We start from the raw sequence: 69,265 nt of genomic DNA on the forward strand, positions 1-69,265 counted from the left end.
AAATCGGTATTTTTTTAAACAAAGGATCGTGCCCAGCTAGCCGAATTATCTTCTTCGCTGTGGATGACCCTCCTCTCAATGTGGGACTATTCACAGATCAGCCCCAGAGTGATATCAGCCAGGGGTCCTTCTCGGCCAGTGCACCCCCTTCACCGCCCAGTTACGAGACACTTTTCAGAATAAATTGAATAAAACGAAATCAAAAGAAAAATTGACAACTGCACCATGAAATCTAACCACTAAATTACGTTTGCTAACTGAAGTTTTCCAATTTATTATAATCTTTCTAAGATTGTAAAGTAGTTTCTTAAATCTAAAGCTGTAAAAATTTTAACGCCAGTAATTTGATTTTGTATTCTAGTAATTTTCACCTTATGTTTTGAGAAGAGACCAGTTAGGTTACATCTGGGCTTGTTCCGCTGTTCGATTAGATCGTTAATCAAAAAAGTTAAAAAGACAATTTAAACCAAAACGTAACAAGATCATGGGTAACGAAACGACCCTTTGGGTAAACAGACAACTTACTTTCAATTTCAAAATTTCAAATTTACCCGGCAAAAATACGGGGGTTTACCGATTTGTTTTTTTTTTTGGTTTACCTTCTGGAAAACTTTATTTCTCTTATCTTAAGACAACGGAATTCTCGTGATTTCGCTTTAAAATTTTAAACATTTTATGTAATAGCTGACTGATAGTTGAGGCAAATATCAACCGTGTGAAAAGACCGTCAGTTGATGTAAGTTTAGCTGCAGTTATTAAGTACGCCCCGTTAGACACAAAATTACATCGACGTTCAAAAAAAACTAATTTAAAAAAACTTGAAACCACCTAGTTTTCTTAAGAAACTATAATGCGAACCTAAAATACCCACCCTTACCTTTATAACCGCAAGATAACTGATCAAGAAATTATTTAATCTTACTGAGGAATGAAAACAAACTTGATGTCAATATCAGTGAAAATATTCCATAGAAGAACAGACTGATGGTTTGATATTAATGGCGCCTCCATCAAAAATGTGGCCCAAGACTTCCACGCGAAGGACGGACTACTTATAGTTCCTCGGGCAAAAAATTGGTGGTAACGGTGGCGATAAGAGAAACCTTCAAAACAATAACTCAGAGATCCATCCAGGCATACCCGAAATGAAGTTTTTAGCCACCAGCAGTTTGTAGTTTTTGGCCACGCATTTTTCAAGAATTTTACCATTATCGCTCTTCATGGGTTTGGTGCAACAGAGCTGGAAAAAAAACTTGTCTAACAAAGCTGGAGAAATAATGGGTTCATCGAAAATTCAAACTCCCCGAAATGTCATCTCCTAACAATAAATATGCCCGCTCAATCTCCGTAATTTGGTAAAACTATGAAGTCGAATGCTTTGAATTATAAAGAGTATTTATCGGCAAAGACTCTCGGAAAACTCAATACTTTATCATAATTTTGGTCAAGCATAACATCATATAACTTCAATTCTGAACTGTCCGTATTTTGTGCAAATCGGCGCAAGCTAGCCACAAGAACCGGTCGGTAATGTCCTTGAGACAAATTGCTCTTTTTGGCGGTCAACCTTAATCAAGGCTGAACCGAATTAGAACCAAAAAACAGTTAAAATAGGATGTAACCCCCGTTTTTAGTATATTAATACATGGGCAGGTGGGGGACTCGAACCTACGTCAACTGTTATTTCACACATATAATCGGCGTTAGCTTACTTTGTCTTAGTCCGCTTGGCCAACTGTGCTTATTTTATATGCATCTATACTCTTGTTTTATTCTACATTTGCATTGCAACATCCTCCCCCCCTGAAGAAGGAAGAACCGGAGCGAGCTTAACGGTCGGCCGCGTGACTTCACGGGTTGCGGTCCTGACAAGGGCGGATCGGGCGCAACCGTCCTGTCCGTAGTTTAGCTTGACGATTCGGGCGAGAGGGTAGTACCCACGCGGACTATCGGGCTCAATCACCCACACGAGATCGCCTGTTTTAAGAGTGAAGTCAGAATGAGTGTGCCACTTGACACGCTTATTCAGCGAGGGAACATATTCTCGAAGCCAACGAGACCAAATCGCGTTAGCATATGACTGCGCTCGCACATACCTTTTCTTGTGATCGAAGTGCTCCCCGGGTAAAAGCGAAGGAAAGCTTGTGGCATGTTGTCCAAGCAAAAAATGGTTTGGGGTTAACGCTTCTAACTCACGTGAATTGGTACTAACGGGAGTGATTGGCCTCGAATTCAAAGCCTGTTCAACTAAGCAGAGTGTTGTTCCTAACACCTCTTCAGTGACTCGCCTACTGCCTAGGATATTGTACAGCACGCGCTTCACGCTTCGGACGAGGCGTTCCCAGGAGCCGCCATGATGGGGTGCGCCTGGCGGGTTAAATTTCCAAGTAACACCTTTATGTGCAAAAATGGTCGGAGCCATGCCATTCCAGCTCTTGATGCAGGCAAGTAAATCCTTTTCCGCACCAACGAAGTTCGTGCCATTATCCGACCAGATTGTGCTTGGCGTACCACGGCGCGCAACGAAACGTTCAATGCCCATGACACACGAACTGGTGTCCAGAGATGGTACAATCTCAAGGTGTATAGCCCTGGTGGTGAGGCAAGTAAAAAGGAATCCCCATCTTTTTTCCGTGCTTCTGCGAACCGGAACGTAAAGCGGTCCAAAGTAATCCACACCCGTATGATTGAAGGGTGGTTGCTTATATCCGAGACGTTCGACAGGTAAATCGGACATAATTGGCTGGATGGTGCTTGCTTCGCGTTTACGGCATGTCACACATTGATTTTCGATAGACCGAAGTAGTCGACGCAACCCAAGTATTGCATATTTCATATTTAAAACGGAGCGCATGTAATCTAATCCTTGATGAAAATGCTTATGGTGGAGGCTGCGGGCCAACAAACGAACTAAGGTATGTCGGGCGTCGAGTATTATTGGGTGCTTAGTATCAAACTCGGTATTCACGGGACCAATAAATGGCGAGTATGTGGCAATTTTACTACTATTCTTAATAGGTTTGCCAGCGGTGAGTGTTTTTAAATCAACGGGAAAGGATTCCATCTGAGCAAGATGAATCAGTTTGCTTTCTGCAATATCAAGTTCAGTGGGGTCGGTGATTCGTAAGTCCTTACCACGAAAATGCTTATGTGAAGGCAACATCCTCAACATAAAAGCGACTACTCGTTTATATCTTGTAAAGGAACTGAACCTTTCCCAATTGAACCCGTGTTCGGGATGTTTGATTGATGTGACATCGGTGACGAAGGAAGATGATGTCTTCAAGCAATTATCAACATCACAAGAAGGACCCTTCAAACGAATTTTATTGATTACACGTTCGTCGGGTATAAACGGCCAATCAGTAGTCCTGAGAATGCTCGGACCAATAACCCAGCTGCTATCCTTGAGGGCTTCCGAAGAAATCCCCCGCGTACCGGTATCAGCTGGATTATCGCCGCTCAGAACATGGTGCCACTCATCAATAGTGGTCGACTCGAGGATTTCGCCGACACGATTAGCGACGAATACAGGTAATTTTTCAGTGGAGTTTAGCCACTGCAAAACTGTTGTACTATCTGTCCACATAAAGACATGATTAATAGAGACGGTAAGGGCGGTCAGTATATCATCTTTTAGTCGTGTGGCGAGCAGAGCAGCTTGAAACTCTAGCTTCGGTATAGATAGCGCTTTCATGGGCGCAACGCGAGCTTTACCAAAGATGAAGGATATTTGAGTTTTATGCGAGCTCGCGAGTCGCGCACGCAAAAATCCAACAGCACAGAAAACGTCCTGCGAGCTATCACCGAACATGTGGAGCTCAATTTGATCAACAGGCTCTGTGAAGTAACAACGGGGAATAGTCAATTGCCCTAAGAGAGGGAGACCGGAGTGCCACTCGAGAAACTTATCTCTTATGTCTTCTGGCAATTCGTCGTCCCAACTTTGACCACTGATTTTCCAAATATCTTTCAGCAAAAGACGGGCCCTAACTGTGTATGGAGCTACTAACCCAACAGGGTCAAACACAGAAGAGACGAAACTCAAGACGGTTCGTTGAGTTATTGCTTTATCGAGAGGACGATCCACGCCTCTGCTAACAACCAATGTGTCTTTCACATGGTCCCACTTAAGACCTAAGACGTGTGATGATTGTTCGGCACCGTTACATATTTCCTTGATGGGTGAAGATGAGGTTTCGGATTCCTCGGGGTTCATTGCTGAAGTGATTTCATCAGCATTACTGACAAATTCAGTCAAATTAAATCCTCCCAATTTTAGTAAAGAAACCAAATCGCGACTAGTTTTAATTGCTTGGGTAACGTTCTCGAATGAATCCAAGTAATCGTCCATGTAAAATTTTTCATTTACGACTGAGGCGGCCTCAGGGTATGTGGACATATTATCAGTTGCTGTTTTTTGCAACGCGAAATTGGCGCACGTAGGCGAATCCCGTGCGCCGAATATATGGCGAGTGTACTGATGAACTACCACATCGGAAGTGGTATCCTCCCGCCACAAAAAACGGAGCGAAACTTGATCGCGGGCAAGGACTCCTACCTGGAGGAACATACCCTCTATATCCGCGGAGACGGCGTACTTGTGTTGACGGAATCGCAAAAGCACAAAAATTAAATTTTGGAGTAGGTCAGGACCCACCAATAAGGACTTATTTAAGGATGTTCCATGAAACTTAGAAGCCCCATTAAGGACTCGGCGCACCTTACCCGGCTTATTCGGATTTACGACGGGATGGTGCGGAAGATACCACTCGCAATCGGAACGCTTACGTGGATCATGCGGTTCGACGGTAACGACATAGCCTTTCCTAATGTCCTCTCTAATTGTTTCTGCGTATCTTCCGCGCAGCTCAGGGTCTTTACTTAACCTTCTCTCCAATGATTTAAATTGGGCGAGTGACGAGTAATAATTGTTTGGTAGACTGACATTACTATCAATCCAAAGCATAGGCACAATGTATCTTTCACCATTGTGAACGGTTTCAGAATTGAGGATGGATAAAGCATGTTTATCCTCGGCGGAACGGGCATCGACTTGTTTGAAAGCACCATACGATTCCAACGCGTACCAGGATTTTATCTGGTCGGTCAGAGAAGAATCTTCAACAACACACTTGAAACACGAAGAAGTAGAATTACCGGACGGCGGCAACGGACCACTTAAGACCCAACCTATCGGTAGGCGAACGGAACATGGTGAGTTTTTATCATCTCCCAAGATGAACTCAATGGGTCTAACGGCGTGGTAGCAGTCTTGTCCGATAATAACTTCAACGTCCTCATAAGTATATTGAATGGGCTTAATAGGTGCTAATTGTGGATATTCATTCTGCAAATCAGCAATATTGATTAATTCGGAACCAATCCGAATATTGTCTTTAACATATGCACAGAGAGAAAATACGAAATCACTATTATTCGGCTCGGAGGAAACTGTAAACTTGACCCTCTGAGTCTCAACAACGGTGGTCGAATTGAAACCACTAATTGACAAGTTAACGGGCTCCCCTACTAAGCCGAGACGGTTTACGAGTGACGAAGACACCCAGGAGTGAGTCAATGCACTATCACAAAGAACCAACGTCAGGAGACTGGTTACATCCGAGGATACACCAAGTGTTGCAATTGGCAACAACCCTTTAGAAGATTCAATGTCATGTACATCACTAACAGCGGCATGGGTGGAAGTGTTTGTATTCTCCTTGGATTTGTTTGTTCCAGCCTTATTCGAGACATTTGAATTTTCCTTCCGAGGAAATATTCTTTCGGCTCCATGGAGCAAGACATTATGTCTGCTATCACACTCTGGCTTCGGGCACTTTTTTGCTCTAGAACATTGCCGGAAACTATGATTGCCATTGAGACAAGCGAAGCAAAGTTTCTGTTCAGCTACGTATTTTGCTCGCTGAGTAGCATTCTTTTCCTTAAAAACAGCACAATTCCACAATGCATGACTACCCTTACACAAAACGCACGGCGGAAACTTAGACTTATCCTGAGCCTTTCTAGTTACCTGGCTGTTGGCTGCAAAAACTTTGGTTGTTTTTGGTTTAACCGGTTCCTCGTTTTTTGCCTTAGAGTTGAGTAAAGGTAATATTTGATGCCCCTCGGCCTTTTCTTTCAACCAGTTGTTAAAGTCTAAGAGTGTTGGTCGCTGCCACTTATGTCTAACAGTATGCATTGACCAAGCCTCCTTGAGGTTAGGCGGAAGTTTACTAACAGCTTGGTTTAACAGGTTAACACTCTTTAGATCATCGTTGAAAGACAATGATTTGAAAACTGCTACGAGGCCAGATATGGCAGAGGAGAAACTAATGACATTTTCCGAATTGTGCATCTTAAGTGGAGGAAAAGTATTCAGCTTATCAAGATGCGCACCAACAATGGCATGTGGTTGCCCAGACTTCCGTTGCAAGGTGGCCAGTGCATCCTTGTACATAACGCCACTATAACTGAACTCCGAAATTGCGGTTTTTGCTTTGCCTGTGACGAGCGTTTTTAAGTATGTCAGTTTCGTATCATCGGTGAGAACAGCGGAATCAACGGTGGACTTAAACTGACCAAACCATTCGTGCCAGTTTAACGGGTTGCCGTCAAACTGGGCTAACTTCCATTCAGGAAGATGATCTTTGCGGCTATGCATCAATAATTCCGCCAATTCACGAGCGGAGAGAGGTCGATCCGATGAACAACCTTGGTTCGGATAAGCGGGAGACGGTGCGTAGTCTTCGTTGACTGGCTGATAACCAGCATTAGTTTGATTGACAAAATGCGGAACATGTTGTGGATGAACTGGGGGAGTATTAAAATACACAGTCCCACCACTAGTATACGGAGCGGCGGTGTTACACGATGGGACAATAGTTGTCACATTAGAAAAAATGTTTCCAGCATTACAACACTGAGCAGGCGTGACGATTGGAGTTGTAGCTGCCAATCGCCATAAGTTTGCATCACTTGTGTAGTAATCGTTGATATTAGGTGACACAGTATGCGGAACAAAGGGAAGATTATGTTGCGTCTGGACTGGCGCTGCATGGCAATTAGGTGCCGAAAAGAAAACCGGCGTTGGGTTTACTCCAGAAGATGAGAAGCCACCGCCAGCAAATGCAGGCGACAAAGAAACAAAACCAGAACCGGGTTGGGCCGGTAACATTGGGACAGGTAATGATTCCGGTTGCGCGATGGCAAAACTACCATTAGTTATGTTTGAACTCATGGTCTGTAAAGGAACAGCAGACGGTGGTGGTAACACGTGTGCACTAGAATGCATATTGTTAACTGGGAATGGAACAGAGGCTGGGAATGAAACAGAAGCTTGCAATGGCAAAAGGCTTGCACTGCCAAATTGAGGCATAGCCCGATGTCCATAACTATGGATTCCAGGGTCACTCAATGCTGTGTGCTCATGGTTATGACTATTACTGGTGTGAATTGCATGAGCAAGGAGGGCGGAAGTAGTCGGTCCTGACGAAATGGCTACATGAGTGAAGGCCTGCAAACCTGGCGCACTAGCAACGTCGGGAGATGCTTGTGGACTAACAGAGTCTACCCAATCATTAGTTCGATCGGTTGCTACCTTTGAAATAGGTTGACTTACTCCTGTCAAGTTACTTTCCGCTACCTTCTCGCTAACCTCAGATGAACTGTCCTCAAGTTCAAACGCTTTCAATTCCATTTCAATTAGTTGCTTTTTATGATTTTCAGCCAATTGCTCTAGTTCCAGCTGACTTTGTTCGAACTTAAGACGGTTCTCTTGCTCTTTAAGTCTTAAAGATACTTGATACTGCCTTTCCAGCTCCTCATGGCGTCGTTTTACTAAAGCTAACTCATGCCGTTTCTCACTTGATGACATAGTGCGAACAGTCGACGTATGACGAGTGGAAGCAGATTTATCAGACTTATGTGAGTCAAGCTTTCTACTATCCTTAGACTTATTAGAGACCTTAGACCTGTTTTCAGATATTCGTGCTGCTGAGTCACTTGTTTTGTGCGAGCGCGAGGATGTCTCAGACCTAGTTTGTTGTAAAGATCCCTTGCTCCCTGTAATGCCGGCTGCTGGAAATGACGAAGGTTCAAGGCTCATCTTGTAACTCTGAGCTTCGTGCATTACTTTATCGTTCATTTCGGTTACTTTCTTAAGCCAAAGGTCTTGCTGAGCAATAATTTTTTCAGGATTTTCCGTTTTTCCAGCTAACCTAATTAATTGCTCATTGACGTCGACAGCTTTTTCCAACGCAATTTCACATTTGTAAACAGCATTATCAATTTTTGTAGTGCGACTATTATTCTCAATGTACTCAAGTAAAAATGAGTGACCTTTAAGCAGCTCATTTTCTAGATTTAGACGGGTTTCGAATAACTTGCGTATCTTACTTTGGAATTTTTCGTCCATGTTTTTCACAAATTGACAATATTCTACGGAAGCTCACTTATAGAAAACAATCAATAAAATGAGATACTGTTTTGGTACGTAATCAAATTTGCATTAGTAAATCAACATTAGCTTACAAGACGGGGGAACTTGACGTCTCAAAGCTTCTACCTGAAGCCTATTTCTAATAGCTTTCCGAGCTTTGAGGGGTAAGCGGTTTCGCTTCTTACGTGTCTTAAGGATGTTAAGATTAGCGCTATAACGCCTTAGAAGGAGGAGAGTCTTTAACTCAAGGGAAGGAGGCTGGTGAAGCTCTTTGTACTTCTCAATTAGTACCTGATCCTTAGCCTTACGCTTAGAGATAAAGTCTTTAACGACGTTGAGAACGAGAATACCTGTTGAACCTAAACTTTCCTCTATATCCTCGGTTCCGTTCCGTCTACAGTATACGATCGCACAAATGTTTGTCCTATACCTTAATAACAAATTGACAAGTTGCTCACTACTCAGCTTGCGGTTATTGTTGCTGCGGTGCCTACTTATCGAGTTATTAATGGCGTCGTGCCAAATTACAAGGTCGTTACGGTGCGACAAGTAATGATGAAGGTAGTACTGTATTGTTTTCTGAGAGTCCCTAGCGTTAAAGTTCAAACTTAAACCTGGCTTCGTAAAGCAAGTATCTTTGACGCGCTTCTGGGACGGAGCGGGAAGTTTTCGGAGCGCGTGATCCAAAGAACTAGCTCCTAGAATGAATACCATACACTTAGGGGACCTATGCGACGGCTTCGTTACGCTTAAGTACCAATGGGGTTGGAAAATTAAAAAGGTCGGTTGAACTCCAACAACACACACGGAGTAAACCTGAGGATGAAAGAATTCAACTTAACTCACTTAATATCACCGTACCTGACTACTTAACTTTACTGTCACGCAACGAAGTCAATAATCGGACGGGCTGAAACGGCTTTGTTTTACTCGAAGCGAACTGGCTTTCAGTTTCACCAATGGTGGGTGGGGGATCAGGCAAATTGGTTAAGTTCCAACAACACACGCGGAAGAAACCTGAGGATGAAAAAACTCAACTTAATTTGCCTGATATTTCGCTACCAGACCACTTAACATTAGGTTGGTGTCATCTTACAGCACAGTTTCGCAGAATTCTGGAGACGTTTTGAGGATTTTTTGGCAATTTTTTTACTTTTTTCACAAAATTTTTCAGTAAATTTTGGTCAGCAGGTTCGAGTCATAAACCAATCCAAAAAAACTAGTCCAGTACCTCTTGTCTATGTTCCGATTTCACTGATTGATATTCCGTTCACATCTATCCAAAAATTTTTGGTATCGAGAAAAAATGTCAAGTCAGTTTGTCTATGTACCGACTGTAAGATATTTCAGTTCAACGGAACTGTCCAAAAATTTTGGCTATTGAGAAAAATTACCGAGGGCGAGCTTGCGGGAAAATTTCTAGCATATATGACATCGTATATAAATTTAAAGCACGAATGGAGAGTTTTAAAAGTTTGTCGAGTCTTACAGTTTTGAAGATTGGGCGGTCACCGGTCTTACACGACACAGACGCTCTCTGCAATCCGCAAGAGACCCTCTGCAATCCGCAACAGACACTCTGCAATCTGCAACCGACACTCTGCAATCCGCCACAGACACTCTGCAATCCGCAACAGATGCTCTGCAGTCCGCCACAGACACTCTGCAATCTGCAACCGACACTCTGCAATCCGCTACAGACACTCTGCAATCCGCAACAGATGCTCTGCAATCCGCCACAGACCCTCTGCAATCTGCAACCGACACTCTGCAATCCGCTACAGACACACTTGTGTCCCTTGTGTCGACCGACTTCGTGTCGTGGTCGGTCCCTTGTCGAGAAAAGAAAGACCTCGATGTCCCTTGTGTCGACCGACTTCGTGTCGAGGACAGAAAGACCTCGATGTCCCTTGTGTCGACCGACTTCGTGTCGAGAAAAGAAAGACCTCGATGTCCCTTGTGGGGCGCCAAAAATATGCCCGCTCAATCTCCGTAATTTGGTAAAACTATGAAGTCGAATGCTTTGAATTATAAAGAGTATTTATCGGCAAAGACTCTCGGAAAACTCAATACTTTATCATAATTTTGGTCAAGCATAACATCATATAACTTCAATTCTGAACTGTCCGTATTTTGTACAAATCGGCGCAAGCTAGCCACAAGAACCGGTCGGTAATGTCCTTGAGACAAATTGCTCTTTTTGGCGGTCAACCTTAATCAAGGCTGAACCGAATTAGAACCAAAAAACAGTTAAAATAGGATGTAACCCCCGTTTCTAGTATATTAATACATGCGCAGGTGGGGGACTCGAACCTACGTCAACTGTTATTTCACACATATAATCGGCGTTAGCTTACTTTGTCTTAGTCCGCTTGGCCAACTGTGCTTCTTTTATATGCATCTACACTCTTGTTTTATTCTACATTTGCATTGCAACAAAGAAACAAGCGTAGAAACGAGGACTACTGAACGAGTCGTTGACTTTTGTATTGGTTGTCTTACTAAACTTCCTTCCGAAAGAAATTTCCTTTCCCCTTCAGTTCTAGGGATAGTTTAGATTTGTGGACAAAATGTTCGTGAACAAAATGAAAAGATGCAACGGCCGTTGACCTTGTCCATAACCCGACAACACATCCCTTCTCTAACAAAAACCAGTATTGGTCTTCTTCGTCGGTCTTCCTGACTCCTCTTACAGCATGTATGTCGGTATTACATTAGAAGCTAAAATCAACCTTCTTACCCGGTACTACCTCTAACCGGCGGTATCACTTTTGCAACGAAGTTCTTGCAACGAAAAAGAAGCGAAACTCCGCAAACTAATTACGAAAAAGGAAAAAATGACCACTATTCACTCAAAACAATCAGAAAGGCGTTAAATACGCGAGATATCGTCTACAGGTGGAAACAGCAGATATGATGAAAAGCTTAGCTCAATTTCACAAAAAAATTTTACGAAAACTGACCAACTTGACCTTAAAAAACTTTCACCCCTTTCAAAATCTTCTCCAAACAAAATTTACCCTTTTTTCTGAGACTGAAAACGAATTTACTTTGAGTCAGTATATATCTAAATTTCAGCTTTGTGCAAGTGAATATACGTACAGAGTTTTAGAAATTGCTTGTGTTGTTCATAGGTTTTGCAAATCAATCACCCTGTACTTGTGACATCATTGTGCATGCCGGTAATTCTTTGGCTACAGTCATTCCTCAATCTTCCTGACTTACGGGACATTTTGTTTATTGTTTGTTTCAACTTCAACTTATATATATTTGCGTATTCAAAAAGTTTCCGTTGGGCAATGGTGTGATTTATGTTTCAATTACCTTCGCTTAATTTTACCTCTGGCATTGAGTCGATAGTAGTCAAACTAGATCTGAGCACTAGATATAGATTGTCCGTAGGTCGACTTGCTCACTGTTCGAAATTGTTAACATAATAGCTGCACGGGGCTTTTTTTTCTTAAAATGCTATTTGAAATCGACATTCGGTAACTTCATTATTTACCTTGTCCACAAACAATGAATTTGAAATGGATTGAGATATTTTCATTTTGCAGCATAATGTTTGTATAGATATTCACAATTTTAGCAAAGATGGCCTGTTAAGGTACCACAGAAGTTAACGACCACATTCATAGAAAAACCATTAAAAAAATTTTGTTAAAATTTTTTAAATCGATTTAGCGTCGTTTTTCATGGGTGGTGAAATGAGAGAACTATACAAATGCGTTAAAAATTTTTTAATTAGGCATAGTTGACAAAGATTTCTTCAAAAACTGAATCGCAAACATAAAATGAAAAATTATAATTATAGGTTATAACTTTTTTCCACACTTTTTATGAATGAAAATCTTTACTGCCAAGCAAGCGCTGAAAGAAACATCCAATGCTACGAGTCCTAACTGTGAACTGGATAGGCGCACAATTTTCTGTTTGTATGATTCCGGATTCCCCTGACAAATTTTTATAAATTTAAATATTTTTGCACAATTTTTTATAAAAACTTTTAGTGCCAAACAAGCGCTCAATGAAGCATCCGACAATACGAGTCCAAACAGTGCACTGGATAGGAGCACACTTTTGTGTCTCTATGTTTCTGGATTCCGTTGAAAAGTATTTAATAATGTTGCAAAATGTAAGTGGATTCCATTTACAATACTTCCGTGGATTCCGCAAGCAATTACCTGTCACGTAAATTTTATCGGCACATTAGCTTCGTTCTGAAATCTTCTTATATTTTGCGGATTCCACTTAGAGTTAAGGATTCCAAGACAGCCTAATTTTTGGTAAACACATTTAATTTTTTTGTTTATGGATTACTCCATAGAGTTTGTTGCAGGTTCTACAAAAATGCCTGTTTTATAAGCGATTTTGAGCAATACAGTCCTCTAGCTATTTTTCCGTAAAAAAACAATCTCCAAAGCAGCAGCGAAGATTAAATAATAATAACAAGGTTGAGGCTTCTGTTTTTGGTCTGATGCGGGATCCGCTTACGATTCACAAAATGCACAGTTTGGACTCGTAATGAAACAAAACAGTCTTTTTGAAAACTCAAGTTTGCTTAGCATGAAAGACCAAACAAAGTCAAACTTTCGAGTGACCACCGTTATTCGGTTGCTCCTTCAGATTAAAAGTCATTTATAAATCAAATATGCAAAACTAGGACACCTTTTTTGATTTTTTTGTTTGGCTTTAACTTCATCCATCACTTAACCCATTCCGATTATGATTGATGGTACGTGATTTTGCACGCAGAACAAATTTGATTTTCTTTGAAGTTATGTGAAAAACGCTAATTCGATACTTGAATCAAGATATAACGGAAGAAACAACTGTTAGTAGTATAGATCAAACAAGATAATGTTTTAGGTAATATCCGAAGGAGTCAAACACTCCGAAGGTCAAACACCTGCCAAAGATGTTTAGCATTGAGAAAAAATGAAATTACTGACAAAGCGAACTATCAAGAACTAACTAGACTTGGATAACTGATTTAGCACTATGACATTCCCTCTTGTGAAAATAAATAATCTGCACTGGTTTTGGTTAAGGTACATTTAGGTACAAGATGAAAATTTTTAAAACACATTTTTTTTGGATTGGCCCCAACGATCCTAGCTCACGCGTCTTCACTAAATTTTAATGCACTAACTGATAAACGTACTAAGTTTTAAATAACTGTTGCTGAGTTATAAGTTTTGCTTCTAAATTTTTCATCAATTTCCCCAGTACTCTTTTTCTTCGAATACGTCAATCCGCTTCCTTTTTACATGTCTAAACATTGTGCGGGATGGGCCTGCCTCGCCGCCTGGTCCTTGAAAGGATTTCGCCGTCGGTTTGTTTGCCTGACTTAGTTCCTGTGGTGTCGTTAATGTTAGTGGGTGGTTCCGTCTTTTGTCTCCACATACTCCTTGTCGGAATTCATGCCCCAATTTGTGTCGGCCTACTTTGGCCATTGCTATGCCTAAGGATCTTGTTCTTCTAAACATGCAGACTTAGATTTTAGAACATTCCTCCAATTCATGTTTCTTAGAGATTGCTTGTTAGTATAATTTCGAAGTACGTTGGTCGCCCCCTGCCGTGATGCGCTTCGAATGGCGTTATCTTTAGTGTCGCGATCGAGAAAATAGCAATGCTCCTAGTGCTCTCCACCATTTTCTCCAAGGGTTCCGATTGTTTCTCCCGTGTTTATGTTGGAATGGAGTTTTTGAAACTCCCGATTGCTCTCTCTACGCAACCGGTGGCTCGGTGGTCATTAACCGGCGACTGTACCTTATCAAGGCATTCGGCATGACATAACGTTTTAGCATCTTTCGACATGAAATTTGTCCATTGGTCGACATGAATCTTCATTGGCACCCCATGATTGGATATATATTGTTTGAGAAAATTTATTATTTTATCCGAGCGATTTGTATTGCACACCATTGCGGATGGCCATCTTGAAAATCCATCAATTGCTGCTATCAGATGTTTTTTCGATTCCTGCAGGTAATTTATGGGCCCTCAAAAATCCAGCTGAACGGCCACATTCGGCTCCTTAGGTTAGGTTTCCTTTAGAACACATAGGTTTTAAGTTCTTACCGGTGAGAAAACACACCTGGCATGTTTCCGCCATGGAAGCGATGTTCCGATGGATGTAGGGTTATCAAATATCCTTCGCCGCCGCAAACACGTTACTCTTTCCATGATGGCAACATTGTAACCGATTGTTGATAGCTTTATGTAAGAAAATTGGAATAACTAATTTATCATCCAACCATAGGCAGTTTCCTTTAATGTAAAAGTAATTTACAAGTTGAGATTAGTATCGGTTCAAAGCATAGATTTTGATACAGTTTCCGTGTCTTTTGATTTAACTAATTGATAAATAGCTTCCAGCTGAGAGTCTGGAGAGTATTGCGATTTAATGAAATGAAGATTGAATGACTCTGGTAATGCGGAGGATTTAGAAATTACTTTACAATTCCGGGGAACTACAGACATATGGTATTCGTCGGGTTAACAGCCAGGAATATTTCACCAAGAAATTGTCAGGGAAAAGATAGAACCATTTTTGTTTTAATACTGTTCGTCTCTGTAGTACTGGCAATTAGATTTCCTTCTCCTTATAGTTCTTGCTTTTCATCTTCTGAAATTGATTTGTCCATGTTTATTGAAAATGTTCTATAAATAGATTGTGACGGACTGTGTTTATAAGTACTAATAGCTCAAACTACTCTACTTATAGACCGTCGGCGCGGATTGTCACATGACCGGTGGCGTATGCAAATCTCTGCATTCCTTTTGGCTGTCCTGTTGTTGAATGGTTGTTTGCCCTCTACCGTCGGCTTTTCTTTTCGGAATTTGCATATTTCATTTCCATTGGCTAATTTCCGAATCGATGTTTTAAAATTATTGCTTCTACTGTGGTATACACTTTTCGGACCCTATGATAAATTGTTTTAATATCCGAGAGCGCTTTGAATAGACTTGATTTTAACGACAAAGAACATACTGTCGTACGCCGATACGGGTTTTCCTTCGCTGTTCGGGTGTCTTGATAGATAATCCGCTAAGACAATTTTCGCCCCTGGCATGTGTTCTATTTCAAAAACGAGTCTATCAAGCCATCTTGTTAATCGCCTAAACTTAGTCTTATTCGTCTTGTTATTCCCGTTTTAAAATGATACTAAGGCTTTATGATCCGTTACTATTTGGAATTTTTGCCCCAACACATAAATCCGAAAATATTCCGCTCCCCACACAACCGCGAGCATGCCTAGTTCATTTGTGCGTCATTTAAATACCGCGATGCGAACAAAATTGATCTCCAGCCTTCGGTACTTAGTTGATCTGGTACTGCTCCCAAACTGTTGTGGCTCGCGTCGCACACTATCCAAATATCCTAATGTACATAAAAATGTCTAAGCTCTACTATGTTCGCTACTTGCGTTTTAAATTTTTAAACGCGTCATGACATTCCGTTGTCCACGTATTTTTGTTTTTTCTGCTTAGTAGTGGTCTCAACGGTGCAGATGATTCCGCCAAAGCTGGTGAGTAATTGTGTAGACCATGTATTGACCCCATAAATGATTTTAATTGAGTTAGTGTGCGGGGCGGTTTGAGTGCTTCGATTGGCTCGGTTTTTCGAATGAGCGGCGTTACTCCTGTCGAAGTGATCTCAGGTCCTAACCATTCACACTCTTTTTATCTTTTGATAGCTTTAGCGACATTTTTTCTTTGTCTAATTTTCTTAGAATTTGTTCCACAGTTGGCATATGTTCGATTTCCGAACCTTTTGTGACGTCTAAGATATTGTCGATACAAGCATGCGCCTGTGGTTATTCCGAAAAGATGGAATCCATCACCCGTTGGAATTCTGCCGGCATTGCGATTAGGACGTAAACTCCGGTTTTGAATCTATACACTCCAGTTGATCTTCCGCCAACTAGTGAAAAGTTACAATGTAAACTGGTATCTTGACTTAACGGCAGTTGTCGGTATGCGTACGTGAGATTCATGGTGGAAAAATAAAATTCGCCTGACTCTTTTCACTTATGATTTAGCCGACGGCGTCAATTAGTTCTTCAATGTTCGGCATTTGGTACTTACTCTTATGTACTTGCTTGTTCAATTCACGTGCCTCAAATGCAAGTTTTACCGAACCGGCCTTCTTAACTGTGATTACAATCGGTGATACAAAAAAATTTGACCGAACAGTCTTCCAGTCTTTCTATGTGCCCTTGTTTGGTTAGTTTATCAAACTCCCCGTCGACCCTCCCTTGCAACGTAATTGGCATCCTTCGTCTTTTTTGTTGAATTGGAATCAAGTTATTAAAAAATTCGGCCTGCACTTTGTAATTACGTATTTTTCCCACCCATTTAAATTGACTAGAAAATAGCTTACTGAAATAATCCTGCCACTTCTCGAATTGAACCTCGTCATCCTCACCGACTGCATCTTGGATCGACATCAGATCCTGACCCGTCTTCCTCTGGACTAGCTGCAGCCCTAAGTGGGACATGAAGTCTCGGCCGATGATGTTCGAACGAGCTCCTCCAATTACCTTCATCACCGCCGTTGTACTCCAGCCATTTGATGCCAGCTCCACTCTCGTCGTCCCCAGTAATTTCATTGGATTATTCCTGTTATCGCGAAATTCTTGGTCCTTCAGCTCGTTTTCCTGCATTTTGATACCTGCCGCGCCTTAAGTTCTTCGGTGTTGGTTTATGGTGAATTTTGAGACTGGCGACCCACTGTCAATCCACACACTGGTTTTTAGCCCGTTGATCATAATCGGAAGTTTCGCCTCCGCTACGCGCAGCTCCGTTTGGTTCTTTGTTCGCACGGCCATCACCATTTAGTCCCCCCCCCCCGAACTATCGAAATCCCATGATCGGTTTCGTTTTTCTATAGCCGTAATTAGCTGGTTTTGTTTTTTCGTAGCCGTACTTACCCATCCCCAGCTAGCTTTCGTGTTGGGATTCTTTGTCCTACGTTTGTTCCGATTCGAATCGTTCCTGGCTAATTTGCCCCTGAATATCTCCGGTCGAAGAACTTCCCCTACTGTTTTTCTTGGCCAAACAGGTCCGTTCGAAGTGCCCAATTTTCCGGCAGTCCGGGTTTGTCGCAACCTCCGTCTCCCGCGTTTATGCCCCCCGTGCGGTCCTCGGCCTTGCGTTTGGCCGCTTCCTCTTCCCCGACTGCTTCGATATCCGCCTCGGATGGCTCCCACCGGCTCCGTCTTGATTTGTGTTCCACAGCCTGCGGTCGTAACGTATGTTTTGGCTTTTTTGTCCCCTCGCTCGTACGATAGAGCAATCCGGTATGCTTCTTCCGGAGTTTTTGTGGCCCGACACAACTCGTTTTGGGCCTCACGGTTTGTCATATTGACAATGAAAACGTCTCGTAGCACTCTTGACTCCAGTGTCTCGAATGAAATGGACACCTCGCCTTAATCCACTGAAAACAGCATGGAACTGCTCCAATGATTCACCGATTCACTGCTTCCTTAACAACAACTGAAAGACTTCGTAGGCTTCATTTCGTTCCTTCTTGAATTCCCCTCCATCGCATCAAGCACCCTCGGGTAACGTGACTCTCTCAACTCCAAATGTGGTCTTCGTTTGTGAAACTCCTCCTGTCCCTTCTCCCCCAGACAATGGCATAATTTCGAAATTAAGGTTTTTTCCGCCGCTAACCTGTTTTTCCCTCCACTTCTTCTGGCAGCGTCGCGATCTGCGTGGCGTCCAGCGTATCCGCGAAGTAGAAATTCTTTGGATTTATGGAGTGTTTTGCGACCATTCCCCACTGGAAGCGATTTAACCAAAATTCCCATAACATGGAGGGCTCTGCACTTTTCGCCGTCCAAAGTGATGTGATTCCAAGTGGGTTTTTCGCCACACTTAGGCCTGTAGACTGCGCCATGTGGAAAACGCTAATTCGATATTTGAATTAAGATTTAAAGAAAGAGACAACTGTTAATAGTATAGATCAAATGTGACAATGTTTTAGGTAATATCCGAAAGTCTCAAACACTCCAAAGGTCAAACATTTGCCAAAGATGTCCAGCATTGAGAAGAAATGAAATGATTGACAAAAGGAACTATCAAGAAATAATTAGGTTTGGATAACTGATTTAGCACTATGACATTTATTTTTCCAACGATTGCTCTGTAGTACTTTGGAATAAACAATTTAAATTTGCAAAAGTTTCGTGGACGAAAAAAAATGGCAGAGATTTTTTTGAAATCATGCGACGTCAAACTGTCGTTTTTTGAATTGTAACCGGCTTCCGCATCATGGACGGTATCTTTGCTCTTCTTTTGTCTTTTTGTTCTTTTTGATTGTTCTGACAAATATTTATTAAGTTCAATGATTGTCTCTGGTTTCCAGAGACCTACAACATCAAGTTGTGCGCCTATCCAGTTCACCTATCCTTGGCATCGTAACAAAAAACAGGTGATTTTGTTTTCATTGAGGAATAAATCAAAATATTGTATCCCTGTAGGAGCAAAAAAAACTAACAATCAACATTACATTCACTTTGGGCAAGCATCTGGATATAATTTGTTCGGTTTTTCTTAGTTATGAATTATTTTAAATAAGTGTTTCGATTATTTTTTTTAGGCGAACATTTTCAAATTTCAACTCAATCTCAGGACGACAACAAACTTGTCAATAAAACATGTCGAATTGTTCTTAATAAGTGTTAGCCCCATCTGCAATAAAAACTGTTTGAACAATGAAAGAAATTAAAACTTACAGGGCTGAAGTTTTTTTGATATTTCTGATTTCAAAGCTAGCCTGAGTATAGCGCTGATTATGTGATTTCCAAAAACCGAACACTACTTGGTCGTTAACGAAATATCAATAATGCTGTGAGTTCACGCCAGCGTTGCATAATGGTGTTAGATACTTCCGGCCATTGACGACCGGACGGACCTTTTGGGATTACCACCGATTTGGCCCAAACCCAGTTCAGATCCAGCGAGTTTACTGGAAAATCGAATCGGTTAGTTTAATTTAGCACTTACTCTTTGAGAATGTGAACCGTGAGAACTATTGAAAGCTCCAAGGATTGTGTATTACAATCCTGTCCATGGCTAGAAACAGTCGATTCAGGCAAAGACAGGAAACAGGTTTGTCCGTGATGCAGCAAAGGTTGGGAAAAACCAGGAAACAAATGCTGAACGAAAAACCAAAGGAGTAAGAAAAGCTCCCGGCTTATTTTTTATGAAGCTGATCAAATGATCTAATCTCGGTTTTTTTCACTTTTGGCACCGAGGGAAGTGAGATTATTCGTTATTATCCTCAGGTAGATCTAAGTCATTCCATGATTTTTTTGACAATTGTGAACTCTTTTTCAATAAGGAAAAGAACTTAATCATCAAAGGACTTCAAATTTACAACGCTGTCCAATCATTTTTGAAGGCTTTCTTGGGTCCAATCATTTTTGTCCAATCATTTTCGAAGCCGCTTTGTGTGGTTGGACTCCTGATATCGAAAAGGAAATCGAACATTTTCTTAGCATAGATATGGATTAATTAAATAGCGAGTAACAGCTGTATTTGACCGGGGACGCTAAATTAGACCCTGTTACGAGAAACAAGTGCACAAACAGCAACCACTTTGCAATGTCAGTTAAGTTCTTCGGCCCATTTTTTGTACAGGCCCAAACTTAAGCATTGAGCAAGCTGCGACTTTTACGACAAAAGATGAAGGATCGCATAAATTCTGCTCAGTCAAACCAGAATACGAATCGCCAACCAAAAAGTCAAAATAGACGCAGTAAACTTGCTGTAAGAAACTTTTTCCTAACCAAAAATAGTCATGCTTGGCTCGCGGAGTGACTTATCGTAGCTGCAACAAAAAAAGATTTTTTGCAAAATGTTGCAATTCCAAAGGGGTTTAGAGTGTAGACGCTGGGTTGGATTCTACTGCGAAATATGATGCGACTTTTTTTTTACTTCAAACAGTCAGTCGTAGTTTGGGGTGCTATCAGTTGAAAGAGGCGCAGTCAGACAGGACTCTTCGGAAGGTCTGTCGATAAACAAATTAGAAGTCATCAAGGCCGCCTCAGGGAGGGTGAAGATAACTCAGATCATTTTTTATGCCAGAATAAGTTCTTCAAAGCCATTGTAAACACAGTTAGCTCGGCATCATTTGTCAATCAGAGAACGGTGGATCTGATAGGTGAAATCAGTTCTCTCAGCAAAAAAACTTTTCAGACTAAGATTGTCCGAATGATACAATTTACATGGATTACACGGGACGCAAAATTGATATTCTCTAAGAATTGTGGTTGATTTGTTTTGCTAGGATGGAAGTGAGCAGTTCTGAATTTCATAATAGAACAATTGCCTAAGGTGTTTGTTGGGTCTTTATATCCGGTAAAGATTGGGGGTCAGAACGACAAAAATCAGACCAGCGCCGCGCATGGGTGTAGCCGACCACGTCGAAAACAATGAATGATATCCTTCAGGGTCTTTAAAGAGTTTTCTGCTTTCTTGACGTCATCTTGGTAGTCTCGAAAGGATCAATCGGTTGGGTAAGACAGTGCCGAAGTAAGAGAGTGCCGAAAACAAAAATTTGTTAAAGAGTGCCGAAAATGAAAATTTGTTAAAGAGTGCCGAAAATGAAAATTTGTTAAAGAGTGCCGAAAATGAAAATTTGTTAAAGAGTGCTGAAAATGAAAATTTGTTAAAGAGTGCCGAAAATAGTCAATTATCGAAAATTATCGTTTATAACAAACAACACATAGAGTTTTCCAATAGTTTTCAATGTCTCTATTTCTTGAAGCAAACAATTTTTTCAGAGCGGAAATCTGATCTCTCTTTTTTCGGTATTTTTTCCGGGTTTTCGGTGGAAGATCGCCATTCTGATAAGATTTGAGGGCGAGTTTTGACATTTTTTCTTCGCGCTTCAATTTTCGTATCAAATCCCAAAAATTTGGGTAAAATCTGCCGACTTTTTTGTTCCAAATGTGATGCCATCCTTCGCAACTGTTGGTAGTATTGAGAGAAGGTGGTCGATTGTATAAATTCCACATTTTGACAGAAAATTTTCCGTTCAGCCAAGTTTTTTCAAAATAATTGAAAATTTTTGATATTCCGGCAAAAATTCCGAAAAGGATTATGTTTTTTCGGTCATATTTCAATCTTGTATAATTTGTCCTCACTAACCCCACTGGTAAATACGGCAACGTAAAAAGCCGCTGAATAATTTCTCGAATTTTTTGGTTTTGACGATATTCGGTAGCAAGATGAAATTTTTGGACTTTTTTGAAAATCGCCTGGCAGTAATGAAAGTGACACCCTAAGTGTTGAGCCATTGGGAAACAGTTTTTGATGGCTGCACAAAAACCGGACTCAAAATCTGTCAAAAAAATTTCGGGCGAAAATCGTTTTCCCAATTTTTCGGTCTTGGCTTCAAGTAGCCGCAGCAGAAATATATACGACTCTTTTTTCTTGTTCGAAAGAAACGCAAAAACCAATGGAATTTTCTGGTTTTCGAAAACACCAAAAATTGTGTAAATCTGGGCAAATGGTTCTGGAGCCGTTTTAAATGTTCCGTCAGCCAAAATGGTGTCACAATCCGAAAGATTTTCTATAAAAAATCTGGTCGACATAACGACTGCTCCAACTTCATCGTTTTTGGCAAGCAAAATTGTTTTCCGGATAGCGTTTTGGCCCAAGAACTCGAAAAATTGATGTCTGACACCGTATTTGGTATGCATGGCAACTGCTTTTTTCGATGATAGTATAAAATATGCCGAACTTCTCGATAATTGGGGGCACAATTTTCGTCATTTTCCGGAATTTGTTGAATTACGTCCTCAAAAATTTCCGACATATTTCTCGATGGTTCATTTTCTACGGCAGATACAATGTTTTGGCGGATTTCGATTTTTTTAATGTAGTCGTCAACAGCAGGATGATTATGAATTGTTGGACAATTTACAATTTCCGAGAAATTTGAGTCTACAGTAGTTGTACCTCGACAATTTGATTCGACACAAACGTAAAATACTTTCTTTTTCGTAGTTTTGTTTTTTCTATAGCGATAACCCTCAATTTCCAAATTATAAGATCCGGATCTTTTCGAAGGAATAAATCGGAACATTTTATTTAGTGCTGATTTTGCTGAGAAACTGACTTATTTGGTGCGTACCCACGGAGCCGCATTCCCGGATAGCCGAAAAAGCAATTCGTCACAAAATTTGATTGGCCAATAAAAATCATTTAATTTTCGCAGACCAGTATAGCCACAAAAACTGCGAATAATTTAAAGAGATTTGATTGGTTGATACTATTAATCTCATTGAATAAATTGACAACAAATATGCGACTACTTTTTAACGCATGATTTTTTCTAATTTTATTTGTTAAGCACTTATTTAAAGTGAATTATCGAACTTTTTTCGGCTATCCGGGAACGAATTTTTTTTTCGGCTATCCGGGTATTCGGCTCCGTGACATGCCCCCACTTATTTGTCGTGAACTAATTGAGAAAAGAAAAGAAAGTTTTGTTTGCTCATCGATTTTGGCGCCAAAATTGAGTCTGAACAAGTTTCAAGTGTCATTATTAATTTTCCCGCCAAAAGCTAGCCTCTTAAATTGCGTTCCAATATTTCCCGCCTTTTTCGGCACTCTCTAACTTCGGCACTGTCTAACGCCCCCGATCAATCGCAAACACATGAATAACTGAGTCATTCTTAGGATTTATTTTCTCTGAAAAATTTGCTAGAGCGCAACGGAGTTCGATCTTAATCTCTCGATCAATCAGATTGAAGCAGATTAGTGGCAAACTGCCGCTAGAGGGCGATGAAAATTATGCAAATACGCTCGACCAATCAAAATTGACTCTGCACGCATCCAAGTTTAGGCGTAAGTAATCGATTATAACGGATTATTATGATGATTTTTTGACAATTATAATCGATTACAATTACCAAAATTAGGTCTTTAAGGGATTTATAATTGATTATAATCGTGATTTTTTCCATGAGATTATAATCTCTTATGATCGATTATAATTGATTATAGTTCTTACTAAAAACCCTTAAAATCAATTTTAATCGATTATAATCTCTTATTTTGCCGAAATTTTCCTATGTTCGAATTACATCTTATGGTTTCTTATTTTTGTGTCAACAAGAAAATCTCTAAAAAAGAGATCTCTTGAACACTTTGGTTCATCTGAAGACAAATGTTTTACCATGAAACAAAAGTTTCATAGAAATCCTTTCATATGAGTGGAAAGGTTCTCGCGGTAGATGAAAAAGAATTTTTCCGAATCAAACATGAAACTAAATCAATTTCCTGATGTTTTGGTGTTTAAAAAAATTTAAAATATGCATCACAAAACAACTCTAATATAGAAGAAATGAAAAAAAAAACTTATAAATTGAATACAAGAACCAATCAGCGAAAAGGAACTTCTGCTGTTTCTGATCGGTTGAAAATTTTCTATCACTCGGTCTCTCTATTAAGAGTAGCCCCCCCATGCCTCCCCTGACAGCGGGCTTAACAAAATCGATTTTATCCTAAAATCAATTTGAGTAAGCGAAGAGACAAGACACCGCACTGAAAAAAAAAACTTATAAAAATGAATTAATTGGAAAACTTTAAAAACATATTTTTTTCATTTTTCATAGGAACCAACGTCCACAAAAAGCAGAAAATATAAGCAATTTAGATGCAAGTTCGATGACACAAATGGACAAACAAAAGGGATTATTATCAATTTTAATCGATTATAATGGATTTTTGTGCAAAACTAACGGAATAGAAAGTTGAATAAAAATAATGGATTATAATAAATTATAATCGATTATAATTAAATCGAAAAATAGACGAATAAACAATCGATTATAGTCGATTATAATGGATTATAATTATTTATAATTTGGTTTTAAAAAGAGAGATTATAATCGATTACTAATTGAATAAATTCGATTGTTTCTCAATTTAAGTGAGACTGGTACTAAAATCGTAATATAATCGATTATTAACGCTTGAAACTGGATACGGGTGGGACCTTTATGCAAAAAAAGTATCAAGTAAGCATAGTGGGTGGTAAATTTTATTTGTTGCGCTTAACCAGTCCCAACCGAGTATGGGACATTTTTTCCGTATCTTTCGCCTTTTCTGTGCCATTTTAGTTTTCATAAAAATTGCGTGACTAAATGTTTGCTACAGTAGTTTTTCAGAACATCATGGAAACTTCAGCAAAAGACGATAGCTTTAAACGGCTGTTAAATCAGATGGCGGGTTGTTATGTTGATTGTTTTCTACTTCGTGAGGGCGGGAGATTCTGACAAAGTGTTCGGACAGAAGCCTTGAACTAAGTTTGATGAGAACTTAAAGGCTGGAACTTAAATCATTTTAAGAACTTAAAACATTTGCAAATAAATCGATTCAGTTGAAAATTTAGTGGGTCATCGTTACTAAAACATTCTAATTTAACAGCAAAAGGAGGGAATATCTGTATTGTTGAATTTTTCTAAGTCATCAATTAATTGTTTTTTTACTCTTGTGACAAAAAAATTATCGCCGACTGCACCCTGAGGCTGATCATTATGGTAACTTAGCCATATAGAGGTTCAGTGGTCTAACGATTTTTCTGCATTGTCTACTGAAAGAAGTTTCGCTGTGGGTATTTTTATTCCGACGACTGAAAATCGGACATATATCATTTCAAACCCTTCAAAAATGTGATGCGAATAACAAGAAAAATAAAAAAAAATTCAGTGTCCAGAAAAACGGTTCGAAATTAGGTTTATGTTCTAATCAGGGGCGGATTTAGGGGGGGGGGGCAATTCTGACGTATAGAAAGGTTTCTGTAATTTTTTTTTACTCATGAGGTCGGAGTTTTCATATCTACTTTTCTGATTTTTTTCAGTTCGTTTTCCTGAACGCATATCAGGAACCGCGGATGTTTATCAGAAATGAACAAACTTATATATAAACAACCCTTTGAAAATTCAAAAAACAACCTGGGGACAAGAAAAACTGGTTGGAGCCTGTTTTCTTTCTATGTAAATTTCAGCGAGCAAACCAAACAAGCAGATGTTATTAGCTAGTGGACTTTTACACAGTTTGCGCTTTTTTCAAAAATTAATTGGTTTCGTTCTGCTTTTTAAAGTTGACTTTAGTCGTCCGTTCATCTAGCCCCTAGTCGCATCAATTTAAAGTTGACCTAAAGTTAAAAAAAATACACAAAAGCTTCTATTCAAAATGCTTCATAAAAATATGTTCTGAACGGGGACAAGCAAAGAAGACGTCTCCAATAAAACTAGCGTCTATAGACAAAAAAGGGCTAACAAAACGCAAAGCTTGAAACAGTTCCATTTACAATTACAATAAGTGTATATAATCCTACCAAGTATAATAATTTTATTTTAATTGTAAATAAATTTATTTGTAAAAAAAAAAATTTATAAAACGTTATTCCGATCATTATATCTTTATTTTGAGATTCATAAATTAAACATTTGCGCCATGTGAAAATTTGGTTTGCGTTTAAAATGTTCGAACGTAATTAAAAATGTAATCAGGGAAAATTAATTGTAGTTTGTAAGTAATTTTGACAAGCGTGAACTTTAAAATTACGTCTAATTTCCCATGTATGTAGTTTTACATCGACGTCTGAATTTTGATTGTTCATTAATTGTTCCACTTTGGTTGATGATTTTTTTAACATTATTTTTCATAAAAATAACAGCTTTGAACCGTATTTTCAACAGGACCTTTATAGTACATGTCAGGCAAGTATTACTACTCATTCCCTGATAACAATGCTGTCTGAAAATGCATAAGTTTTCTTTTATTTTTGTATTGCCCGAGTCGAGGTTTCTAGCCCAGTTTCAAGCATGTTTTGAGCGGTTTGAGAAGTTTTTTGTGACAATTAAGCTAATAGTCTTGCTTTAAAATGAGCGATTCGAGCATGTTGAGCATGGTTTGGGCGGTTTCTGAGCGGGACTAGGATGACATCGAAAAAGTCAAAATAGTTTCCGAAACAAAGCGGTGGGTTTTCAAACATATAAACATCCTGGATTTTTTGTTCAGCTGAAATGATCAGCGATAACTGACTCTTATCTGGATTTTGTGACATCACTACATCAATTATTTTACCAAAAAACCTATTTATAAAACTTACTATCGCTTATAGGCGTAATTTTTTAAAACAAAACTTCGAATGGGTCACAAAAAAAATCTCATTTTAAAAAATCCCACAAACCAATCCTGGATAATCAATAAATACGAATTACAAATGTTATTAAAAATTACTTCTCCCGATGCGAATACAGTTCTTGGAGCCAATATTTTTTTGTAAAAATTTTCCTGCAGATTCAGTAGGTCCTATTTAGCAAAAATAGACATGATTATTTTCCAGAAACTAACGCAGCTTTATTGCAGAAAACCAACCATTTTGCTTTGAAAACTCGAAAACTCTGAAACCCACAAGAGAGATGTACTACAGTTTCACCTTAGTGTTATGAAGCCTGTCAAAATGCTACTGCAATAGCAGTAATTGATGATGTAACAATAACCTTCAGTGTTAAATATAATAATTATTAGTTGTGTCCAAGATCATGAGATCAGATACATTGGTACACAGCTGAGAGCTCAGATTAAAAATTGCAGGACCACTCTCAGTAGCTAAACATAAAACAAATAGAAAAACTATTTATTCAAAGCTAAGAAAATACATTCTTTGAATTACCATTTAGTTTTCCAACAAGATACCTCGTAGGATATCACATGGCGCAGCCAGCAGGATTCTCAGCTCAAGACAATCCCACTCATTTGGGAAGACCAGTATTTTGGGCGACAGCAAATCTAGACCCACCGTGGCAATTCAAGATCTGGTTAGCATCGTGGTTGAAGTTAAGTACTGTAAGTTATTCGCATCATTTACCGCGACTGTGGTTACCAAAATCAACAATGCATATCCTGCCTATATAATTGCTAGATTATGATTTATGAAATCTATTTTTACGTTAGGTGCTCTTTAAGAGGCTAGGGTGACCAGAAGTGGGCTTGGTGGCAAAGTTTCTGATAGACATCGCTACAAAACAATTAAACAAGTCTTGAAGCTAGGACAACTTGTTATACGAATAATGGTTCAACTCGACAATTCAACGGTTTTTGGTTATTTGGACCACGAAGCGGGGAGAAAATTAGTGATACGTGTACTTTTTTCCGCGAAATTATAGGCTTCTGTATAAATGTCTACCTATTTTTGTTTCAAATGGCGTTTCACAACAATGTGGCGCCTCTTTTTAACACTCGAATTGTTCAAAACACCCTTTGGTCAAATTTACATTTGGCATATTCAGCTGTCAAATTCAAATTATTGTCACCTGTTAGTGCCCAATGAAGAAACGTGAGGCTGAAACTACTTGAAACTAAAGACATAAAATATAATATTCAAAAAATTGAACTCGAAACAGCGTATCTAAATAAACATTAGACTATTAAATTAAAGACAATTATAATAATCATAATGAACAAAAATAGAGCTCAATTTTTCCTTATCTAAATTGCTGAGTGATATAAGTTCGTGGTTTTATCTCATTGGCGAAAGATTTCACTGGGAAATTTTTGCGACGAGTCTATACGTTATAGTCGTCTTGACGGTAGATTGAATTTGCTACAAGTGAAGGTCGTTTTGCCATGTGATGAAATGATTTCCCAGAATTCTTTGTATACAGACGTTTCATTCCTCCTGTGTGATGATAGGAATTTGTGGAATTTTCCAGCGAGCTTGGAGTCGCGTGGTGGTCCCAATTCGAGTACTCGGCGCTCGTTCGGGTGAATCTTGGGTTTTGTCGTGTCGGGCTGTTCACGTGATTTGAACTCGGCTCTGCGTCTATTTGACACACACTAGCCGGCCGACTTCGCTCGTGCGCTACTTGTCGTAACACGTTTGAGAACTGCTTTCGAGCCTCGTTCTGCGCATTTTCTTTTTCGTCCATTGTGTTCATAGTGAGGAATTTTAGTACGAGGAGATTTATGGAGGATGCGACTACACATAGAGCTACCATTATGTATAATATACTGAAGAAGACGTACTTTGGGTCTTTCTGGAGTGCGTTGTCGTTTTGCAAGGCGATGTAGTCTCCAAATCCTGAAATCAAAGGTCAAATTTTAAGAAGCTAAAAAAATAAATTACCAATGTGTTTTATATCATTAAAGATCAAAACTAATCACAATAAAAAAATTAGTTGTTAAAAGCAAGCTTTCATTTAAAATTGATAGATTTGCAGTTTAATTTTTCAACCTAATGTTTTAAATACTTTAGAAAATTAAACTAAGGCTAGTCTTGCGTGAACTCCATAAAATTTGGCACTATGTTTCCCAATATCTTTTTTTAAAAGTAAAAAAAATGCGGTCAAGTGTCATAAAATTAGCATTTTCACAATACAGTGCTGAAACATAATAAAAAGGTCGTTAGAAAACGTAATACCTTTCAGCCATAGAGGCGTGAAAAAATCGAGACATTGTTTGATTTAAAGGTCTTTTTTAATTTGGACTTAAGTGCATTGCATCGATTGAATTAGTTTGAAAGACAAATTAGCCAATAAGCAAACTGTTATTTCTGATCACTTTTGAATAAACCAGCAGCCCTTTTAAACTACGTCACTGGCAGACTTTCAGAGTGAAATTTTACCATTTTTGTATTCTTGCTTCCTTGCCTTTGAATGCCTTAAATAATGAGACCGATCTTGAATTTCCATCTATTTAAAAATCCTGTGACCTATGGCATTCACAGAAGCGTGCAGAGGCGGGAGGAGGCGGTGGGGGGGGGGGGTTTGTCGACCGCCGCTTTTTCAATTCTAGTTGCCAAATTTTTCCAAAGGGTCCCCCTTTGGTATATTTCTACGAGATCCATTTTTGTCTGACAAACACCAATCCATTTTTGTCTGACAAACACCAAAAGTTTTCTAAAGCCAATAACGTCAATAAAACTAAGTTTGAGGGGGGAGCACGCGCCGAAAAAAAAAACATTTTTTTGATCAAATGTTTTTAAAAGCGCTCAAAACGTCATTTTTAGCCTGTTTTTTTTCAGAAATTTGACTGCGGCGCAGAAAAATTTTGACAAATTGGGTCCTCTAATTGGTTGATCTAAAGAAAAGTCGACGAATTTTTATTTTTTTTCCTCGAAAACTCCCCCTAGAAAAATGTCTGCGCACGTCCTTGGGCACTCAAGAAAAACATATTCCCTCTTGGTAGAGGATAAACAGATGTTGCTTTTGAATCTACTTGACATTCCCCCCTTTCAAGTATGGGGCGGGGATATTGCTAACAGGCCCCGGATTTTAGTTAAATAAAAATAAGCATCTTAGATAACTAAAGAGTTCCTCAAAAACCATCAAAATAAATGAAGAAAAATTCAATAAAACTTGCTGCAGTAACGAAAAAAATCAATTTTAATGAAAATTCTTTTAAGAAATGTAGCGAGTCTGAGAGAAAACCCGAGTATTTCATCATGAAGTATCACCAGAAAGTTTTCAAATTTTCAATTTTATAATTTACAGCATCTAATCAACTATCCGCCATGTGACCACAGACTTTGGCGAAGATGTCAGTGTTGGCGAATAGTTTTGGAAATAAGGTCGGTTGTCTGAAGAATTTCAAAAGAAATATTTAAAATGAAGCGCATCTCTCTGATTCATTCATTTTCCCCCATTTTTTCAAAAATAGTTAGTTAAGCACAAAAAAATAGTAATTTAATTTAAATTCGGGGCCTGATTGTTAAGTAATTTTACTAAACCGATTTTTCGGCGAATCAGAATGCAGCAAAATTAGAATTTATGACAGAAACCGTTAGTGCTAACTTACAGTGTTTATTTATAGGGGTGGAGTTTCTTTACTAGATACCATAGGGCGGGGAGGAGAGATTCTTAAATAGATTTCGGCTGTGTTACCGTTTGGTAAGATTTGTGCCGACGGTGATTTTGCATTCTATTGTATAAGCATGTTTCTTTTCAACTATTTTCATTGATTGTGATAAATCTAGTTGTATCGGAAGTGGCGCGAAGCTCAGTTTCGACACTGTGTTAAAAATTGGCTTTTTTTTGGTGAAATTCACTCGATTGAGTGAGAAAACCGAGTACATATCTTGACCGAAACATAGCATGCCCTAAAACTAAATATAGATGATTAAACTTCGGATGATTTCAAAAATTTGAAGTAATGAGGCATGTAACATACCATCTCAAAAGTACATGTATCCAAAACTGACACCTCTGCTTTGAACTGTTGATAATTAGTTGAGATTTGGTTTTCTTGCATTAAAATTTCATAATGTTATCTAGAGCTAATTTACAGTACTTATACATAGACAGTAGCGGGGGTCCACCTTTGTACTGTTTTAGATATCCATTTTTGGCTGACTGACCTTAAGTTTTTTCTAAAGGCGCCTTGGGCGCCAATCTATACTTATTTTGAGGGGGGAGCGCGCGCCGAAAAAACGCTATTTTTTGGTCCAAATTATACAAAAGGGTTCAAGAACGCTTTTTGCCTTTTTAAAAAATTTGACGCTGAAAGTTTGTTCAAACTAGGGTCTTTATTATGGTTTGGGAGAGCTAAGAAAATCAATTTGGTCGATCTAAAAACCAAGGTTAACAAAATTTTCAATTTTTTTTGAAACCCCCCCCCCCTCGAGAAATTCCTATATCCGCGCCTGTATATAGAGGTGGATATTCTTCACTAGATACCAGGTAGGTGGGGAGATTTTTCAGTAGATTCTTGCTTTTTTGAGGGGTTTTTCCTGTAATTAAGGAGCACTTAACACAACAAAAAATACTCTTTAAAAAGAGTTTTTTTCCCACTAATAATGTCAAATACGCGCAAAAAATTCAATAATGCGTTCAAAATCTGCTCTTAGGCGAATTTTAATATGTAATTTGAGACAATTAGCCTAAACTAGAACGAAGTGGGCGTTGTTTGACCAAATTAGGGGCTCAAATCACTTAATAACACCTAGCCCTCATTCACTTCACTTCCCGTTCGATCCTCTTTTCCGTCTCCCTTCCATTTATGGGGATCAAAGGGGTTCAAATTTTGGGTTGAAGTTTTTCCTACCTTCTGCTCAAAGATGAAAATGAGAGTTGTATTAGTGTGTGTATGTGTGTGTCTGCGTATGTATAGGATTACTCACCAAGGTCGCCTTATGAACCAAATTCTGAACTTTTACATACATAACATAAAGGCTCTGGGGAGGCTAGGGGTTCTGGGGTGGGGGGGGGGGGGGGGGTTGGACAGGATTACTTGCCTATGGTTGTGAGGGTGATGTAACAGTAATATAGGGAGTCAAAGTATCGCCACTGTTCGTAGTGGGAGAACACGGCAGCCCCTCCGAACAACACCAGACTGCACGCACTCCATCCAGCCATCACCAGCTCCGTCTGAGTCACCTGCACCTGTCAGTCAAACAAATCAAAAATAAAAAAAGTTGATAAAAACTGCTATTGAAACAATAGGGGGCGTCGCTCATGTGCGATTGACCGTCTGAGCGAAAAATTTTGCGGCCAATAAGAATTCATTACTCATAAATTCGAATGAAGAAAAGCAATAAAATCAGTCCGTTTTGGACATTTAAAAGGACATTGACTGGTTTTCGCGTATTCTTTCCTTTGCGCATCAGAATATGCTGTGGTTGGTAGCTTAAGACTCAATCAGTGCCCTTCAAGCGCAAAGCTAAGCTGACTGATTTTATCACTTATTTCCTTATAAATAATGAAAACTTATTGGCTTCCAAAACGATGGTTGGGTCCCAGAAATATATTTGGGACTTAAAATCCTCAAAATTGGCATCTAATTGTATGTATTTTTGAACTTTTCTCAAACTTGTTGATGAAACCCAGTTTTCAAACCTGCTTTATAGTAAATTAGCTTATTTTAGCCTAACTTCGAACAGTACGTGATCCCAAAGTAGCCAAAAAATTCTATGTATTGGTTTGAATTGGTTTTTTGAATCGATCGTTGTCTAAAACACCTCGAAATTGCAGATTAAAATTTTCGCGTCTGTTGCTAATTATCAAAAAACCATAAGAACTGCAAACTGAAAAATTAAAAATAGAAGTTTTTTTGGTGTTTCCAAACTTTCTGTTGCAATTTTATTGTCGACTCGTGTGAATCCACTTTTTATCATTAAGATAAACTGCATAAACGATAAAGTCAACGAAGTCAAGTTAAAGAAAGTCAAGTTAAACAAGACTGCTCAAATCAAGTCGAAGCCCTGAATGTTCCAACTCTCTTTTAAGGTCTATGTATTGATCTTCGCTAAAAACGAATGGATAAAATTTTTGAAAAAAAAACATGAAAGTTTTTTTGAGGTTGTTTTCTGAAAGTTATGAAAATTATGCCCCACACACTATTTAAACTTTAAAGTGATACATTTTGCATACAGCTAAATATTGAGTGCATCAAAAGTATTTGAACAAATTTGTATTCAAGTAACTGCTTATGCGTTACTAGCTGGAAATAATTTGCTTGTTATTTGTCCTAAATTAGTCAAATTGGCATATTTTAAAGTCCCATAATTTACAAAAATGATCACAGAGAAACTTTTACTTAAAATATTTGATCAGGTTAATGAAACTTTTCAGGTGGTAAAGAAAAAATGTCAAAAGATGCTTGTTAAAAAGTCGAAATTTGTCTGATAAGAGCGACCCCGAGCACAAATATTCCGCCCTCTTACTCAAAAATCAAAACAACTAATTTTTCTAAACGATATTAATAAGAATCAAGAACAAAGACACACTCAAGAATGCACAATGCGTGGGCTCTAGCTATTCGGATTTTGTGCACTTTGACAGAATTTTACACAGAGGCGAAGCTGCACTTCGAAGACACTTGCGAGAACACGACCAAAAAGCAGCTCTATCAAGCGAAAAAAAATAAAGCAGAAATAAGCCCCGATTTAGCAAGAACTCGGCTAACGCTTAACAATAGACAAACACTAGTCACGAATAAAGCATCTACATTTGCTAAAAATTTTCTAATGCGATTCAGCAAGAGTGGCACCAAATTCATATAGACTCTATTTTGCAATTAAAAATTTTGACTATAACAATTTGAAGGCATCCAATTAACTTTGCATGTAACAAATCGCAAAGCAGAAATCCAATTAATGTATAAAATTGCATTTCAAAACATTGCGAGATACATTGAGTTAGAAAGCTACTGAACTCGAGTTTTTCATATTGTTATGTTGTTTGAAATAAATCTTTTTTTTCCGGTTCATTTGAAAAGTTAAAATGCATCGACTGTTATGACTTAATACTATTCGAATGCCAAAGTACATGCTATGAAAAAGCTGTAAAGGTGCCCCAAAAGTGGCGCCATCATTTGCGACTTAGGATGGAAATAAAGAAGGTTCCTACTAATACACTTATTTCGCAAGTGTAAACAGGACGATGTTAAACAATGCATTTGTGAAAAAACTGAGTAACTTGTATCGGTTAATGTTCCGACGTTCAAAGAATATCTTTGTTCGGGTGGTTCTTTTTCAGACCATTTTTACAAAACTCTGGACCCTCGGTGGATCGATCTCTTGAGCTGCATGTGTCAGCCGTGTAAACTGTAGTAACCTACCATGAGTATGTCTAAAATTACTTGTTTGATTATCCCTCACTGTAAAATCGTTCCAAAGTGAATTGAAACAGCTAATTTGCTTTATTAACTCCATATACCTCTCACAATGCACCAATTATTTTTTGATATTATCAGCCTATAATTCTCAGTTTTGACAATATTTAATTCAACAAAAACTATCCGAGGCCAATTAGTCGGAACACTCAGGGCTTCGCCCTGATACGAGCAGTCTAGTTTGAGAAAACAATGGTTTCAATGAATTGATCACAATTAAAAATTGTTCCGTAAAGAGCACGAAAATGCTACTATTTTGAAATCCAGCATTTCTCTCAATTTAAGTGCCCGTGAAAATATCAGTAACGCTGATTCTAGGGGCCCTTATTTGAAATGAAAAATGAATTTAAGTAGTCAATTTAAGTAGTCAAATTTTTTTTCTAAGTTTGAAATTTTTTCTCTGAAAAACATCCCCCCACACGCCATATAAAGTACAAAAGAAAAAATTTCGCTCCTATTAACTGATAAACTAGGACAAATAAGCTTTCTTGAACCTTTTTGGAACGATTTCTAAGACGGATTAAATCTCCGCTTACGGGTTAATAGCGCGAAAATTATCGCGCGTTAATTGTCCCAAATTGGCCAAAATGGCAATCTTTAAACCCCATAACTTTACGAAAAATGATCACAGGTGTACTATCTTTTCAAATTTAAGCTCATGAAAACAATGCCTTTTGAATGATATTTTAAAAAATCCGTCAGAAATAGCTAGTTAAAAAGTCGAAATTTGTCTGAAGAAGAAAAGCCACCCCGAGCACAAATATTCCGTTACTTTCGTATCGAAAGTCGGAAGAAAAAGCAAACGTTCCATAGCACTCGTAACCATATGCACATACATGCAAGGCCTCAATATCTCAAGGTATTAAAATTTGTATTCAATTGGAATGCTTTCGTTTTTGATATCATCTACATTTTGAGGTTAATCGTGGATCTGCAATAATCAAATTAGTCTATTCGGCTAGTTACCCGGGTTGACCTCCATAGGCCAAAAATGCTAATCATATAATTCCATAAACTAAGTCTATGAAAAAATACTAATCATAAAAATTTCATACATTTTGCTAAAATGGTGTTATCGAATTTTCGAAGAACTTTTCTCTTGTTTTGGCATAAATTTTGGTGTATCGTACTAAATAAAAAAGAAAAATTTTTTGTCAAAAAAAATGTTAATCATACAATTTCCATATATGGAAATTGTATGACTATCATTTTTTGATGGCGACAACGAAAAATTTTCGAAGTATTTTTGAAATTGCCCCCAAAAATTTTTTGTGTTTATTTCAACCGCAAAATGATTTTCGTACTCAAACAAACATTTTTTGAAAAAAAAATTTTGCATGCAAAATTTAACTTTTTGTGTGTATAACGTAGTCCTGGATATACTAATATTGGGTTTTTTCCATTTCTCTTGATAACATTTTTTAAAAATGCTCAAGACTCCTCTTTTTTTTGTATGGCATGTTTTTGTATGCCTTGATCAATGTCTGGTAATTTGAAAATTCAAATTTTAGAAATAATCATCTCTGAAAATTTTTGCCAAAATTTAAAAGTTTGATGCTTTCGTTATATTATTTGCGTGAGAAAGAATTAAGACATCTTTTCCTAAGCATTTTTAATGCGTGACGGCTAAACCTTTGAATACTACGTTTGAGTAACCAAGGTTTATGCCATTTGTGTTCGGTTACGAACACAACCAATAAATTTTGAGAAATTAAAATGTAAAAAATCAATCTTTTTGGTTTATGGAAAAATGCTAGTCTTACAATTTCCATATATGAAAAAATATTAATCATAGACCTTTGATGCAATTTTCTGTGCGTATGGAATTGCATGGAAAGTGTATGACTAGCAATTTTCCATATATGGAAATTGTATGACTAGCATTTTGGGTCAACCCGGGTAACACAATTTGTCCTTAATTTTGAAGTTTTTTTGGAAAATTGAGCTGAAAAATTATACTAACGAGCCAAATAACACTGTTATTACCAAAATATAGTCTCGATAAAACATTTAATAATTGAAAATTCAAAAACTTTGAAAAAATCTCTACCTCAGTTTTGGGTCGTTTGAAGAATCGGGATTTAGCGTGCATCAACCACCAAGCAGTGAAAGTGTTCAAACGTTCGCCGACTGCCTGGTACACGGTTAAGGACAGTGGAATGCCGATGAAAGCGTACGCCATGCAAAACACTTTTCCAACTCGGGTGGCTGGGGCAGCGTGACCGTAACCTATAGTAGTTATGACAGTTAAAACAAAGTAAAAAGCGCCGGTGAATTTCCACTGAATTCCAGACTTGAAGGGCACGAGTCGCACATAAATTTCTTCCAGCTCGACCCGGTCATCCTGTGAAATGTTGTACCGCTCGGAGATATTTTTCTCGCGTTCGATCAGCTCGGCTCGTTGTTCTTCTTCGTTTTCAGATTCGATGAAGTCAAAAATTGCAGCTCCGAACATCAAGTAGCTAAAAAGCAAAAACGGCATAATAAAAGTTCAACGGCAAATTTCTGCAGAACTTGAAATCAAGAAGTCAATAACTAGTTATTATGTTGTTGTGGCGGCGCTTTCGTTGTGTAAACCATACAGTGTAATATCGCTGTAGTTTAAGTTTTAGGGTTATTAAGAAAAACTGTTAAATTTTTTCAACGTTTAAAATGAAAAAAAAAATTTGAAAAATTGTTCTGCTCGTATATAAAACCTTGAAACAAGCGCTATGTGCTACTTAATGCATATATACTTAATGCTACTTCAATTAATTATACTTAATACAGGATATTGAAGTGAAGCTAGACGGACACGATAAAAACAGTTATGTAATATTTCATAACTTGAAAAATTCGAAATAATATCCTTTTCGCATGAAATTGAAAAAAATGCGCTGAAGTACTTGTAACCGTTTCACTGAAAAGAGTGTCGTTAAGCTAGTGTCCACAGGGATTTGTTTTTGCGTCAAAGAAGTCCAAATCCTGGGGGCACGGATTGCTGTTACCTCCCATTCTAGTTACTGATATTTACACTTCTTTCAGAACACTTTTGCCAACATATTTGCAAGATTTTTTTCTCGCAACGGAAGATGAGTTTGGGTAACTGGCCTATTTTTATAAGCATATTTAAAGTAATAAGACACTGTTATGTCATTCACACAATGCATTCACACATAAGAAAACTTTTTCTGCTAATATATTTTTCTGCTCTTTTTTGTGAAAAATTGTATTTTCTACTTGTTTATGTTTTTTTTACTTATTGAAATGTTTTCTACATATATTTTTGATTAAAAAAATTTCAGCTTAGTTTTGTATTTTTTGCTTATATTTCATTTTTTTGGCTGATTTATATATTTTTCTGCTTAATCATGCTGTAATTTTCTGATTTTTTCACTTCTACAATGTATTATCATACCATTACCACTTATAGTAATAGTACATTTTGATAGTAGAGCATGAAAATCAACCGTCTGCCGAACTTTGAGCCGAGCACAGGTAATTAACTTCAGAATCAGAGACAGCGAAAAGTGAAAAGAGCCAGAAAGAAAACAACGAATTTGATTGTCCGTGAAATTGTATCTCAGTTTGGAAAAAGGTGATTAGTTTTTTCCACAGAGCTTAAACTAAGCCTGTTATGCTTATTATTGCAGACGAAATCAATTAAAATGCCTATTTTGAGTTGCCCTAGGCAGAGTACGTAAGACTCTACTTCAATCGTCACAGAACAAATTTTCAAGCCAAGCATATAACCCCCCTTGCGAACCAAAACTGTGTTTTTACTCTTGCTGGTTTGCAAACAGTTAACTTGAATACTGAGTTGCAATCATCTCATAGAACATTCGGTTATTCCGTGCTTCTGTCACAAGAACGATTTTAACGCTAATATTAAAATATTAATAATTTGGCTGAGGAAGAAAGGCAACTTCCCAAGGGGGTACTCATCGGAGTTCGTAATATCCGCTGGTATTTTCAAGATTAAAAGAAGACGACAAACCAGCGCATGAAATAAATCAAAATTAATTTGACTTTGGGAAAAAAAACTGACAATGAATTAAGATTTATTTTTCTAATTTTCGAGCTCCTTCGTAAAAAATGCGAAGACTGTCATGTTTATGTGATGTGATTCATAGTTCTCCGCGTGGCTACGATTCGCTGCTAGCGATAATTAGCAGCGGCGAAAACTGGTAGCATTTCCACAAGCGACAGTTAGTCGCAAAGTTATCTTCCATAGAAAGTAATAAACTAAGTCGGACCGGGTTGATTTAGCAATGTACAGCAATCAAACAGCCATGCCCTGGGGGTTCGGTATGAAATATTTCACCTATTAGTCGTGCAAAAAAAACTTGATTAAGTTGCTTCGCGATTAACTGTTATTGAAAGCGCTTCTAAAAACAAGACTGCCCGTACTGAATGTTTCATCTGCCCTGAAATAGTTATTGCTAAAGTTTTTTAATCAATATGGAAAATTGATGAAAAAGGGCTCATTTTCCTCGCTCCCCCTCAGCGAATTTTAACGAGTAACTTTTTGTCCAAAATGTCCGATTGTTACCAAAATTGGCATGCGGACTAACTGGGCTGAGACAAACTTATTTGAGTTTCATACCTAACCTTATAAAACCCTTCGTTACACCATAAAATTGATGATTATGTGTGTTGTGGGGGAAGATCAGGAAAAAGAGAGAAAACGTTCATGACTCGTTACTGAAACACCACATGCACGAGTTCAGTTTGCAGCCATATTTCATGGGTGAATCATAAAAATTACATCCATGTTTCAGTCATGATTCATCAATGAAACATGAATGTAATTTGCATCCTTGTTTCATAGATGAAACATTGATAAACATCACTAAATGGAACTGCAACATGAATGATACATGGATGCAAAAAAAATGAAAAATCTATGATACATATCTGAGTCGCAATGCAACTTCAACGCGGAAAATGATTCCGCATGAAATATGCATTTAAAATAAACTCGCAGAACCTTTTATTGTCGAGTTCCTATGGAGTAGCTTTTGATATCGTTAATTACCCAAAGTTTTATTCAGTTTTTTTTGGTTATATATATTTTTTCATTATCAATCTCAATGTTTTTTATTCAAAGTAAGTTTCGGAAAAACCTATTTTTTATCCCCCCCCCCCCCCCCATTTCCCCACACCTTAAATACCGACCTTTGGTTACTCCCAGGATTTTTTAAACAATTTCACCACGATCTAATACGCGTTGTTCAAAAATGTTTTTTTTAATTAGTGTTTAATAGCGTAATATTAAGACTAAAGAGCTTGCCTCAATTTGATTTGGAATGAATGTTTTTTTTTCGATTTGGATTAAATCACAAAAGCACTGACAATCTGTTACTTATTCCAAGTTGGCCGAATCAGCCAATTTTTATTGCTTTTATTTTCCAATTAGATTTCAGGAAGAAACTTTTTTGTTAAGACCTCAAGGTATAGACAATTAGTGTGAGGTCGAAGTTTCTCTGATGATAAAAAAGCCAGTCAGAATTATAACCATTCCGTCACTTGCTTCGCTAGTCGGAACAAGAAATCTCGCGTCATTTATTCCAAAGATACATTTTTATTTACTTAAAGATGAAGTATTTTGCCTCAATTCAACTAGAAATCGATTCTGTGCCGGCTTAATTTCCCGCCTACGCGTAAATAGAACAAAAAAAAGTGCGCGATAATTATCTCAATTTGGTAAAAATGTGTTTTTTCAAACAGCTTCACTTTATAAAAAAAATTGTCGGTAAAAGTGATCAAGGCTGCGCTAAGTTTGATCTGATTATATCTTTTTCCTTAATATCTATCTCTAACTTCCGTTCTTTTTCAACAATGAAGAAACTTTAAGTTACTCGATCTTGACCGTAAAAGCAAAACTATAGATTTTGAAAACTTTTCAGGTTTGAAACTACCAAAAACAGGAATTTATGACCAATTAAAATATAAATTTTTAATGAAACAAGTTGAGTTTATGTAATATGTTCCACTGACTAAATCTTTAAGGACCTAACTTCGCCAACAGTGCTGTACACCCTTAGTTTGTACAATCACTAAATACCAGCTTATGTGTGAAAGGAACTTAACGTTTCCACTCGCGTCATGGTTCACCTAGAAACTACTGGTATGAGAATAGAGCAACAGGAATGAAAATTTTTGCCTGAAAAAGGGTAATTTTATGGTTCTGGCTTTTTTGCTCACAAAATTGTTGCATCGATATTTAATATTTTGGATTACCGCCTACGATATTTGCAGGCGGTGGCATTGATATTTGCAGGCGGTAATCCAGCAGCATCGTAAAATGTTATTTTACCAATTATCATAATTATCGTACTCAATCTGGCATTATATTGTAAACGGGTAATCCTGAACGGTGACTGAGCCAACTAACCCGCAGGGGCAATACATCTTTACCCAAATCGCTTTACTGAATTGCAGAAAAATGTGAATGCGCATGGTCGCTTTTGTTGAGGCTGCTACGATTGAACTTATCCAACAGACCGTTAGACTCAATCCGGTTTTTCCTTGTTTAGGATCGGAGGTTTTTTTGTTGCAAATTATAATAGTTGAAATACAGTCTAAAAATCTAGTTTTAGTCTAACAACCTAACATTCTAAGTTTAATTGAGGTAAACTAAACTAGCTTCTGTTGTTTGGTTCTGTATTACGCGAAAGGCTATAATACATGAGCAAAAACTTACACAAGTTAAACATCTCTTTATGCCCAACATGATATATTTGCTTATAATTATTTCTTTATGTACACTCATGTATATGTACAGGGGCGGATCTAGGATTTTCTCGAGGGGCGGATTTTCAAAAAATTTTCGAAAATTTTGACGACCTTTTTTTTTTTAGGTCGACCAAATTGATTTTTCAAGCTCTCCCAAAGCAATATTTTCCCCTATTTTGGGCAAAATTTTCAGGGCCGCAGGCAAATTTTTGAAAAAAAACTGTTAAAAAAGCCGTTTTTGGGCACTTTTTGAAAAATGTTGACAAAAAAATCGTGTTTTTTTGGCGCGCGCTCCCCCTAAAGTTAATATATATTGGCGCCGAAGGCGCCTTTAGAAAATTCTTAGGGTCGGTCGGCCAAAATGGATTTCTTAAAAAGTATCAAAGGGGGACCCTTTGGGTCGGCAGGGGGTCGAATCCGTGAGGGGAGGGCGTCCGCCCCCCCCCCCCCCCCTAAATCCGCCCCTGTATAAGTATATAGTGATCAGAAGCACAAAGATTGACGTTTTTTGAAGTATTCACATCCGGTATGCCTGAATGAAAATAAAATCGAAAAAGTTGAAAGCATAGTTTTTTTTTTAATTGACTTTTAAAATTTACTGTGCATCATTTGGTTTGTTACAAAAAGGTGCAATACGCTGTTTTTTTCCTACTTTTTGCTGGACAGTTTTCAGGCTTCTTTTGAGTCGAACTCAATGCCTCCGTTATAGTATTTCGGCTTAATTATTTCCCTCCAATTATGTCACGTTTCTGTCTCTTCATTTCCGATGAGTGGTTTTAACGTCTTCATAACGAAGCTTCGCAACACCAAATTAAATATCCTTTTTTCTCCTGCTCAATCGATGGGGAAAAGAACCCTTTTCAAACTCTATCTTGAGTGAAATCTAGCTAACCACTTCACGTGGGCTCATTTGAGGTCATATCGCAAATTTATTTTTTTTTTGAATTTTTCTTTTTTCTTGTAAAATCATACTTGTAAAAAGGGGGTATTTTGCATTTATCAATACTTGATAAAAAAAATTAAAAAGAAGGAAAATGGTTGTAATATTTCTTTGCAGATACAATTTGAATAAATTTCAAGATTATTGATAATAACTCACAAACCCTTTTGAACCCATGACGCCTCAAAGACTCATAAAATTCAGATTAATGGAAAAGTGGTAAAAGTCCTTGGAAACCAAAACCTTGGAGAATTTTGTGTTTTATTTTGGCTTGAAACAACTGCAGTTAATCTTATCAGTCTCTTTAAGTAATATAAATGAGTGTAAACTAACCTAACAGTGCAGACTATTAGACTTAGAGTTCGGACGTTAATCCTCCGATCTGTGTCGCCCAAGCACGTCGACGTCGAGCCCTGTTCGGATAAGTCCTCGCTGCTGGACTCAAGATAATTGATACAAGACTTCCTGCGGGTGTGAGTCGCTGTTAAGCTCTGTGATTGGTTGTCTCTTACAGGTGTTTGAACTGGACTGATCGGTGAATGCTGCGGCTGGAGGCCAAGATTTCCGGCAGAATTTGAAAAGCTATTGGAAGCAGCGCCTGTATTGGGTCCATTTTGGACACCGTAAATTGAACCCAGACCTTGGCCAGCAGAATTGGCGGTCATATTGTCTTTGTTAAGTTGGTTATTGTTAAAGGGGGATTTAGAATCTGAAGTGAAGGTATGTGATCTGCAGTTGGGATTGAAAACTCCATTTGCACTTTTGCACTTGTCAGTTTTTTCTCTTCGGCTCCAGAAAGCTTTTGTCAGCAAGAATGACATTTTGTCACTGGCGCAAATAACGGGCTTTCGTTAAGTTCCTTTTTTATTTCAAGGGTAATATCGCTTTTAATTTTTTTCACGCGAACTTCGCGACCTTTTTGAGGAAAAAGTATAAAGAGAAATTTGGAATAAAGCTAACATCATGTGCATAAGGGTGGAGAAAGGGATTAAAATTGGTTGGGCCGTATTATTGGTGTAGATCCGCGAAATAAATTAAATATTGTAATTCAAGTTGATACACGAACCAAGCAAAAAACTGAAATATAACCTTTTTATTTTTTCTCAAAAGAAGTGTTACAATTCAAAATCGCAAGGGTAGGATTTGAGGCGGTACTTCAGGTAAAAATTACCATCTTAAGGATATGTAATTCAAACAAAAATGTATATGCAAAGCTCCTTATTACTCTTCTTAATGCTTTTCCAGAATAATTTCCTTTTTCTTTATAAAGCAAAAATTCTCCTTTGAAAGGATACTTAAGAGCTTCGGGTTTATGAGAAACACAAAATTTTCAGTCATGGTTTTCTTCTAACTGAGTCGATTGATTATAAATAAAGTTGCATAAGAAATTTTAAAAAGGAAAATTAGACTGGAACTCAATTTCAAGTAAAATCTGAGAGCGGTGAAAATTTAATCAGACCGTTTAGACCTGTAAATTAAGACAGTAATCAAAAAATTGAAAAATAATTTTCAATAGCGAAAGAAATCGAATAGATAAAAAGCGAAAAGCGGTTTCGATAAGAAATTGGGAAGTTAAGTTGAATAATCGGAAGGTATATGAAAATGGCAATCAATCACAGACTGAAGAGATGATTAAATCACTGCTTCCTGTTTCTTGTGTGGACCTAAAACAGATGAAAAGATTGATGGAAGCAACATTTATCGAGGTCATTGGTTCAATTAAAGCGTAAAAGAAGTTGAAAAAATCCGAAAGCTGAAAAATGTTGAAAGCTCATTTAAGAACTAGTTGAGAAATCATTCAAAACTCGATCTTTTTAGCTTTTTAACTATACTCAACACCCCCACCTCTATGGTAGCTAGTAAAAATTCCCACCCATATAATGAACAAATTAAAGCAGCGTATGTTAAGTTTGTACCTTGTAACAATTTCGCCCCCTTTCCCAGGGAAGAATATCTAACTAAATCCCCTTTGTTTAAGACGATTCAAATGAGTTTTTATCTACTGTTTTTACATTATAGAGCAATAACTTACTTCATACAGGTCAAATGGCGAGTGGAAAAACACATTGAACGTTTTTCTAACCATAACCGGTAGTAAGTTAATTTATACAACAGCTTAACATGAAATGAAGTTGAGTTGGAGCCCGGCAATGATTTAGGAAACGCGTTCCCTAAGGGTATCACTTACCCAAAAATGCACTTCGAGATGGAGCCTTTGAAAGATGATAATCAATACTTCATAATCGAAGAGAGCGTAGTTGGATCAAATTATTATCCCGTTTTCTGCAAAAAGGAATGGGAAAACAGGTCGTTGAAATTGTTTTTTTTCTAATTTTTGTTGCATCATCACTTCTTTTTTGCAACAAGTGTATATGGATTCAAGATCTACATATTTGCGACAATATCTTACAGAATATTTGTGGTCGGTGTGGGTTTTTTTTTTCTTCAGACAAATTTCGACTTTTTAACTAGCCATTTTTGACGGAATTTTTTAAAATATCATTCGAAAGGTATTGTTGTCCTGAGCTCAAATTTGGAAAGATATTTCACCTGTGATCATTTTTCGTAAAGTTGTTACGGAGGTTTAAAGATTGCCATCTGGGCCAATTTGGGACAAAAAACGCGCGATATACTTCGCGCTATTAACGCGTAAGCGGAGATTTAATCCGTCTTAGAAATCGTTCGAAATTGGTTGAAAGAAGCTTATTCGCCATAATTGATTTGTTACAAGGAGCGAAATCTATCATTTTGTACTTTATTTGGCGTGTGGGGGGATGCGTTTCATAAAAAATTTCAAATTTTATTTTATTAAATTTAAATTTTCTTATGTTATTACTGCTCCATAAACCTTAAAAGGCAGTCAGAACATTCAGGGCTTCGCCCTAATACGAGCAGTTTTGCTTTCCTTTCAAAAAGATCAAAAAACAGAACCAATTATTTGTAGATACCGAAATTCTGCCCATGAAATCTACAAATATTGTGTGCCCAAATTTAGAGGCACTGCTAAAACATGTATTGAGTGATTACCAATTGTTGCTAGTTTTTCGTGCAAATTTGGTTTCGTTGAAGACTATTTATTAATTGTTTTGTTGCGGATTCCGCAAAATTGCCTGTTTTTGGAGCAGTTTTGAGCAATACAGTGTTTTAGCTATTTGTCCGGGGAATATAAAACAGCAAAGACGATCAAAGAAAAATAGCAATGTTGCGCACTCCGCGACAATTCTGTTGTTGGTCAGTAGCGGAATCCGCTTACAATTAACAAAATGCACAGCTTGGCCTCGTAATGGAGATTGATAAAAGGTTTTGTAACAATATAGCTAGACCAAAAACAGAAAAAACTTTGTAAAATTATTTTATATTAGCTGATTGCAGACACTACTTCGCTTATTTTATATTAGCTGATTGCAGACACTACTTCGCAAAATAATTTTCAAAGTTATCGGACAGATTTTCTGACAGTGCTTTGTTGTTAGGGTAAAGCTATATGAGGAGATAAGCACCTTTACGGAAAAGTTTTCCGGCCAAATATTAAAAGTCATTGTAATATTTATTGCAAAATTTTCAACACATCGATGATTTATCATACACGTCTAGGTTGAAATGCTGGGTAAAGTTTACTCTCGAGCTAAATGACTTTACTGATAAGCAACACTTGAGCCCACTTTTCTACTTTGTCAACGAGCTAGATCCTTTTAAATAATCCTTCAAAACCAGTGGTCTCCAAAAGTCAGCACCCTATATCAACTATGTGATACCTGATAATCTGGACTCAGCCTAAAGATAAACAAGACTGCTCGTATCAGGGCAAAGCCCTGAATGTTCCGACTGCCTTTTAAGGTTTATGAAGCAGTAATAACATTTAAAAATTAAATGTAATAAAACAAAATGAAAAAAAAAATTCTAAAATTTGAAATTTTTTATGAAAGTCATCCCCCCACACGCCATTTAAAGTACAAAAGGATATATTTGGCTCCTTGTAACACATCAATTAAAGCAAATACGCTTCTCTCAACTAATTTGGAACAATTTCTAAGACGGATCAACTCTCCGCTTACGCGTTAATAGCGCGAAATATATCGCGTGTTAATTGTCCAAAATTGGCCAAAATGGCAATCTTCAAACCCTCATAACTTTACGAAAAATGATCACAGGTGAAATATCTTTTCACATTTGAGCTCAGGACAACAATACCTATGATATAAAAAATTCCGTCAAAAATGGCTAGTTAAAAAGTCGAAATTTGTCTGAAGAAAAAAAAACCCACCCCGAGCACAAATATTCCGTTACTTTCGTATCGAAAGTCGGAACAATAACAGACAGCTACAGAATAGAGAATAAAATATTCGCTCGTTTTGTTCGTTGAAAATATAGATTTTTTTCATGTCGTGACAGAAAAATATATATTTTTTAATGAGATGTTTTTTTTTAATCTCAAGCGTGCGATTTCACTGTCAGAAAAAATATTGAGATCAAGAGCGAAATGGGATACCGTATTTGTTTTTAATGAGATCTTCTTCTGACACGCTTCGGTTTTGAGGAGTGAATACAAATGGGCTGATAAAAACAGTAAACAGAATAAAATTTCAGTAATTTCATTGCTCTAGGGAAACAAACAAAGAACAAGAACCAAAATCACCTCTAAAATCATATTCTTTTCATCACTAGTGCAAACAAAGTGAAAAAAAATAACATAATAAAACCCACTTATTTCGAATAATGACCCCTTCATCTCAATCAGGGGGTGAATCTAGGATTTCTCTCGGGGGGGGGGGGGGGAGTGCGGATTTTCAAAAAATTTTCGAAAATTTTGTCGACCTTTTTTTCTTTTTTAGGTCGACCAAATTGATTTTCCGAGCTCTCCCCAAGCACTTGAAAGACCCTGTTTTGGCCAAAATTTGTGCGCCGCAGGCAAATTTTGAAAAAAAAGGTCAAAAAAGGCGTTTTTAGGCGCCTTCAGAAAAATTTTAGGGTCCGTCAGCCAAAAATGGATTTTTCTAAGGCGCTATTTTGGTCTAACGTTGCGAAAACTTCTAAAAATGCGATGCAAAACTTTTAGCTAAATTTTTTTAAAGTACGATTAGACAGAGCCCACAAATTTGTAAAAAATGGCGTCCTGTTTTTTTTGTAAACAAGGGCTGACCTTGAAAAATTTAATGTTTAAGTGGTAAGTGAAAAGTTTCACAGCGAAATAGATGATAAAAAGACAATAGACTGAACTTCGCATTAGTTAGACCATAAAGCGTAAGAAGGCCCCAGTGTTTGTTATAAATAAACTTCTAGGAATAATACATCAGTCTGATTTTTGTTTGATCTGAGATGAGAGCCTTTTGAAAACAAAGCAACGGGGCTTTGCAGGTTTAAATAAACACAAAAAATTCGGTAATCTGTATTCCGTTTTTCCTTTTAAGTTCTAATTCAAATCATTGGCTGGCGCAGAATTCTTTAAGACACACGTATGCCGGGCTAAAGTACTAGGTTTTCTTTTAAATGGATTTTTTAAAAATACAAAACTTTTGATGTACAGTTTTAAGCGAACCAAAGTGATTTTCCAAGCTCTCTTCGAACCAATAAGGAACTTATTTCAACAAAACACTCTGCGCCGCAGAAAAATTTTGAAACCAAGAAGGACATTGTGGGCACTTTTTGAATGGTTTTAGCATTTTTTGGCAAAAATGCCTTTTTCTGGCGCGCGCTTGCCCGAATCTTAGTAAATCTGAAACTGGATCTTCTAAAAAAAAATACCGAAGAAGATGAGAAAGCTCAAATCAGCCCTGCACATATGGCATTTTTTTAGGCCAACCATATCGTTTTTTCGAACTGAGAAAAGTTCAATTATAGTCTGTACCAAAGTGTGGCAAGACATCTCATTTTTAGAGATTCTGTTATTGACAGAAAATAAATAACTTTATTATGCAAATAAAAATTACTTTTGGTGTGACAAAATTCGGAAAAAAGACAGTAAAATCAACTGCATCTGAAACTTAGAACGAAGGTGTGAATAAATTTGCTGAAAAAAATGGCATTCGAATATTCATATACGAGGGTTTGGGTGAGTTTGACGATAAGTTTGCATCCAAATATTTATACCAGATCATTGCCATCACAACTGAAATCTCAGCATGCTATTGGTCAACAAGGTAAAGATTATAGTCATAAGCTATTTTTAGCGGCAGAAAAAGCAACATTCGAATAGTTTGGTAAAAAACAAATTAGTTTCAGATATTTTTTTCAACTTTTTTTTTCAATACCAGTTGTGTCAAACAAACAATTTTAAGGCATTTTTATTGTAAACGAATGATTTTTTCACAACTTGTTTGCTCTTAAATCGAACGAAAATAAAACTAACGTTTGTAAAAATTTGAGATTCAATATTCGGCTCATAATTTTCTTCTAATTGGGTTGCCTTGAACCTGCCTTGTATGCTTTACTGTCTCTTAATTTTGTCTAATATTTTCATAGTCTGGATCATAACCGTCTCCTTGTGTCATTCGCACAACGTATTTAGCTTCGAAAACTCCAACAAAATGGGAAGTTTATGGAACAAGGTAAAAATTTAAAAAAAAAAGTCAAAAATGTTCTCTCAAAGTAATGAGAAAAACTGGTCTGATTATTTTTTGATATCTAGACACAAATTAGGCAGAAATAACCTAACTTTTTTTTGTTTTTACGATGAAATATTTCATGAAAATAGCCCACTGCTACGCTTGAAAAGTTTTTTTTTCATTATAATCTGCGGATTTTCAGGCTGATTCAAATATGAAAATAAAACAAATTAGATTTTTATGTTCTTCTTTGTAAACCCCTGTACTGTGCTTTGTCGCGATAGCGGTAGAAAAATCTAAAAATAAGTCAAAAGTACCGGATATGGGGGATAGGGACCCAAAAACCTGAGGCATAGACGACGAAGCATATGCGGATACTAATTAGAATCTAATCGTGAATGACTTATTAATAGTTCGAAAACATAAAAGTACCTCCTGTTCAGGTGTAATTAAAACCAGAGACGAGAGACCAAGTCTGTCTTGAAACCATAGTAGTCTAAAAATATCCCAGATTGGGTATCAAGTGGGGAGAATAGAATGTGCGTCTAAAAATATACATAATTGCATCAAATGGTTGACAAATTACACCGTGAATAGCTAAGAATCATCCTAAGCGAAGGTTATACTGGGAAGTAGATGATTCTGTTTGGCTTTAAACTGTGCGTCGCTGGCAAAAAAAAATCAGTTTTTACTTAAGAAAAAAATCATTTTTTAAAAATCAAAGATGAGAAAGTGGGTTGCTTTTTGGCTTTTAAATTTAAAACTGCATTTTGATTGCTGAAATTTTTGATTTAAAAAGAAAAACAACGTTTTGTAATGTATCTACATTTAGCGGTTTTGGTTTGAGAAATCTAGGAAACAAATATACCTGAATATAAAAAAAAAACATAAGAAATTTCATTTCGGTTCCAAGCACGAACTGGAAGGGAAGTTTGTATTCGGCGTGGTTAAGATTGTTCGAGTTTCTCCCCACAACATTTTACTACAAAGAACAATACAATAGAAATTTTAAATTTTCGTAGAAGAAAAATTTTTCTTCGTTGAAAAAAAAAACCGTTTGAAAGTATTTTTTTTGACAACTTTGAACCAAAAAAACGTTAGATCAAAAAATACAGTGCTGATTTAAATTAACAGGACAAAACGCGCTAAACTTGAAATTTAAAACGCGTTTTTCTCAAATTGCGTTGAGTTTAAGTGAAAAATTATGACGACAAAACTTGCTTAAAATTTTAGCAGAATTAATATGGTGTAATTTGTTTTGCGAAATTCGGGCTCAAAATTTTACCACAAAAATGGGTCATTTTGGCTTTTCTTAGTTAATTAAAAATTACGCCAAAAAAAACCCAGTCAATCTCAGACATAATTAAACCAAAGTGAGCCCCTTACGTAGCCCAACAAACTTTAAGAAGGGTATATTCTCCAAAAAAAATTGCAAATCGTTTAAAAATTGTTTTTAAATAAAAAGTTGCTGTTTTATATAGTAAAAATGACCTTTTTCGTCTATCAAACAAAAATAAATTAATTTATACAATATTTTTGAGATTATACCCTTCTTAAAGTTTGTTGAACTACGTAAGGTGCTCACTTTGATATAATTATGTCTGAGATCGACTGGGTATTTTTGGCGTAATTTTTGATTAACTAAGAAAAGCCAAAATGACCCATTTTTGTGGTAAAATTTTGGGCCCGAATTTCGCAAAACAAATTACACCATTTTAATTCTGCTAAAATTTTAAGCAAGTTTTGTTTTCATAATTTTTCACCTAAACTCAACCCAATTTGAGAAAAACGCGTTTTGAATTTCAAGTTTAACGCGTTTTGTCCGGTTAATTTAAATCAGCACTGTACAATTGATTGTATTATAATATAATTGTCATGATTTCATAAGTTAAACTTAAGAAATCATGACAATTATATTATAATACAATCAATTGTATTTTTTAATCTAATCTGCTTTTGGTAACCCTCCCACATCGACAAAAAGCGGCTGAAATAAAAAGCTTTCATTATCTTTTATTAAAATTATCGAGACCGGAACTTTTTGAGTTAGCTCCACAGAAACTGGGTATTTACGATTCAATATTAAAGTTATAGACTTTGGAATTACATTTTTAAAAATTTAAATGAGTTGGGTAAATTGGATTCATAAAAATTTATATTCGGCAGTGAGGAGTGAAATAGCTGTTTGAGCGTGTAGCCTTAGTTTCTAAACCCAATTTTGACTGCAATTACAATCACTGACATATCTTGGTGATAGAGTAAACGAACTTAGAAATAGAGTAAATGAAAAAACAAAAAATCCACATATTTTTCATTGTTTTTTGGGTTTTTTTTCAATTTTTGCGAGTGAATTTTTATCAACAGGACGAAATTAACGGGCAGTCGGAATATTCAGGTCAACGCCCTAATAGGAGCAATTTTGTTGCATTTATTCAGTAATGACAGTCAGTCACAGACCAATTAAACAAAAGCTGGTTAGGTTTTTTTAGTTCAAAAACTTTAATTGCAAAATACTCGAACAAATTTTGAAAATATTTAACTAATAATTTGAGCAAAACACTTAAAAAAATCAAAGTTAAGATGGAAAAAAAACAATTTTCAAGTTATTGTCCAAATTTTCAAAAAAAAGTTGATATATTTGAGCTCGGGGGTGCTTTTTCTACGGACAAATTTCTACTTTTTAGGAGCACTTTAGAGTAGTTTTATTTATTTTATCTGAACTACATCAAAGCTTTCAGCTATAATGAAATAAAACATGAACTGAAATATACTTTATATTTATAGAAGTTCAAGGCTTTGGAAAATGCCAATTAGGCCAATTTGGTAAAATGAACGTGCAAAACTTTTCTGGTTCTTTTAATGCGAAGCGGTGATATAACCCGGCTCTGAAACCATTCCTAGCGGGTCTGAGGCAAAACACGATATTTCAATAAAAAATCGATCCTTTTTCCACATTATCTCAAAAAATTTTCAAAAAATAAGTTTTTGATTTTTTTATAGACATAACAGGGTACCCGGAATATCCAGGTCTTCGATCTTATATCGACAAGCTTGCTCATTTATGAACTGCTACTGATTGTTAACTGTAAACAATTTTGCTTGTGAGGAATGATCGCAATGCACATGCTTTCGAATGATTTTTCAGAGATCTGCAGATAAGATCTGCAAAAGAAATTAAATTTTAGACAATGTACAGTTGTTCGACAATTTTTTCTGATTTGTTTACCCGTTTTCGTTACTTAATTGTGATAGTTATCCCGGAGGGTAGCTACTTGTTAGGTTGAAAAGCCTGTTCTAGCTATCTTGATGCAGTGAGTGATTACGTATGTATTTCTTCACTGTATCGAATAATTGAATTGAAGATCAGTAATTAACTTTTTCGGCATTCGAAGAAAGTGACGGATTTTTTGTGCTCGACTATTTTCAACACAAAAAGTTCGTCACTTTAAACAGAAATGTTTAACAAAAGTTATAAGTCCAAATTCTTGAGCTCAAATGTGAGAAAAAGTTTAACTTCTTTTTCTTTTTCTAAAGTTAAAGGGACTCAATTTTTACCAACTTGGCCAAATTGACTTCCAAAATGAGTTGAAGCATGTTGTTTGGTCAAGTCAATACTATAATATTTAGAGAAGCAGACTTTTTATGCAGATGAGCAAATTTTTTTTAATCTGAAAAAAGAACTTACACCATAAATTTTTGAACGGCGCCGGAATATTCTCGTTCTAAAGAATGACAAGGCCAGTTAACAACCATTTAAACAAAGTTTGATCTGATCTCAGGAAAATTGCAGAAAATTAGTTTTTGTCTCTATGTGCCAGTTTTTTTTCAATTTTCCAAAAACATAAGAAAAATCTGGGATGAGCTCTGGGATATTTTTTGCGAGCAAATGTTTCCTCTGTTCAAGAGCAGTGTTTCCAACGACATTGAAACATTCAGCTTTAATGAAAAATTACAAACTGCGACGTTTTAAGTTGAAGGATTTTGAAATTGGCCATTTAATCAATTTTGAGAACAACATTTTTGGTTCTTTTGACGCGTAACTGGTGATTTATTTCGTTTCAGAAATCTTTTCAAATTGGATTGCGGCAAAGCATTTGATAATTACAAGAAAATAGTGTTTTAAAGTATTTCAACAGCGTGTTAAAAAGTTTTTCAGAAAATTTTTTCACAAACATTTATAGATCTGACTGGGTAATCAGAACATTGAGGGCTTCGTCTTGATACAGATAACATTTTTTACATTTTCTAACTAGTCGGATAGGAGAATTTTTTTCCAATAAAGCAAAAAAAAATGCTTTCGCTTTCATAAAGGAAAACTGGAAAAAAGGCTGTAAAACGCTAAAAGCAAAGAGAGGGAGCTCTTACCTTTTGAAAGACACTTAACTGTCATCGATACGCAGTTTCTAATCGCTTGTAGTCAGTAACAAACCAAATTCTTGCCAAAAATTTCCTTCTGCACAAACTTAGTCACGACTAATTCAAGCGATGTTTTTAAATCTTAATTTCAAAAAATAATAATAAATGAACGATTAATAAACTAAAGAGAAGCCACGGCTTTATTTATGACGACAGCAGTTTAGTAATTTGCAAATTTCGTCATCATTCTAAAGATTTTCTATGGAGTTCATCTTCACATTTTTGAATTACATCAAATACTGACTGCTAGACGTTTGATCTATAAAAAATAATTCCCAATGGGAAAAAAAAGAAAAAGGAAAACGAATTTCTGAACTGAACAATAAAGGAGATTTGAAAATTTAAAACCAAATTTCCCCAATAAAGAAGAATAACTGTTTTCAAAACTGAAGTTCAAACACAAGTGAAATCTCACTGGCACATATTAAATTCATAGTAATAAACTCACATTGCTTCTTGGCATGTGAACGAAAAAATTTGTCAAGTTTAACAGGAAAAATTTTTCAGGCTACCTTTTCACGCTTTTTTTTGAAGTCAATCGTTTCATTTCCGTTTAATTTTTAACAGCAGCTGCAATAAATTTCCCTTTTTTATTGAATACAGCTTCACAAACAAGTGTATATATAGATTCAAACATTTCGTCGGAAAAATATAATTGAAGTTGATGAAATTTTGAAAAGTGAAAAAAGCTCGTATAAAGTAATTCATTTTTATCCCACATGCCACACACTGAGTTACACTAATTGGTTTTCTAACAATTTTCACAATTTTTCAAAAACAAACGTTTGCATCAAGTTTTTCTCTACTCTATGCAAATACGTCAGGACTTGATTTTTGTTAAAAACGGCTCTGAAACGATTTTTTTCGACAGTTAAGTTTCTTTTAGAAATGGGTCTGATAATTCAAGTTTAATTAATTTAGAGAAAGGTTTTCAGTAAAAAAATCCAAAGGGACGCCAAAACAATATTATCAGGACGTTATTTTTTCCCGAGCTCATTTATGCCCAAAACCTAAGTTGTTCGAGCTGTTTTTTGTTTCTTTTTCAAGTATTTATACTACTGATTTCTAATTATTCTAAACTTAATTAGGATATAAATGTGTTTATGTACCACCGGGTTGACCACAAAAACGTCATACAATTTTTATATTGAAAAGCTTATTAAGAAAATTTGTATGAAACCTGGAGGATTAGCAGTTGTTCAGTATGTCTTTAATTGAATTTGTAAGAGACTAGCATTATTCCATAAATTAAAATCCAAAAAATTATTGAATTCCGCCTTATAATTCCGAAAACGCAATAAAAACGGGTTTTCACTTAAGAAAAACCCAGAGCTTAGGGGGCAACATACTCTGCTTTGTGTGAATTGTCATGTGAAAAAATCCTTTCACTCTCATAAATTTTATGAACTTCTTTTTTGACAAACTCACTAACCAACAACTCATATTGTTGTTCTATTAGTCCAAAGTTAGACTGTTGTTTTGAAATTTAAAAAAAATTGGTTTTCACACATTTCGCCCCTAATGATAAGTGTGAGCCGAAGTATGCCAAAACTTTAAATTAATGGCGCACTTCGGTTCACACGTATTTCGCTCATCAAATCGTTAATTAAGAGAGCGAAGATTATATAATTGTGCAATAAGTTAGATGCGAAACGTGTGAGAAGCGAAGCGGAGCGGAACATCATGTAATCCGTTTTTTCACCGAGTTCACCTTCAAATTATCAAAGCACAATACGAATTTTTTTTGAATAGTACTATTTTTGATCGACCTATAACGGAACTTATACAAAAGCGAACAAGACTGCTCGTATACCAGGGCAAAGCCCTGAAGGTTCCAATTCCGATTGTCCCTTAATTCATATCGAATAGTTTTTGTGGAAAAAATATTGAGAACCTATACATTTTGGACAATATCTAAGTGTAAAACTTTGAGTCGTACGAAATTAAAACGACCAATTAGCTATCCTCAATTCAAGTTGGAACGATTTTGTTGTGCGGGATCAGTCAAGTCGCCAAGCATAAATAATTCGCGTTACACTCTCAGCCTTACGATTAAACTCTTCAAAGCGCGCATAATTTAGTCCAAAACCTAGAAACTTTGCGAATTTTTAAACCCCCAGAATTTTTACAAAATATTTAGAGGTGAACTATCTTTTTACATTTGAACTCAAAAAGTCGATATCTTTAACAGAGAACAAACAATTTTTGTTGAAAAATTTTATTTCTATTGATGAAAATTGACTAAATAAAAAAACCACACCGAGCATAAAAACTCCATTTTCTTTGAAAGTCGGAACAAAAAGAATCAAAACTGCTTGTATCAGGGAGAAGCACTGAACGTCCCGAATGCCTCTTAAGGTCTATGGATCAGTAATAACATGAAAAAAATAAATGTAGTCCATTAAAATGACTTTTTTTTTAAACTTTTTTTTGTAAAATTCATCCCCCCCACGCCATATAAAGTAGAAAGTGATAGATTTGGCTCCTAGTAAGAAATCAACAAGGGCAAATAAGCTTCCTTAAACCAATTTGGAACGATTTCTAAGACGAATTAAATCTCCGCTTACGCGTTAATAACGCGAAATATATCGCGCGTTAATTGTCCCAATTTGGCCAAAATGGCAATCTTTAAACCCCCATTACTTTACGAAAAACAATCGCAAGTAAAAAATCTTTTCAAGTTTAAGCTCAGGACAACAATACCTTTTGAAAGATATAAGAAAATCCCGTCAAAAATGGTTGGTTGAAAAGTCGAAATTTGTCTGAAGAAAAAAAAACCCACCCCGAGCACAAAGGTTCCGTTACTTTCGTTACGAAAGTTGAACAAAAAGATTCAAAGTTCCGAAGTGTGGTGTTTTCCTTTGCACGGGCTAAACCTAGAAATTTAAAAATCGTTATTCACAATAGTTTTTTTTAATTTTTGGTAAATTTCACACAATCTGATTCGAGCACTGTACTCAGGTCTGTAAAACATCAAAAATGTTAAACTATAACAGAATCGAAACTTCAAATTTATATACGGTAACCATGCTTTCATTGAGTACTTATTACCCATTTTTACCCTCCGTTCCCCTCGATGCATATCTAGAGTTATCACTTTCTATAGATACCAACGGATTAAGCTGGGTTTAATGGACCAGTGAATCAAATGACTGTTCACGCTTATTTGCTATCTATTCAGCCTGACTAAGTCACGTATAATGGCCCCGGAAAGAAAAGCGTGAACAAATCGACCATTTTTATTTCGGGCGCTGTGTCAAATTCACTCAAAACTTGTATCCAAAATGTACCCAAAATGTGTTCTCATCCAAACTAAGCAAAAATATTAACTCTGAAAAATGTTGAAATCAGGTATTAGTAGTGTTACTAGTGATTAAATTGATGGCCTTTTGAAATTGCATCTCGGAACGAGGATTTTTGGGCTGGGAGGGGATGCGTTTTTAAAAAAGGAAAATTAGTTTGACAAATTTTTTCTTAAAAAAAATAGTTTATCCTATCGATTTGGTAATGCAAATCTACAACAAACGGTCGCAAATTAAAACTTTACATAAACATTATTTCTTACTGAAAGTAGGAAAATAATTGACTCTCACTGATCAGATTGACGTTTTTAAGCGGAATAAATCTGATACCATACAATAATTAAACTTATAAAAGCCCTTAGAAATTATATTTTCAAAATAGTATCCAAAAACTCAAATCAAATAAAATATTTTTTTTGAAAGAAACAAATAATAATAAATAGTTTTTAGGCTAGTATTTCAGTAGTGTTTGTTATAAACCGCATTTACAACAACCATTAAACATTAGTCTGAGAGATAGCCATGAGACCGTCTGGTCCTTTATTCAAGAGATGAAAAAAAGTGTTTTAAATTGAAGACAAAAATGTCACAATTTAAAGCTATTTGCCGTTCGATTTATAGAAAACACAAACAAAAGTTTTGGTAGTAAAGATGATTAACTTATTTCATAATTGAAGTTCAAACACAACTGTGAAACACATTGGTTTTTGTAAAGTTCAGCTACAGATCAAATGTAAACAGCTACTGTGCTTAATTGCCTTACCTTGCTTTTTGACTTCCGAAAGAAGGAGAAACTTAAGTCAAACTCAACAAGGAAACAATTTTCAGGCGAACATTTCCCCGTTATTTTTTTTCAACAATGAAAACTTAATTTCCGCTAAGTTTTAACATCAGCTGCATAAAGTTTCATTTGTTATTGAAAAGTGCGTCACAAACAAGTTTTTTATATTCAATCTTATTTTTTTCCTGGCAAAAACTAATTCGAAGATGGTGCTATAAAAAAGCTCTTATCAAGTAATTCGATTTTCATCCCACAGGCAACACATCAAGTTGAAAGTTGAACTAATTTGTTTTCTGATATCTTTCACAACTTTTTAAAAATAGAAACAGCCATAACTTATCTTCAGTTAAAGACAAATAAGTTCATCTGTTAACGATAATTCATTGTAAAACTGTTCTGAAGTAATCTTTTTTTGTTACGAGAAGAGTCCAAATTTTTCAAAATATTCAAAAAACTGTTTCGGTAATTACGTCATAAAATAGTTTAAAGTATCAAGAGTGCAAAGATATTCAGAAAAGCAGACCCATCAGTTTAATTATGCTGGTTCAAATTATACAGACATATAATTTCATCTACTTTTTATGTTTTATACAGTTTCATAGACCAAAAAAAAACAAAGAAATAGCAAAATAAAATTTTTGCACACTGTGGAAATGAATAATAAGTTTTTTGTCAAACTTTTTATCACAAAAATTGTATGATAAGTGTTTTTACCATGCTCTATGAAATTGTATGATAGTCATTTTTTCCATAAATGAAAATGAAAAAAATCATAATAATTAAAAATTTTGTGTTCTGTTCAACAACAAAAAAAACAAAGATTCTTATCATAAGAAAACCCAGAGTGTAAGTGGCAGTTACTACGCAGATAACTGCGTTTATTGATATTGGCCATGTAATTTGTGGTTATCATTGTTCAAAATTTTATACCGAAAATGTAACTTTTTGTGAATGGCTGGAAATTTTTTACTTTGAAAATTTTGATGGTTGAGAAAAAAAGGTTCTTTTTAGAAAGTTAGGTTTATCAGAATATAAAAAAATCCAAGCTGAATTAAACTAACACTCGTTTGTGATGTTTTGATATTTTGGGAGAAAGATTCACCCTGGACTACGTTATAGACACAAAATATTAAATTTTGTACGCAAATTTTTTTTCGCTCAGTTTTTATTTAGGCACTGAAGCGAGTTTGCAATCAATGAAAAGATTTCAAAATTTTTTACTTCAAAAATGTATATCATACAACTTTATGTATGAAATTGTATGATGACTATTTTGTTCAAACTTTGTTCAAACCTAAACTGCTACTAATTTGTATGGTTTGAGTTTCGAATCAATTGAAGATCACTTTCGAAAAAAAATTAGACTGAAAAATTGCTCATCAAACAATTTTCTTCTTTGAAAATTGTTTAGTAAAAAGTTTATTAAGAAATTGTATTAGAAGCACTTTTCTTGTATGGACGTCAACCGGGTATGTCTATCTATCTATCTATCTATCTATCTATCTATCTATCTATCTATCTATCTATCTATCTATCTATCTATCTATCTATCTATCTATCTATCTAACTAGCTATCTATCTATCTATCTATCTATCTATCTATCTATCTATCTATCTATCTATCTATCTATCTATCTATCTATCTATCTATCTATCTATCTATCTATCTATCTATCTATCTATCTATCTATCTATCTATCTATCTATCTATCTATCTATCTATCTATCTATCTATCTATCTATCTATCTATCTATCTATCTATCTATCTATCTATCTATCTATCTATCTATCTATCTATCTATCTATCTATCTATATATCTATCTATCTATCTATCTATCTATCTATCTATCTATCTATCTATCTATCTATCTATCTATCTATCTATCTATCTATCTATCTATCTATCTATCTATCTATCTATCTATCTATCTATCTATCTATCTATCTATCTATCTATCTATCTATCTATCTATCTATCTATCTATCTATCTATCTATCTATCTATCTATCTATCTATCTATCTATCTATCTATCTATCTATCTATCTATCTATCTATCTATCTATCTATCTATCTATCTATCGATCTATCTATCTATCTATCTATCTATCTATCTATCTATCTATCTATCTATCTATCTATCTATCTATCTATCTATCTATCTATCTATCTATCTATCTATCTATCTATCTATCTATCTATCTATCTATCTATCTATCTATCTATCTATCTATCTATCTATCTATCTATCTATCTATCTATATATCTATCTATCTATCTATCTATCTATCTATCTATCTATCTATCTATCTATCTATCTATCTATCTATCTATCGATCTATCTATCTATCTATCTATCTATCTATTGAATTATATCTACATATATGTATATGGGTGTGTTTGATAATTTTTCCATTCCATAAAATTGATTTTAAAAAAATCGGGATAATAATTGTTCTCTGAAAGTTGTATGAATAAACATGTTTCCATAGACTTCATATAAAAGACTGTATGACAACCATTTTTCTTGTATGGACAATAATCTTTCTAAATGAAAAACGTACATTAAGAATTTTTTATAGACTCCATATATGAAATGTAGAGAGCTTTGTTGCAGCGGAATCCGGTAAAATCCAAAAACTCAAAAGGAGTTTAGCCCCGTAAACGTCCCGCCTTTAGCGAAAATTGAATTTTTTGGTAAAATCTTGGAATGCTATGCGTAAAATTTAAAACTTCATATTCTGAAGAAATTCAAGATATTTTTTTGGAAATTGATTGCCTGAAAACCTAACTTACAAATTTCTGATTCAGTGAAAACTTTACAGTTAAGATTAGTTTCTCGTGATTTTCAAGTTAGACTGTAACAAAACAAGGGGACTGATCTGGAATGACGCTGGCCGGATTGGGTTTATTTCCTTGCGCGAAAGACAGAATGCGAGAAAACTCTCAACCAATCAACGCGCTTTAAGCTGTCCAAACCAACTGATTTTACCGTTTGATTGTTTCAATTTTTGAAGATTGTGAAGCTGACAAAAATCTCGGACCGGATGATATGGGTTAATCATACTCACTCACCTGTCTAAACTGCCAGGATAAACAATCTTTGTAAATAAATAGACATCTTTTAGTTTTTTGCTGGCGAAAGGATATATCCAACCAATTTTTCTTAAATGTGATTGGCTGATTCTTAAAACCAATGTTTTCTCGAATCTGATTGGCTATTCCAAATGGTGAAGTAAGTGAGTAAATAGAGTGGTGATGCTCCTTTTCTGTTTATAGATGGTAAAAAAGTGGATAGGATATCTATCAAAAGCTGAAAATCCAAAAAAAATCTTGATTTTGAAATTGATGTTTTTTGGTCAAAGGAATTATTCGGGAAAAACTGATCTTCAATTACTTTTTGTCAGACAACTTCATGCCTTACAAAAAAAATTGTACAGTATAAATTGGAATGATTAAATAATTGACATTTTTAAATGGATCTACTTAACAATCCCCCCTATAGTATATACAAGAAAAAAATTGATCTACAAAAGAAATTGCTGCAATCTGATCTGTCAAAATTTTTACTATCTTAATATACTTAACAATTACCCCAATTTTTACTTGAAATATTGGGGGGTAATTCTTAAGAAGATTCGTTTAAACATTTGAATTATTTAATCGTTTCAATTTATACTGCTCAAATTAAATGAAAAGTTTGAAATTAATTGAAAAATTTTGTCCCGTTATGCAATTTTTATAAATATGACGAGAAAAATTCGTGACCGAAATCGCTGATTTTTTAATTGCAGCTTTTTTCACGACCTAAAATTGCTGGTTTTTGATGATTTTAATTTCAAGGCGCACTGATTCCAATAATCAAATAGAAGCAAATTCTGAGAAGTAATTAATGAAGAAAAATGTTTGAAATGGTTTGCTTTTTAATACCCACGATTGATGTGTAAAGAGGCACATAACAAACTGAAACAGGAAATGAATCCAAGCTAGATACTTTTTGAACGCTAGAACTACTTTTCAGTACAAGTTTAATTGAGTTTGTTAGGAGCAAACCGAAACTTATTAACTTTTTCTACAATAGAATTTAAAAAACTGCAGGAAATTGACAAGAAAATCGAGCGGATTTAAATTGCTGCAAATGTTTCGAACTCCAATGCAAAAGACTTAGGGAAAATGTACTATCAGTTAAAGGTTTAAAAGGAGCGGTCCTTTATTTGATACCTTTTTGTGGCCTCCAGTTTTGGTTGAGAATACACTAATGGCAGGCAATTTTTCAGTATAACCGTTTTTGTAATAATAACTCGGATTATTATAAGGGAATTAACTAATATCTGTCCCTTGTGGGGCGCCAAAATGTGCGCTAATCTCCACAAAACAAAGTTAAAATCAATATTTTATTCGTATTTCTCGGTAAATACTCGTGTTTGGTCATAAATCGGAATATATCCACAATTTTTGAATAAACGGACATAATCAGTCATAAACGACTATAACTCAAACTTTTTACTTACATCATCGTATATCGAACGCAACGCCAGCTTGACTTTTTCCGAAACTGCTTGACTTTTGAAGCAATTAAAAACCAGCTTGACTTTTGCAGAAACTGCAAAAGTGCAAAAAAACTGCATTTTTGTAGGTCGTAGTTTTAAATTTGAACGATTTATGTTTCACGCATTAGTTACGTTTTGCGCTGCAACATCCTCCGCCCCTAAAGACGGAAGAACAGGTGCGAGTTTTACGGTCGGTCGTATCAGCTCGCTCGTAACAGTTTTGATATCGGCGGATCGGGCGCATCCGTCTTTGCCGTAGTGTAGTTTAGCAATACGGGCGAGTTGGTAATGCCCACGTGGGCTGTCGGGTTCGACTACCCAAACCAAGTCGCCGGTTTTCAGTGTGACATCCGAATCATTATGCCACTTTGCTCTCTTGTTGAGAGATGGTACATATTCACGCAGCCAGCGTGACCAAACTGCGTTAGCGTACGATTGTGCTCTGGCGTAACGCTTTTTATAATCAAAGTTATCTTCGAAACTTAACGACGGGAAGCTAGCTGCGCTGTGACCGAGAATGAAGTGATTCGGGGTGAGTGCCTCTAGGTCGTGCGGATCGGAACTGACCGGAGTGATCGGTCTTGCGTTAAGTAATTGTTCAACTAGGCAGAGCGTTGTTCCTAGAACTTCCTCAGTTAATCTCCTGTTGCCTAATATGTCGTACAACACACGCTTAACACTTCTCACTAGCCGCTCCCAGGCGCCACCGTGATGAGGGGCATTGGGCGGGTTAAACTTCCACTTAATGCCTTTGTGGACGAAAACGGCCGGGGCGACTTTGTTCCAATTTTGGACACAGGATAGGAGCTCCTTTTGAGCACCAACAAAATTCGTGCCATTGTCAGAAAGAATGGTTTTGGGGGTACCTCGCCTTGCAATAAATCGCTCTACGCCCATGACGCAGGAACTAGTATCGAGAGATGGAACCAACTCGATGTGAACTGCTCGAGTCGTGAGGCAGGTAAATAGGAAACCCCGTCTCTTTTCGGTACTTCGGCGTATTGGCACTTGAAACGGGCCAAAGTAATCAACACCTGTGTTGGAGAAGGGAGGCTGCTTGTAACCCAGTCTTTCAATCGGTAGGTCAGACATAATGGGCACAACTGTTTTTGCTTTGCGCTTACGGCATGTTATGCAAGTATTTTCGATGTTCCCAAGTAACCAGCGCAACTTCAGAACAATGTATTTCAACTGAACTACAGCACGCATGTAATCCAACCCCTGATGTGCATGTTGAAAGTGCATATGCCTAATCAACATATGAGCAACTCGGTGTCGACCATCCAGTATTATTGGATGTTTGCTATCAAAGTCGGTATCAACAAGACGGCTGATACGTCCAGTTGAACGCAGGATGCCAGCTGGGCCGATGAACGGAGAATATTTAGCAATCCGACTTTTCTTTGTTATCAGTTTATCGGACTGAAGTATTTTCACTTCGGCAGGAAATGATTCGGACTGAGCGAGATAAATGAGCTTCTGCTCGGCAATATCTAACTCGGACGGGTCGGTTATTTCAAGCGTTTTTGTACGGAAGTGTTTATGCGATGGTAGCACACGAAGCAAAAACGCTAAAACACGTTTGTACTTTACAATTGAGCTGAATTTATCCCAATTTTTAAACAGACGAATCGACGGCGCTTTCTCAGATGAAGCATCAACAACTAACGTAGATGCAGTCTCAAGGCATGTATCAATGTCACAGAGTGGGCCTTTTAATTGGATCTTTTTGATGACATCAGTGTTCGGCTTGAATGGCCAATCACATGTCCTCAATATACTAGGGCCTCTAACCCAGCTGCTATCCTTGAGGGCTTCCAAAGAAATCCCTCGTGTGCCGGTATCAGCTGGGTTATCGCCACTGAGTACATGATTCCATTGATCAATGGTGGTGGACTCCAAGATTTCACCAGTGCGGTTTCCAACAAACACAGGAAGTTTGTTGCACGAGTTAAGCCACTGGAGAACGGTGGTAGAATCAGTCCACATGAATACATTGCTTACTTTGAAAGTAAGCGCTTTCAAAATCTCTTCTTTGAGTCGAGTCGCAAGCAGAGCAGCCTGAAGCTCTAACTTGGGAATGGAGAGCATCTTCATAGGCGCTACACGGGCTTTCCCAAATACAAAAGCTAACTCGGTCTTTTGCGATTTAGCAAGTCGGGCTCGGAGAAACGATACGGCGCAAAAAACGTCCTGCGAACTATCACCGAACGTGTGAAGTTCACAGCGGTCGAACGGTTCGGTAAAGTAGCTCGAGGTATCGTCAGAGTGCCTAATAGTGGAAGTCCTGAGTGCCAATCTAGAAATTGTTGTTTAATTTCCTCTGGGAGATCATCATCCCACTTTTGACCACTGATTCTCCATATGTCTTTTAGTAAAAGGCGCGCTTTCACAGTATATGGAGCTACCAGTCCTATTGGATTAAAAACTGAGGAAACAAAACTCAACACGGTGCGTTGAGTAATTGCTTTATCTAGTGGTCGATCAACACCTCTACTTACTACTAGGGTATCTTTTACATGATCCCACCTGAGACCAAGAACATGCGACGATTGGTCTGGACTCTTACAAATATCCTTAACTGACGGGTTGGACTCACGGTTGTCCGGATTAAGAGCGGTTGTAACTTCGGGTACATTGCTAACAAACTTTGTCAGGTTAAACCCACCTAATTTGAGCATTGCGACTAAGTCTTTACTTAGGCTAAGAGCGTCAGCGGTATTTTCGAACGAGTCAAGATAGTCGTCCATGTAAAACTTCTGGACAACGGCTGAAGCGGCTTCGGGGTATTCAGCTTGATTATCAGAAGCAGTTTTTTGTAGCGCGAAATTCGCACAAGTTGGCGAATCACGAGCGCCAAAAATATGACGGGTGTATTGGTGAACCACCACACTTGAAGTGGGGTCCTCACGCCACAAAAAACGGAGAGACGGTTGATCTCGCACAAGTACTCCAACTTGTAAGAACATACCTTCTATGTCCGCTGAGACGGCGTACTTGTGTTGACGGAACCTCAACAGTACAAAAATAAGATTTTGAAGGAGATCCGGGCCAACCAAGAGAGATCTATTTAAGGAAGTGCCATGAAATGTGGATGCTCCATTGAGCACACGGCGCACCTTGCCGGGTTTGTTCGGGTTCAAAACCGGATGGTGTGGAAGATACCACTCACGTTCGGCTCGTGAGCTGGGATCGTGCGGGTTGACGGTTATGACATATCCTTTACTTATATCTTCTCTGATTGTTTCGGTATACTTCTCTAATCTTTTCTCTAACGACTTTAATTGGGCTAATGAAGAATAATAATTGTTAGGCAAGCTAACATCATTATCACTCCACAGCATCGGTACAGTGTAACGCTCACCATCGTGAACGGTTTCAGTTTTTAGGATCGACAAAGCACGCTTGTCTGCGGCGGAACGGGCATCTACTTGCTTGAACGCACCATACGACTCTAACTCATACCAAGTTTTGATTTGGTCGGTCAGAGAAGTATCGTCCATGACGCAGTTATAGGAAGAAGAATTTAAGGACGAACGATCAGGAGACGGACCACTAATGACCCAACCTATCGGAAGTCGGACGGCGCACGGTGAGTCAAGTTCATCTCCGAAGACATGTTCGAGGGGTCTTATCGCATGATAGAAGTCCTGTCCTATAACTATCTCAATCTCTTTGTAATTATACGCAGTCGTCTTTAACGGGGCTAGTTGCGGGTATTTGACCTGCAATTCGGAAACGTTTAAAACATCGGGTCCTATATACATGTTGTGCTTAACAAAAGCGACAAATGAAAACGAAAATTCACTTTCATTGGGCTTTGCGGAAACTTTCAAGTGAACTCGTTGAGTTTTAGATACCTTGGCTGAGTTAAAACCATCGGTCGTAACATTTACGGGCGTGCCAACTAATTTCAGACGTTCAACGAGTGCCGCGGAAACCCAAGAATGAGTGGAACCGGTGTCACAAAGTGCTAGTGCATTCGAATTTTCCGAACCAGAGGACACATCTACCAACGCAACGGTAAGAATACCTTTTGCAGTTCCCTCACAAGGTTTAACACAAGCTGCGTTGTTTGCAGAAGTAGTGTTTGTATTAGTTTGATCGGTCGGCCTCTTTGGGCGGGAAAACTTTCTCGGCTCCATGAAGAAGCACATTGTGAGTGCTCTCACAGTCCTGTTTTGGGCATTTTCTTGCCTTTTGGCACTTTCGGAAGGTATGGTTGCCTTGTAAACAAGAAAAACAGAGCTTTTGTTCTGCTACATATTTAGCCCTTTGTGTTGCGTTTTTCTCTTTGAACACGGAACAGTTCCAGAGTGCATGCTGCCCTTTGCATAGCGAGCATGGAGGAAACCTTGTCTTTTCTCTACTTTTCTCATCATTAGAACTTACCTTAGTGTTACCTGCAAGCACTTTTGTAACTACTTTTTGTTTAACTGGCTGCTCGACTTTGACTAAAGATTTCAATCGCTCATGGCCTTCTGCATTATTCTTAAGCCAATCGTTGAAGTCTAGCAATGTTAATCGCTGCCAATGTTGTCTAACAGTATGCATAGACCATGCCTCTTTTAGATTTGGAGGAAGCTTACTGACGGCTTGATTTAATAGGTGCACACTTTTCAAGTCGTCATTGAAAGACAAAGACCTAAAAACAGCTACGAGCCCAAAAATCACCGCAGAAAAACTTATAACATGGTCAGAGTTGTGCATCTTCAATGCGGGAAAATTCTTCAACTTATCCAAATGTGCACCAACTACAACATGAGGCTGCCCAAACTTTCTCTGGAGAGTTGCTAGAGCATCCTTATACAACACTCCACTGTAGCCGTATTCCGCAATTGCACTCTTGGCTTTGTCTTTAACGTGCGTTTTCAGATATTTGAGTTTTTCATCATCAGTTAGCATAGCCGAATCAACTGTTGCTTGGAACTGCCCGAACCATTCATACCAGTTAAGTGGTTCTCCATCAAACACTTCCAAGTTCAACTCCGGTAGACGGTCTTTGCGGCTATGCAGAATGATATCTGCTAACTCTCTCGCCGAGATGGGTTGTTCGCTATTAGGCACGTAAGACGGGCCCGTAGTGGGCGCAGGATATGTAGGTGGATAACCTTGATGCGCTGTTTCAACAACTGGATGAGTTTGCGGCTGGGTGTAATACACAGTCCCAGAACTTGTATAAGGAACTACGGTGTTTGGTGGAACAACAGGAGTTGTCACTGAGAAAACGTTTGAGGGCGGTACGCAGTATTGAGGAACTGGCATCGTTTGCGCAGTCGCGGCAGGTCTCCACAAACTGCTATACGGGTTATAGTGTTCACTTGAGAAACTTGTTGGGTTGTTTGGAACATTTATAGGTTGATGGGATGGCGCTGCAGGCGCCTGATACCCAGTTGAAACGGGGCCGGAATGTGGCTGACTGACCGGAAGCAAAGAGGGAATAGGAACGGTTGACGGGACAAATGGTTGAATAATCGGAAGCGAAATGGGAATCGGAACGGTTAATGGAGGAACAAAAGGTTGACTCGCCGGAAGCGAAACTGGATTAGTAACGGTCGACACAGAAGGCGGTGCAACATTAATGGTGGGATTACCAAAGGGCATTGAAGCGGGAATGCTACCACTTGCTTGTGGTATCAGATTGTGATTTTGCGAAACTTCAGCATGAGGTGTTGAAGCTAAGTGTGGAGTAACAAAGTTTGAGCTGGAGGCAACGAACTGTGGTAAACTAGATGGGTTCTCGATTGAGTGCAATGACAGACGCGATTGGACCAAACTTGATCTCTGAGCCTGAATTCGATTCCTATTGTGGCCTCCCGGTTCACTGTATGTGGTTTGACCAGCGTTGACGACGGCATTCCCGCTGACGATGGCACCAACCCCTTGCAAAACATCAGTAGCAATCAAAGTGGAACTCTCGACTACTGGATGACTTTGCTCTGAGCTTGCAATAACTTCGGCCTGCTCTTGCTCAGTGACAACGTTCTCTACCCATTGTTCAGTACGTTGTGGGTCAACATGTGTTACGCTAGCATTTGCTATCTTCTCACTTGCTGCAGAAAGCTCTTCTTCCAACTCGAATTCCTTTAACTCAATTTCAGCCAGTTTCTTGCGGTGTACCTCAGCTAGTTCTTCCAACTCTAAACTTCCTTGCTGTTCTTTTATTTTATTTTGCTGCGCTTTCAACTTCAATGACACCTTTGCTTGTCTCTCAAGTTCCTCTTGCTGCTTCTTCAAAACCAACAAATCTCGCCTCTTCTCAGTTGATGTTTTTGACTGCGCGACGGTATAGCGACTGGATTTATGCGAACCTGATTTATGATGTCGACTACTGTACCGCGACACCTTAGAGCGCGCATCTGCTTCATGTGAATCTTGTGGTTGTGTTGTTACGATCGTACTTAACGATTCTGCAACATTGTCAAGCTCTGTTTGCTCAGGTTCAACGTTTAAGCCAGCTTTATATGATGCAGCCTTCTGTAAAACTGTATCGTTTCTTGATGTAACCGTATGAAGCCACATATCCTGCGCTGGTATCAATTTATCAGGATCAACACTTTTAGAAGCTAACTTAATCAATTCCTCATTTATTTCAACTGCAGTCTCTATCAGGCTCTTGCAATTCTGAATCTGAGTGTCAATCTTTGATGAGCGACTCTGACTTTCAATGTTCTCAATTATAATTTCATGGCACTTGTACAGTTCATTTTCAAGCTTGGTTCGCTTCGCAAATAACCTTTGAACCCTCTTCTGAAAGTTCTCATCCATGGCTCTAGGGTCTATACTTAACTCAAACTATACTTAACGGTTATCGGGCGTTTGCGGGGCGATTCGGAACGGTTTTCGGTGAGTAAAGTTACCAATGGGGCTGGGGATTAAGTAAGTCGGTTGATATCAAACAACACACACGGAGTAAACCTGAGGATGAATAAAACCAACTTAACTTACTTAATATCACCTCCCTGACCACTTAGGATGACGTTACGGCGTACGAAATTTGTTGAACGGTCGTACGACGGTGCGTCACTACTAATCGGCTAGTAGCTCGACGAATTACCAAGAGGTTTGGGAATTAAGCAAGTCGGTTGAAAACCAACAACACACGCGGAGCAAACCTGAGGATGAAAGACAACAACTTAACTTGCTTAATTTTACCGTCCCGGACCACTTAGTCAGTCGTTGCGAAACGAATGTTTTGAAAAGCGAACGAATGCAAACAGGTATCAAGTCGTTGTAAACCTTAAGTTTACCAATGGGGTTGGAGAATCAGGCAAATCGGTTAACTCTCAACAACACACGCGGAGTGAACCTGAGGATGAAAAAAAAATTAACTTAACTTGCCTGATATTAACTACCCAGACAACTAAACATACTTTAACTATACGGTTCAACGGAATTTTGGACTAATTTTTCAGAAAATTTTCAATTTTCAAACAAAATTTTGTATAGTTTGGTTAGTGGATTCGAGTCATAACTGGTATCAAAAAACTAGTCTAGTAACCGTTAGTCTATGTTCCGATATTATAAATTTTCAATTCATCAAAAAAATAGCCAACATTTTGGCTATCGAGCAAAAAATCTAGTTCCGGTTATCTAGTACCCGATTTCGAGCAATTTTTCTAATTTCAGTTTAATCAAACTGGCCAAAAATTTTCGGGTATCGAGAAAAATTAGGGGTGAGTACTGGCGTTGTGTCTCACATTTATAATATAAAACATCGTATCCGTAATTTATCAAAATTAAAAGTTTAGGTTCGGTCTTACAGTTTTTGTGAAGATAGGGCGCACCGATGAGATGTTCGGTCACAAACAGCCTCACTGAATAGCCCAAACCGTCTTGTTGCAAGTCAGAAACTCTGTCAGTGACTTATCGTCTGGATGGGTTACCCTGTCAGTGCTATTGAACTCCCAGACACATCCATTATGAATT

The 69,265-nt window shown here is 37.2% G+C and overlaps 1 protein-coding gene across 5 annotated transcripts; it reads right to left on the bottom strand.

Moving 5' to 3' along the window:
• Nucleotides 1–27,886: 27,886 nt before the first annotated feature.
• LOC134840552 (potassium channel subfamily K member 15-like) lies at nt 27,887–60,728 on the bottom strand. Of its 5 annotated transcripts, none has more exons than XM_063856445.1 (6): nt 60,636–60,728; nt 59,862–60,055; nt 42,078–43,408; nt 36,138–36,549; nt 31,710–31,857; nt 27,887–28,559 (listed from the first exon to the last, which is right to left on the bottom strand). In XM_063856445.1, exons 3-6 carry the CDS (start codon nt 42,563–42,565, stop codon nt 28,045–28,047), a joined length of 1,563 nt encoding a protein of 520 aa, XP_063712515.1. In that variant the 5' UTR covers nt 42,566–43,408; nt 59,862–60,055; nt 60,636–60,728; the 3' UTR covers nt 27,887–28,044. The 5 variants fall into 5 exon arrangements, with proteins under 5 accessions (XP_063712515.1, XP_063712516.1, XP_063712520.1 ...); XM_063856446.1 differs by having other exon boundaries at nt 59,862–60,089; nt 60,594–60,681; XM_063856450.1 differs by lacking the exons at nt 59,862–60,055; nt 60,636–60,728 and adding an exon at nt 46,234–46,299.
• Nucleotides 60,729–69,265: the final 8,537 nt, after the last annotated feature.

The sequence above is a fragment of the Symsagittifera roscoffensis genome, chromosome 2 (assembly GCF_963678635.1).
Source record: "Symsagittifera roscoffensis chromosome 2, txSymRosc1.1, whole genome shotgun sequence".
Taxonomy (NCBI): domain Eukaryota; kingdom Metazoa; phylum Xenacoelomorpha; order Acoela; family Convolutidae; genus Symsagittifera; species Symsagittifera roscoffensis.

What these genes read in the sequence shown, in the direction of transcription:
- LOC134840552 (XM_063856445.1), bottom strand. Translation starts at nt 42,565, where the DNA reads ATGTCATTCTTGCTGACAAAAGCTTTCTGGAGCCGAAGAGAAAAAACT. An exon ending in CTAATAGTCTGCACTGTTAG is followed by an intron (nt 36,550 to 42,077) that starts GTTAGTTTACAC and finishes TTTGCTTTTTAG; the next exon opens with CTACTTGATGTTCGGAGCTG. An exon ending in TCAAACGACCCAAAACTGAG is followed by an intron (nt 31,858 to 36,137) that starts GTAGAGATTTTT and finishes TTTGACTGACAG; the next exon opens with GTGCAGGTGACTCAGACGGA.